The sequence below is a fragment of the Malania oleifera genome, chromosome 4, assembly GCF_029873635.1.
Source record: "Malania oleifera isolate guangnan ecotype guangnan chromosome 4, ASM2987363v1, whole genome shotgun sequence".
Taxonomy (NCBI): domain Eukaryota; kingdom Viridiplantae; phylum Streptophyta; class Magnoliopsida; order Santalales; family Ximeniaceae; genus Malania; species Malania oleifera.
The window spans coordinates 25075656-25147744 of NC_080420.1; the positions used below are offsets into that span (position 1 = coordinate 25075656).

Consider the following 72089-nt stretch of genomic DNA (forward strand, 5'->3'; position numbering starts at 1 on the left):
TATGGTTAAGAGAATGTGATTTACATTTACTGCTGCTTAGATTTCCGCTGTGTATGACAGGTGTGTCCCCGGTACCTTGGGTTCGAGTTGACTATTTTATTGACTATGTTATATTATACGATTAGTTAAGTAGGACGTTACATCCCCGCCTTGGGCATACCCCTAAAGGATTCCACTAACCCTACTCACTTACCGGTGGATCAGAAACCATTTACAACCTCCTTTCCTTACTAGACGAGGAATACCCCAGGTCACATTACACGACTAACCCCAACCTACACACCTCTCCTTACGGGGTGAGAAATACCCCAGCTCAATTACCAGGCTGAGCCGAATTGGTCTTTCTTACGGGGCGGAGACTCCCCAGTTTAATTTTCGGGCTGAACCCAACTGGTCTCCCTTACGGAGCAGAAACTCCCCAGTTCAATTAACGGACGAAAGCCAATCGATACATAAAATCATTTGTGTACATAATACATGCTTCTAAAAATAAGTAGAAATGTACACATTAAAGGCTCTAAAAATGCACTCTCAAATATGATATAAAAATATGCTCAGTAAAGTATGGGTATTTTTCTCAAAATGGTTTTTCAATCTTTGAAAATGATTTATATAATATGCGCTTCAAAGATTAAACTCAAATAAATATTTCTCCATAATATTTTTCAATAAAACTTAGGAGAACCTAGGGTGTTTGCTTTTCAAAACATTTTTGCAAAGATATGATCCTGGAATACAAATGGAGTATGCAATGACAAACTTCAAAGATCTTATGCCCTACAAAAAGTTTCTCTGAAAATATTTATCAAGAAAATAATCGAGAGAAACCAAGATTTACTCTCAAAATTGATTTTAAAACAATAAAAGAATTAATGAGAGTAAAATGCTTTTGATGATATAAATGCCCTAAAAAAATTTGCTCTCTTTCAAAAATGATGTTACAAGAAAATGGATAAGTGAAAGAGAGATGGAGAGAGTGTTAAAAAAATTTGCCCCAAAGAATTTTTTGCAATAAAAATGATGTGGGGGAACTTTGATTAAAAAATATTTTGAGAGGATTTTGAAGTTAATCAAAGTTTTTAATTAAAGCTTATAAAGGGGTATATATAGAGTCTGAGAAAAATATGACTGTTGGGGACACGCTCGTCATTTTAGAAAAAATTAATTAAAATTTTAATGATTTTATATTTGATGAATAAGGTATTAGGTACACTGACGTCACTAAAGTAGCACTCCAGGGAGGGTCAGGGTCGTTACAGTATTGTTTGACTCAGGTGCGACGCATTCTTTTATTTCTTGGGATTTCATTAAATTGTGCGGGATAGAAACACAGCTGTTAGATACCGAGTTAGAAGTGGTCACACCGATAGGGTTAGTGTTAGTGTGTAGTAAAGTAATCCGAGACTGCCCATTGGAAATGTAGGGGACAATGATACTTGCTAATTTGATTATATTTGATATGCATGGCTTTAATATTATTCTGGGAATGTATTGGTTAGTAGCTAGCTATGCAAGTATTGACTGCCATAAGAAGGAGGTAATGTTCAGACCTTCTAGGAAGCCAGAGTTTATATTTGTTGGGTCGTGTGTGCTCTCTGCACCATGGATCCTTTCAGCTATGCAGATGAGGAGGTTACTCCTAGAGGGATGCCAGGGGAATTTAGCATTTATAAAAGAGGCACCAAGGGAGGAAAGTAAACTAGGGGATATCCCCGTGGTAAGGGAGTTCTCAGATGTTTTCCTAGAGGACTTACCGGGATTGCCTCCTGAGCGCGAGGTGGAGATCGCCATTGAGTTGCTTTTAAGGACAACGTCTATTTTTAAGGCTTCATACAGAATAGCTCCAGCTAAACCAAAGGAGTTAAAGGAGCAACTGTAAGATTTATCAGACCGAGCGTATCACCCTAGGGAGCACCGATGTTATTTGTAAAGAAGAAGGATGGGTCGAAGAGGATGTGCATCGACTATAGAGAGATTAATAAAGTGACAGTAAAGAATAAGTACTCATTACCTAGAATTGACGATCTATTTGACCAGTTATAAGGCACACAGGTCTTTTCCAAGATCAATCTGCAATCCGGGTATCATCAGATGAGACTTAAATCAGAGGATGTACCAAAGACGACTTTCCGTACCAAGTATGGCCACTATGAGTTTCTGGTTATGCCGTTCGGGTTAACTAATGCTCCTGCAACATTCATGGACCTAATGAACAGGGTATTTCATGAGTACCTAGATCGTTTCATGGTATTATTCATCGATGACATCCTGGTTTATTTGAGGAGTCCTGAGGAGCATGCAACTCACTTGAGGTTAGTACTCCAGGTACTTAGAGGAAAGAAATTGTTTGCCAAGCTCAAGAAATACAAATTCTGGTTAGAGCAAGTGGCATTTCTGGTACATGTGTTGTCTAGAGAAGGTGTTTAAGTGGACCTGAGAAAAATAGAAGCGGTAGTTGATTAGGCGAGATTGAATAATGTGCATGAGGTTAGAAGTTTCTTGGGTCTGGCAGGATATTACTGCCGGTTTGTAGGGGGTTTTTCTAAACTATCAGGTCCGCTGACATAGCTCATGAGGAAGAATATGAAGTTTAAGTGGTTTGATGAGTGCAAGCAGAGCTTTCAGGAACTGAAGCAATATTTAGTTACTACCCCAATGTGGACTATTCCATTAGGAGAAGGTGGATTTGTGATCTACAGTGATGCATCTAAGAAAGGACTCGGGTGTGTATTAATGCAACAGGGAAAATTTATTGCGTATGCTTCTCGCCAACTCAAGGAGTACGAGAAGAATTATCCAACGCATGACATGGAATTGGCAGCAGTGATCCATGCATTAAAGATCTGGAGGCACTACCTGTACGGTGAAAGGTGCGAGATTTTTTTCGACCACAAGAGTCTTAATGTAACGACCTGCTGAACTTATTCTATAATAAAACATATTTAAAATTTAGGTTAACTCGAACCCGTGGGTAATGGGGACACATCTGACTTTCACAGCAAAAACCTAAGCTGCAGTAAGAATAAATCACATTTTCATAACCATAAAATACAAATACCAGAGTTAACTACATTCCTAAATATCTGTGTTTATATACAATCTCCAAAAATACAAAATATATTCATATCTAGGAACCCACCACACCAATCTACTGCTTTTAGATCAAAACTTACCCTCCTAACAGGGTAGGACTACACTATCTCAACAGCAGCCTCGATCCGCCGATCTTCCTAGGTTTCTTGAAAATTATTTAAGTTCAAGGGTGAGACACTTCTCAGTAAGGGAAAATAACCTAAATACAACTGTGTGGCAACGTGAATATTTTATGTAATTATATATATACAGTACATTTCATACACCTGAAAACATTCATTATAACATAATGAATAATCATATACTTTCGTATTTTCTAATAAATCATACAATTCATAAAATGTCTGATATAGCTAATAATACTGAAAATTTACCCAAGATGTATAGCTAGCTGATGTCATGTATTACCCCCCATGACGGTTTGTGCAACCCGAAGGTAGGACCCGACAATGGCTGGCTGACCACTGCCAAGTAAAAAATGTTTGTAAGTACGATGGGCCCGCCACACCTTGGTTCAAACTGCTAGGTGGACGTCTACAACTCTACACTGAAAGCCACATCGACTGTCCATCTCCCACCCCCTCGTGGGGCGGTTAGCACAAATCTGAACATAGTAATTTGATCTGTATAGCTACTGTATCGCGCTCCTATAACTGAACTAAACTATCATCCGGGTTCTGATAATACATAATACATGATAATATACAGTTTAACGTAAATAGATTGATAGCATTTTCTATAATAACGTAAATACATACGACCTTGTGCCATTTACTTTCATATCTATGGCCTTACGCCAAAATCATACATATACACGGCCTTGTGCTGGTTATCAGTCACAGCCTTGCGCCGAACGTTTCATACATATCATTCTTGATAAATAATTCATTATCATGTATTTTGAAACTATAATGTACTGTAATATTTCATAACTTCTGAAAATCATACTTCATTCATAAAATTGCTATAACATAATACTTATCATGTAAAATAATATTCATGCCACACAATGTTGAGTAAAATCATACATTTAATTCTAAAATCATATTTCCTGTATAACAACAATATTTTCCCAAATATGCATTTTTGCAATAATATTCAAATATAATACATGATTTCATGAAAATTAATTTACCTATAAATAATAATAATTTGCATGAAAAATAACTGTTTTAGTTTATTCCCTTACCTGACACTGAAAAGAAACCCCCCTAAAATGTGCTCGTCCTGTACCCGCAGGGTTCCCCGCTCAACACCCTAAATTCAAACATTTCCAAAACTAAACTATAGTATTTTTCTATGAATAACATTTCCTATAATTACGGTAAGACCAAATTTCGCTTAAAAAGCCTTACTTGAAACCAGGGACGAATTTCAATTTTGCCCCACCAACAATCCGCTTCGGTAGATTTGGAGAGAAATTTCCCAGGAGCGTAGTGCTGGCCTCAGATCATCGATTCGGCAAACGATGGAGCCAAAATCGAAGAGAGAGGAGAGAGAAACCATAAGGAGGAGATAGAGAGAGAGAGAGAGAGAGAGAGAGAGAGAGAGAGAGAGAGAGAGAGAGAGAGAATAAGCCAACCTGAGAGGTTCGGTTGACCACTCCAAGCATCGGTTGGCTATCCTCTTACAGCGTATTTGAAATTTTAAACGGGATTGGTCGGCCGAGCAGGGTGTAGGTCAATCGGTCGAAGGCGAATCTGAACCCTTTGTAGGTTCGATCGATCTAGGCTCAAGGCCGGTTTACCGGTTTAAGCGGCCAGTCAGTCGAGGCAATTTTGAACTGAAGGTCTAGTCAGCTGTGGATAGTTGAAAAGTCAAAATCTTTGGTTGGTCGACTGTAGAAGCTACGTTCATTTTATGGTTAGTCGATCGAGGCATGGTCAACTATTTGACTTCTGGCCCACAGTGTAGTTGGTCGACCGTGATGATTTAAACTTTAATGGGTCGGTCGACCGGGGCTATTTAAAAACTCAATTTTTGCCCTATTTTGACCCTAAATTATTTCTAAACCTTTTGTATGATTTTAGATTTTTAAAAAAAGGTTTGTCTTTGAAAGGTAAAGCCTCCTAAGGTCAATCTATGACTATCTGAGCATTCAATCCATATCATCTAGATGCATGCATTATTACAGACTAAAGATATAAAAACTAAATGCAATTACAATTAAAATAATTTTTTCTTCATTTCTTTACTCTTCTGGTTCTTCATGGAATGCGCTAGGAGTATAGTCTTTAAGTCCTTCAAGCTTCCATGTCCAATCACCTTATGTGTGTGTTAAATAATAACCTGTTCAATCACTAAATACACACATAAGTAACATATACTTTGTCGGCATCAAAACTAGGTTCAGACTCAAAAAGTCAACACTATATCTCACTCTAGAACCAAGTACATTGACATTAGACATCATTTTCTTAGAGATCATGTGCAAAAGGAAGATATTATTGTTGAATTCATAAACACATATGAACAATGGGCAAATATTTTCACAAAACCTCTTTTAGTGGATAGCTTCATCTCAATACGACAACAATTAGGTTTATTGCACTATAAAGAGGTGATTTGAAAAGGAGAAGTTCATAAGAATGAGTGGTTGAGTCAAAAGAGCAAGTAAGTCAAGATTATTGAAGGATAGGCGACTGGCCTTTAGCTCTCATTCGACTAGACTAATACTGACTTACAAATATCTCGAGTTCTGGCACATCAAGTGACTAACTCTTCGAGATTAGTCGACTGACTCGCTACTGACTTGTGAGATTTTAATATATATACAAGTCAGGCAACTGACAGTTCAAGTCAGTCAACTAACCTGCCGAGATATAAATACTTTATGCACATAAAAGCTCTAATTTTTTCAAACCTCAGTCTATTCATGACCCTTATTTTCTCCTCTCCTGAAGTCTTCTCTTTCACTTCCAAGTGATCTCCAACGAAGATTTCACCAATTGATCTTCACAAAACCTTCAAATCTTTCTTTCTACTCTCATTTTAGAAGATTCTACCGAACATTTTCCTCAAGAACCATGCCAAAGACCAAGCAACAGGCAAACCGAAGCTCCACTTCATGGAAAGATGACACTCAAGACATTGAAAAGTGGTTAGTCACTCCCCAAGCAAGAAGAATGTATCGTGAACACATCGGGTTTACCAAACCTATTCTCAATAAGATTGTGGATGTTTCTTTTGTAAGAGAGGATTTTCCCAATATCTTGCAAATGTTTAATGCTTTGGGTTGAGAAAGATTTATCACATATCAAGCTAAAGGTGTACATCCTAACTTAGTTAGGCTATTCTATGCAAACATGGTAAAGGGTGATAATGTGTATTCCACAATGGTCATTGTTGGCCTTATAAGGCTTAAAATCTTGTTATCTTATTTTGATACTAACAAATAAGTGAAATTTAATGTATTTGTGTGAGTAATGATATTTTAGGGTTCATATATGTGAAAGTAAGGTCAAAGTGCTCACAAAGATCAAATGAAGCTTAAATGAGCCAAGGCATGAATTACTTGTTGAAGAATATGAGGACATGAATGAGTTGTTGAAAGTCAAGGCATATTAAAGTCAAAAGAGCCAAATAAAGGCAAAATAAGAAAGCTCAAAGAATATGGAAGCTTGAAGAAAAGATGGATTCAATCCAAGGACAAAGCATGAAGACTCAAGAACTTAAAATGTTAATATTTTAGAAGTCTCATGTAAGTGCTTTAATGTTTAAAATATCGTTTGAAATATTTTGAAACTCTTAGGTTAACTTCTTAGACCTAGATACTTTTTAAAATACTTGAATAATATTTTTATAAGGTCAAAAATTATTTTAAAAAGGTTAGAATCATTTTTGAAATAAAGAGTACCAAAAAGAATTTTTTCCCAAATGCTGTTAGTTTTTATACAGCCGCATTGAGGTGAATTTTTCTCTATCAAACACTCATTATTTTAAAGAGTGGTAAACATAAAAGTTTTATGATTTTCTCTTAGCTTTCTTTTGACACCAAGATCATCTAATTTTTAGTTATATAAAAAAAGTTATGGCCAAAACACTGAAATAGGGTCACTACTGTCAGACATTTAAAACTTTTCAACGGGCAAATTTTTAAAATTCTAATGTTTTAAATTATAGCCATTTGAACCTTAAATATTCTAATAAATAGGGAAATTCTTTAAGGAAACTTTTTCAAATTTTAAAGCCTATAAATACATGGTTTTTCAAAACAATAAAATGCTAAGAATTGAAAAATCTGTTTTGAGGAACTGAAAGTACTCTTGTTCTTCCTAAGTTCTCTTACTCACTCATTGAAAAATTCTTTTGTTGAGAATTCTGAAGTGCTGATCCTTCTTCCTTTGAATTCCTACTGCTAATCCTCTTCTAAGAAGGATATTGGTGAATTCTACACTTGAGCTTCGTTCTATTTCCTATTGATATTTTACTTTTAAGTATATAGTACTGAAATTGTACTAACTTGCTCTTTGAGAGAGTATACTTGTACGCAGATTTTATTTTATGTTTCTTGTAGTTCATTGACGTTCTAAGGTGTTTAGATCATTGGCTAAGCAAGGGGATATTGCTTAGAGAGGCGGACTCTAGCCTATGTAAGGAGTGACCGAACGAGGGAATATCGTTTGGAGAAGGCAGGCTCTAGCCTTAACCAAGGAATGTTGTAATCGGTTTTGTTCCACCCGTCAATGGAACAGGTTTAGTGAATCCTTTGGTGGTTTGGCAAAGGCGAGGACGTAGGCTGGGTATAAGACGAACCTCGTAAAAATCTCTATCTCACTCTCTCTTTCCCTATTCTTTATTTTCAGTACATATTTAAATTGTGTTGATGATTTAAATTGAAAATCAAATATACTACGCATATTTGGAAATCAAGTAAACTTAAAGATTAATTTTGATTTAGGTTGCGGAAACCGAAAGGGAGTACGTTGGTGAAACCATATCTTGCGGAAACCATACGGGAGTACGTTTCTTGGTTAAACACTCAAAGATAAATTAACTGAAAGTTTATTTGAGTTTTGAATATTTGGAAAGAGTGATTGAATGTTGTATTGAACATCATATTAAACAAATCCATATATACAGGGCTTGATTAAAATTTATATCTAGGGCTGACTCCAAAAGCTTCATTGTGTTTGTGAAAGGATTGTTGAATATTAAATTACATTCTTCACAAGGTTTTCAAATTCATAATCACGGGGCTTATATAAACAAACAAACAATCTCAAGATCTTATATTACCAAAGTGTTGAATACCTTATATCTTGGTTTGGTTGTTTGATGTTTAACTTGTACTTGGCAAATAAATTGATTGTTTGGTTTGAAGATTGTGTTTAATTGATTGGTTGTTTAATTGTGTTATTGATTGGATAAAAGAACTAAGTTCTTGTGTGATTGGTGAAATTAAACAAACAAGTTAAAGAATTGGTTAAGTGTTTAAAGAAGTTAAGGATTCTTAAAAGAAGTCAAAAGAAATTTTTAAAAGCCAATTCACCCCCCCTCTTGGGAAGCTATTCCTAATTTCAGTCATGAATAAGTCATTTGCTTTAACTCCTCAAACACTGGCCATTAGATTTAGAATCCAAGAAGGCAAGTTTGAATTTCAAATGACGGAGCCGAAATCGAAGAGAGATGAGAGAGAAACCATAGGGAGGAGAGAGAGAGAGAGATTTTCTGCCAATTTTTGCACAAAATCTGAGGTTTGGACTATTTATAATATGGGCTTTATCGACGAGCCATGTCATCTCATCGACAAGGTCAAGAGGCAATTTGTCGACGAACTCTCACCTTCATCAACGAAATTTAGAATCACCCAAAACATCTCTTAGTATTTTCTCGTCGATGAAATGCACCTTCGTCGACGAGCTCATAGTGCCACGTCATCGACGAACGCGAAGCATTTGTCGATGAAGCCTGCTGCCTCCTTCTGTTTCTATTTCCCATCTTCCTTTCTCTTTATTATTTAAATACCATTATTCTTCGGGTCATTACACTTAAGTACTTTTTCACCCAGAAAGAGTTGAACATTAGGTAATGAATATGGCTAGAGTTAATAAAGGACTACGACTGTACCATTAGTTACCACCCAGGAAAAGCTAATGTGGTAGCTGATGCTTTGAGTTGGAAGTCAACCCTTGCATCAGTTTCAACAGCTGGGGTTCAGCATCGGATCAGAATGGATCTGGAAAGGTTGGGTATGGATTTAGTGGAAGGAAATCACTTGTCATTCATTGCTAGCCTGGTAATGCAACCGACCTTACGAGAAAGGATTAGAATGACTCAGATGAAAGATGTAGAGCTAGCAGAGATTATGAGTGGAATATAGGATGAGTTGAATGCATATTTTAATGATTCAGGAGACGGGGTGTTAAGATTTCACACCAAGATATGTACGTCGAAGGACGCTAAGATTAAATGAATCATCTTGGAAGAGGCACATTTCTCTCTATATACAGTGCATCCAGAAAGCACAAAGATGTACAGGGATTTGCGGGAATCTTTCTGGTGGTCTAATATAAAAAGAGAGATCACCCATTTTGTTAAGCAGTGTCTGACATGTCAGCAGGTGAAGGCTGAGCACCAGAGGTCGGGAGGACCGTTGCAACCACTTCTCATTCCTAAATGGAAGTGGGAGCACATTTCCATAGATTTTGTCACGAGACTGCCATCAACGCTTTAGGGACAAAATGTTGTTTGGGTAGTTATTGACAAACTAACAAAGACTGCTCATTTAAATCTGGTTAAAGTTAGTTATTCTATGAACAAGCTAGCAAAGGTTATATGTAGGAGATAGTCAGACTGCACGGGGTGCCTGTGACTATCGTTTCAGATAGGGACCCACAGTTTACTTCCCAATTTTGGAAGAGTCTATAGGAAGCTTTGGGATCTCAACTCACTTTCAATACTGCTTTTCACCCGTAGAATGATGGTCAATCAGAGATAACTATTTAGATTTTAGAGGATATGTTGCAGGCGTGTGTATAGGATTTCGAGGGTAGTTGGATTAAATATGTGCTTTTAGTCGAGTTCGCATACAATAACAGTTATCAAGCTAGTATCGGGATAGCACCGTATGAGGCACTATATGGTCGGAGGTGCTGATCTCCGTTGTATTGGGATGAGGTCAGTGAGCAGAAGATTTTAGGTCCGGAGTTTGTTCTGCAGGCCACTGAGAAGGTCCAGTTTATCAGGGAAATAATAAAGATAGCTTAGAGTCTGCAAAAGAGTTATGCGAATACTCGTCGACGGGAGCTGAAGTTCAAAATAGGTGATGCCATATTTTTGAGGATTGCTCCAACGAAATGGGTAATGAGATTTGGGAAAAAGGGGAAGCTAAGCCCTAGATACATCGAGCCATTCAAGATTCTGGAGAGAGTTGGTCCGCTAGCGTACAGAATTGCAGTACCTCCAGTATTGTCTAGGATTCACGGCGTATTCCACGTGTCCATGCTAAGGAAGTACATTCCGGATCCTTCGCATGTGACCAATTACGAGTCTTTGGAGCTCGAGGACACATTGGTATATGAGGAGATACTAGTTCAGATTCTAGACTATAAGAAACATGAGTTGCGTACTAAGAGGATTCTGTTGGTAAAGGTACTTTGGCATAATCATGCAGTGGAGAAGGCATCATGGGAATTAGAAGCAGAGATATGTCAGAAGTATCCACAACTATTCAGATAGGCACAACACTAAACAGGTAAGTAGAACGGTAGGTGAGTATTGGTTTTGTATTTATAAACTGCTTAGAGTAGGTTTGTTAGTTTTATCAGTTGGTTACTGTTTTGGTTTATGGATGGCCTCTAGGAGAGTTTTTGAATGGATATTGTAATCTTTCAACACTGTATATGTAACTACGGTATTCCTCCACCATAAGTGAGGGTATTTAATAAATTTGGGACAAGACCGCTATGTGGGTGGCTACCGACTCTTTGGTAGAGATGGATTGTAAGATAAAAATGTGATTAGTATTAGTTAGCAATTTCGAGGATGAAATTTTTATAAGGGGGGAGATTGTAGAAACCCGAACCAAGAAAGTACGGAAATAAATAAGAAAAGAAGAAAAGGGAATTTCAGTAGGCTTCATCGACGAATCCCCTCTTTTCGTCGACAAATGCCCTTTAGTGGTTCGTCGAAGAAGTTTTGGGCATTGTCGACGAAGAGATCCCAAACGACTGAAATTTCAGGCTTAGGGTTCGTCGACAAAGCCCTTCTTTCTTTGACAAACAATCTTCTGCAGTTCGTTGACGAAGGCGTCATTTCGTCAACGAAGTGTGCCAGGTTAACGGCTTATAAAAGGATTTTTTGTTTGCTTCTTCATTAAGAAAATGAATTTCTCTCTTTTTATCTCTCTAACTCGCGCCCTCACTCTCTCTTTCTCTCTCTCTCTCTCTCTCTCTCTCTCTCTCTCTCTCTCTCTCTCTCTTTTTACGATTTCTCGTCGTTCAATGTTAGATTTGACGATCGGAAGTTACCACGAGGATTTAGGGGAGATTCTCTACAAGTTTAGCGGAGCAGATTGTTGATCTGAGCTTTTTAGGCATTACTCCAAAATTAGGGTTAGTAGGATATTTTAAGGTTTTATAGTTGTTTTGGAGTAGAGGGGGCCTAGGAAATGCTTAATGAGGAATATTCTGGGGTTTGTGTTGATTTATCTAGGGTGAAATGTGATTTCAAGATTTTGAGCTGCAAATGTTTCTTGTAAGTCAGGCAAAGGGATTATATTATGTCAGCTTTTTGTGAAATATGGACAAATTAAAATGCAGTATATGTTGTGGGGAAAAATTATGGTGGTTGGTCGGATCGTCTCTTATTTTCTATTAAATATATAGTATGAATTAAATAAAACCCTGGAGATGTTCATACCCTATTTTCAGCAACTTATATTTTTCCCAATCAGGTTAATTTATTTATAGTTAACAAATAAAAATTGTGTGGCATGGGAACGATTTTAAATGGCATATGTGAACAGAAGATTTTAACTGGTTTTTATACTGTATTTGATATAACTGTCGGGGCCAAGTTTTATTGAATAACAGTTTGTATATGAAATGAGTTATAATACAATTTTTATTATGTAAATTATCATATATGATTCTAAAACCCTGTGGATTTGCGATATGTGATAATGTGAGCACGGTACCGTAGCTATATGTGGTGGTGAGTGCAATCACACGGGCATGGAAGTGTGATGAAGTCGATTGGATACTTGGGCCGCAATACAACTCCGAGGTTTCTATCGAGGGGGTCCATCCGTGGTATACCGGTGACATTGGTAGGCACAATCGTACTTATGATGATAATTTTACTCAGCTGCGGACCGCCGACTGTGAGTTGAGTCTAGCCTTCGGGCCGCACAACCCGTCATGGGGGGAAGCATGTCGAATAAGTATGTGATAGCCTGACGATGCAACTTTGACAGTCTAGGTTGTGTCTTTTATGCATATATGGGCAGATTTACTTTAAATGGGCTATATTGAGCTGACCATTATTAATGGTAAATTATGTGTCTTCTGATATACAGTATAGTACAGTTTTCTTTAAAGTGCAAATTTTTATGTACAGTTAAATGATGGAATTTTATTTCACACGAGAACCCATGCTAGTCACACACTGATGTTAATATAATTTGTTTTATTGAGAAGTGTCTCACCCCATTATACAAATGATTTTTCAAGTCCTTTAGGGAACAGTTCCTAACTTGCCTCAAGGCGGGAGCTAGATTTTTTTTGGGAGTAGTAATTAGTGCTGGCTAGACACCAGTTATTCTATTTTATTATTTTGGGGATTGTAATATGTAGACGAATAACGGTATGTATATATTTTGGGAAGAATTAGAACTCCGGTAAAGAATATTGATGTTTTAGAAATCTTCCGCTATATGGTTTTATTTCCAATATTGGCAGGCGCACCTGAGATTCCCTGGTTAGGGCGGGTTGTATTCCTATATATATGTGTCTGTGTGGCATCATAGAATGTTTATTTTATTTTTATAGCACCCCAAGCCACATGGTGGGTCGGGGTGCTACACCCCCATTATCACTTGCGCCCAAACAAATTCCTCTCATCCTCACCATTTTACTGATGGTATTGTTGCCTACCCTCGTCATTGTCTCACCAACTCTGCGCAGGTTCCAGATGATCCTTCGAGTTTTAGTCATGTCCTTAAATTTCACGCATGGAATCAAGCTATGCAAGCCGACTATAATGCTTTTCTTTAAAACTCAACATGGACATTCGTTCCCCTTGCTCCTCACAAAAATGTCTTAGGTTGTTGATGGGTTTATCGCACCAAGACTCTTGCAAACAGTTCCTTTAAATGAAGGAAGGCTCGTCTGGTTGCAAAGGGTCACCAACAACAGCCTAGGATTGATTTTGAAGACACTTTCAGTCTGGTAGTAAAGTCAACCACCACTTGGTTTGTCTTGTCTATTATCGTCTCTAGAGGGTAGACTAGGCATCAAATTGATATTCAGAATGCCTTTTTACATAGGCTCTTATCTGATGATGTATATATGCAGCAACCTTAGGGTTTTGTTGATCCAAACTGACCTCATCACATTTGCAAACTTCACAAGGCGATTCACGGTCTCAAACAAGCTCCACGAGCTTGGTTTGCTCAGCTAAGTACATGGCTTCTTGAATATGGTTTTCTTGCTTCTAAGGTTGATCCATCTCTTTTTATCCTTTCAAATCCCGACACTCAGATATACTTGTTAGTATATGTGGATGACATTGTCATCACTTCCTCATCACCATCTGCTGCTGCTGGTTTGATTAATGATCTTGGCCATGTATTTCCTGTGAAAAACCTTGTCTTTCCTTTTTCCTTGGCATTGAGGTGGATTATCTCCCAAATGGTATTATGATGTCTAAACGCAAATATATTAACACTCTTTTTTCTCGCAGCAAAATGCTTCAAGTCAAGCCAATGACCTGCATCTTTAAAATTGTCTAAATATGATGCTCTTGATTTTGATGATGTTACACTATATCGGAGCATTGTAGGGGGCTACAATATTTATCATTCACTCGTCCTGATATTTCTTTCTTAGTTAACAAGGTTTGTCAGTTTTTACATGCACCAAAACTTTCCCATTGGAGTGCAGTTAAGAGAATTCTAAGGTATTTAAAGTCCACCATCAACCATGGACTGTTCTTTGCCTCTCAATCTGGTCTTACTTTGCAAGCCTACTCTGATGCTGATTAGGGGGGGTTGCCCCGATGATCGCTACTCTACCAGAGGATATTGCATTTTCTTGGGAAAACATTTGATCTCCTGGAGCTCCAAAAAGCAGTCCACTATGGCTACGTCATCAACTGAAGCAAAATATAAATCCATTGCATCATCAGCTGCTGAACTCATATGGCTACAAACTCTTTTATGTGAGCTCGGTATCCCTTTATCTCAAGCCCCAATTTTATGGTGTGACAATCTTGGGGCCACGTACCTTTCAGCAAATCCTGTGTACCATTCCAAAAAAAAACATCTGGATATTGACTATCATTTTGTAAGGAATAGAGTGGCTACAAAGACCTTGAAGGTTTTCTTTATAAGCTCCCAAGATCAAGTTGTCAATGTGCTTACAAAGCCTCTTGTAACTGATAAATTCACTCGTTTCAAGTTGTGCCTCATTATTATTGACACACCCTTGAACTCGAGGGTGTGTATTAGAATAGAGAGCTTTGATGTCCCATAGGCATTTTCACAAACAGTTGCTATGCACTCTTCTTTTTTTTCTTTTTTTTATCAGTACCTGCTATGCACTCTTTGTAATAGCTGTAGGTTGTTATTATCTACAGTTAGCATAACAACCCATAACAAACTTTATTCTTTTCTAATTCCTTTACAATGTATAAATACACATATACAAATAATAATAATTCAAGAGAGGAAATTCTTCATTCCCGATCTATTGTGTTCTCTCTCTCTAAGATTATGCAATGTATGCAAGTGGATGCGATTGTAGAGGGTTTAATCCAAATGGCCTAAGGATGGAGTTCGAGACTTTTTTTAGGGTTATGTTTTATTTATAAATCAACACAGAGGATTATTGTAAACAAAATTTCATAATGTGAACCTAGTGGATGGATGTTTATTTCAAGTTAGTGAGAGTGAAAGAATCAAAATATTGACAATGAGAGTTCGCGCTGGTCAAAGACCTTAGAAAGCATTTTCTTTGTTTTAAAAACATTTTTCTCAAAGACTAATTTTGATAATTTTTTTTAAAAAAAAAAAAAACTGAATTAAAACTTATTTGAAAGAAAACAATTTTAACCATGCTTAAAATTTTAATTTTTTAAAAAGATTAAATAAAAAAAATTATTATATAATATTTAGACAAAATGGGATGTACACTCATCATGAGATCTTCATTATCCTTTGAGTTGTAGAGTTATATGGTCGAGCTAGAGCTCACGTGACTTGGCACAAAGTTTGGATTGATAGTGACTGAGCATGTGCTGCTAAATTTACCCTGCTGGAGCTTCAAGGCTTGTTGGACTTAATTGTAATTTTACCCTTAAAGTAAGTGATGCCAAATGCTCATTCTTAATTCAGCCCACTTGGCAAGAATGTTCCAAAGGCGGAAAAAAGTCTCGTAGAAATAAATTCTACTGATTTATTACAAAAATAAAAAAGAATAAAGCAGATTTAATACTTATTACTTTAGGGAAAAAAAATATTTGAAGTAGAAAGACAACAAGATTTAGTTCACATGCATTGATTGACATGTGTTTAAGTGTAAAAAGAATTTTATTGTTATTTTATTTATTTATTTATTTTGGATAACTCAGGGATTTCATTCACTATCACGTCACTTTGAACACTATAGTGCGACACCAAACTTTGGGAGTGAAAGTCGTCCGCCCATTAACGTACCCCTGATAATTTACCGGAATAAACTCTAAAGAGGGAATCAAACTTGTGACCTTAAAGTCAACAAAATCACAAGTCACTCTTAACACTTAACCTAACATGGCTGGGCATTTTATTGTTATTTTCACTCAAATTAATATCACCAGGGTCAAACACAAATAAATACGTGTTATACCTTTTTTAGAAATTCAAAACATTAAAATATATAGAATAGGGATTTCTATGCTTCTAAAATGTGGATACCTATTTCTTTCTCATTATATGTTGAATGAATCAATTTAGAATAAACAATAAATAGTTAGTCCATTTATTCTCAAAATTTAAACTATATTTCATCTTATTCCGAGAAGTAGCTATTCCGCCAAACCAAACGAGCTATAAGTATGCAATCAAATAGGAGCTAGATGGATAATAATTGTTAGATCAGTTGCATTAAATTAGGTATTACAATTAAGTAATGAATGTGTATTAGGAAGACCTTGAGTTTTTAAGGATGATTCACTCTAATTATATAGGTGTTACAGTCTCACATCAAATGCGTAATAAGAAGTATTGAATTTTTAAGGATGGTTCAGACTCCAACTACAATTAAGAGACGTCTTTTATAGGACGAAAACGGGAGACTAGTGAGTCTAAGTAGGCAAGACCTCATTAGAATTGAGTCAAGATGATTCATACGAGTTCAAGATTTATGCATTATACATTCAATGTGTAATATACATGGAATGTGATACTAATATTTAATAAAATTAAAAATAAGTTTACTCTATAATAATTATCTAAAAATTCATCAAAAACAGTAAAAATAAATTGTCTTTTTATCTTTTTTGTCTAATAGTTTGTAATGATAAATAATTTTTATTTTATTTTTTAATTAGCATGCTAAGAACACCTTTGAAATAAGAGTCATATTAAAAACTAAGGGTTATTTGGTATTATTGTAAAAAATTATGAACATAAAAATTAAATTTATTTAAAATTAAAAATATAAATTAAAAACTAGAAATCAGCAGTCTGGCTAATATTTGTAAAGTTAAAACATATCAATAACTTAATTAGAAAAATACTCATTTCATACTTTAACTAAATAATATTTTTAAAAATTTAATTAAAATAGTAAAAATGTAAAATGATACAAATTAAAAGTACTATGATAAAAATTAAAATTATTAAAATTATTTTACTTAATTGTTATATTTTGAAAATCCACTTTAAAATAACATTCTTATCGTACATGACAATTTAGAAATAATAAAAATATTTTGTAATGACTTATTATTTTAAATTTTTTAGTGAAAATTACATATACAGTTTAATTTTAATTATATTTAAGTCCATAATTTTAATAGAAGTTAGAAAGTGGGCCATAAAATGAATGATTTAAATTTAAAAAAAAAACCTATTTTTAGATATTAAATTTTGGACAAAAGAAACTCAGCTTCCTGAGATTTAGCAAAAAGACGAGAGCCATCTTTGAGATTTTAAAGATGGTACAAATCTCCCCTAAGATTTACTTAAAAGATACAAAACTCTCATAAAAATAGATGTCATATTTATTGCAAAATATAAAGGATTTTTGTGTTTTTTTGGAAAATCTTTGAGGAGATTCCTAAATTCTTAAAACCTTTGAGAGATTCCTGAATTTTTTGAAAACTTATGGAAGGTCTCTATTTTTTTATCAAACCACTGGAAAAGTCAATATCTTTTACCTTAAAATTTTCTAGTTGCTAAAAATAATTGAGAACTATAAAATTGAATTTTTTATTTTTTACAAGTAGCCAAAAATCAACAATAAAAATAAAAAAGTGACAATATAAGCAAACACGTTTTTATAACCTCTTTTTTTACTGTGTAGAAACAAAGACAAAAAATAGAAAATAACAACGATACTAAATATGTATTAATTTTTTTATAAAATTAAATCACCTAATAAGATTTACATCACATATATTTTATTTTCATATAATAGCATATTTAACATACAAGTAAACCAAGAGCATGAAAATAAAGGCCTCTTGCACAAAGTTGGAATAGAATAACTAGTCCCATTTGCCCATAAATTTTTTTTTGTTTGAAAAAAATAAAATAAAACACTTGTATAAGAAAAAACAAGGGGCTCAGTTACTAAGGGGTTGTGTCAGGATCAAGTGCTACCAGTTCTTCTAAAACCAATTGGTGGTAGAAGGGGAGCAACCTTTTTCCTTTAAACGGCAGCGCAGAGCCCCGCACTAAGCGTCGGGTGGACATGAGGGGCTGCACCAATTCTAAGTAGGGGTGTTGACGGGCTGGCACGCCAAGCATTGTCGAGCTGGGGCCCACTGCTACGATCCCTCGCAACAGGGTTGATTGCTAACTTCCCATAAAGCTAACAATCACCCCCCCCCAGCAGCTACCCTGGGAGCGCTCGAACCCATGACCTCGCTCTGATACCACTTGTCAGCATGTCTATCCTATTGTCTCTAACATCAACCGTTCCTTCATAAGTTACCTCTAGTTTATCCCAAATTTCCTTAGCGGTTTTGCAAGCCATGACTCGATTAAACTCATTTGCATCAAGTGCACAATATAATGCATTTATAGCGCTTGCATTAATTTGAAACATTTTATAATCTGAGTCGGTCATGTCTTTCTTTTCTTTTGGAAAATGTTTTTCATCAACTAACTTAGAAGGTATAAGGTTTCCATCCATGACAACCTCTCAAGCTTTCCAATCCATGTGTTGGAGATATATTTCCATTCTCTTTTTCCAAAAAGTGTAGTTGTGTCCACAAAAGATTGGTGGACGGGTTAAGGATTGTCCTTCACCAAAGGGTGCTACTCCGATATTTGCCATTTGATCTTTTTATAGATTCTTATTAGGAATTTCTATAATTAGGCTCTGATACCAAATGAAATGAAGAATAGCTTCCCAAGAGGGGGGGTGAATTGAAAATATTTTAATTTTATTTGATTTTTAAGTTTTCTAATTTTAATAACCCAGCAAAATACAATATATAACAACACTTAAGAAAACTAGAATTTAAAATAATAATTCAATCAATGTAATCAATCAATCAATAACATTTAGACTGCCGTTGCTTTCCCTGTAACCTTTTATTATTCACTTTACTTGATTAAGATTTCCGCAAATTAATCAACGTACTTCCCTTTTGGGTTTCCGCAAAAGATTAATCAAAACGTACTTTCTATTGATCAAGAACTTAATTTAAATCCTGTAACCTGCACTCATAAATTTTATAACAAAAGCGAATAAAGTATGTAAATTAAAGTAGAGAGAAGGGGACAAGAGTTTTTACGAGGTTCGGCTTCAACACAGCCTACGTCCTCGCCTTTGGCAAAAACACCAAAGGATTTCACTATCTCAGCTCCTTTACCTGGTGGAACAATACCAACTTACAATGCACTCCTTCAATTAGGCTAGAGTCCGCCTTTCCAAATAACAACCCCTTATTTGGTTCAACGATTCAACAACTCAGAATCGTTTAAGAAAGATAACGAAGGAATATGTGTACAAAAGAGAACTCTCACAATAGAGTGAATTAATACACCAATCAGCTCACTTTATACCTCAAGTAATTTAAATATAAGAAATTTCAAGCTCAATTACTTGGTATGGATTATCAAATTATTTTCCAAAGAAGATAAAAATTTTGATCGTTGGAAAACTTAATTTCAGAATGTAAATCGATTTCAGATCAGAGAGTTTATCTTAAAAGAATTTCAAATCCTTTGAAAACAAAATTTTGAATACTTGAAGATTAGTTGATCTAAAAACCTTTTAAAAAAAAAAAAAACTTACTTTGATCTAAAAGGTTTTGAATATCTCTGGATTAGAAAAGTTGTTGAAAAGTACTTGATCTGAAAACTTTAGAAGATTTCTCAATTTCAAAATTCTTTTGAATATTTCATCAAAGTTCTTTCTCTCTTTCTTTGTACTTTCTTTTCTCTTATTTAAAATGTTTGAGATTAGAACTATTTATAGAGTTTTTTTGAAATCATCCATTACTCCCAAGGATTCCTAAAATTCATTTCCAAATATTTTGAAATAAATATGTTTAAAAACATGGTTTAAAAAATCTTCTTTTTTAAGGCCTTTTTATTTATTAAAAAAAACTTTTTAGAGTATATATGTTTAAAAAAATATTTTTGATTTTCCAAATATTTTGAAATAAATATGTTTAAAAACTTCATCATTTCAAAAAAATTTTCTTTTCTTAAACCCTTTCTTTTTATGGATTTAAGAAATATTCTTTAGAGTATATATATAAAAACATATTTTTGAATTTTTATGAGCTTCAAATTTCTTTATACTTAAGATTTACTTTGAAGTACTTACATTTGAGAATATCCTTAAAAGTATAATCTAATCTTCAAAACTTGTTCTTCCACCATCTTTGTAGTTGCATTCTTTCCTTTGAACTTTCTTATACACTTGAGCTCTGTTATTTTCCTGAACACTTTTACTTGAAACATATTAAATATATCATTTGATTTGTTATCATCAAAATAAGAATTGTAAGCCTTATTAGGCCAACATTCTCCCCCTTTTTGATGATGACAAATCGAGAGCAAAAATAGCTTTTAAAATTCATGGCTCCCTTTATCAATAAGTATGGTATATTTTCATGACTCCCCCTATCAAAAAGCATGGTATACTTTATAGAAAAAAAAACTTCATTAAAAGTCACAAACATACTTCAACATACAAACATACTTCATATTTTTGCACTACAACTTTCTCTCCCCCTTTGGACATCTATCAAAAAGGAGGGAAGGAGAAAAACAAAGATAATACTTCAAGTCAAAGTGCTAGTTCTAGAACACGAAAAGTTGCATAGCCGATAAAAACTTGAATACATAGAAACACAAGAAAAATCAATCAGAACTAGTGGCAAAAATTCGTGTGGTGTAAAACCTTGAGCCATAATTCATTGCTTCTCAATGATATGAATCTCGAAATCCCCTAGCTTAATTCGAAGGATCTTTCCCAAAGATATGGAATTTAGTTGAATCTCTTTCCCAAGCATATTTGTTTTGATTCCATTTTCACATCGCTCCATATTTGCATAGAAAATATGTACAACATTAGGATAATACCCTTTAGCTTGGTAGGTGATGAACCTATCCCATCCAATATCCTTGAAGAGTTCCAAGATTTCAGGAAAATTTGAATGAAAGAACGTTACGTCGAGTACCTTACCTAATATCGATTCTGCTGAAGCAATTTGATTTCGGTAGAGGTGCTTGGTTTGTGGAGTGACCAACCATTTCTCCACTTCATCGTTATTGATTCTTGTGGAAGAGGAAGATCTTTTAACACCAACGGATTTTGTTCTAGGCATGGTTAGATGAAGAAGAAAATCAAGGAAACTCGAAGCTAATGCTCAGTGTTTGTGTGTAAGAAGGATTTGTTGCTAGATTTCTAGATGTTTTTTAGCAAGATTTTTGTATAAAAAGTGATGGAGACGAAAGGTTTCTGAAGGAAAATGAATGGTCAGGCGCCTGGAGGGTTTAAAATGACTTAGAATAGGGTTTTAAACCCTACCCGCCGCGAGGTAGTCGCCTGCTTCAATGTGGCAGGCGCCTGTCTTTGTAGAATTTTAAAAGACAGTGGCCAGGCAGTCGCCTGCCAACCAGAACAGACCCTAATTAACTTCTCGATTATGAAGCATGCCCAATTCTATTCTTATAAATATAAATCTTTCTTCTGACAAAGGTTTTGTGAAAATATCTACTAATTGATCATGTGTATTCACAAACTCCAATACTATATTTCATTTTGTACATGATCTCTCAAAAAATGATGTCTTATATCAATGTGTTTTGTTCTTAAGTGAGATACTGGATTTTTTGAGATATTAATAGCACTTGTGTTATCACATTTGATAGGGATAGTTTGATATTGTATTTGAAAATCTTTTAACTATTGTTTCATATATAATGTTTAAGCACAACAGCTTCCTGCAGCAATGTATTTTGCTTCTGCTATGGATAATGCTACAGAATTTTGTTTCTTTGAAGACCATGAAACTAGAGAATGTCCTAGAAAATGACACGTTCCACTTGTGCTTTTTCTATCTATTTTACATCTAGCAAAGTCTGCTTCTGAATAACTAATCATTTCAAATCCAGATTCCTTTGGATACCATAAATTTAGTTCAAGTGTACCTAGGAGATACCTAAGAATTCTTTTTATTGCTGTTTGATGTGATTCTTTTGGGGCTGACTGAAATCTTGCACACATACATACGCTGAACATAATATCTGGTCTACTTGCTGTTAAATAGAGTAGGCTTCCTATCATTCGTCAATAATGCTTTGTATCAACTTGTTTCCTTTTTTCATCTCTTTCAAGACTAGTTGAAGTACTCATAGGAGTTCCTATGGGTTTACTTTCTTCCATATTAAACTTTTTTAACATGTCTTTAATGTATTTAGTTTGATTTATAAAGATTCCATTTCTTACTTGTTTGATTTGTAATCCAAGAAAGTAATTTAATTCTCCCATCATACTCATCTCAAACTCTTTTTGCATACATGTGGCAAATTCTTTACATAGATCTTTATTTGTTGCTTCAAATATAATATCATCCACATATATTTGAACTAGTAACAAATCTTTGTTTTTAGTTTTAATGAATAAGGTACTATCAACTTTTCCTCTTATAAATTCATTTTTGAGTAAGAACTTACTTAATCTCTCATACCAAGCTCTTGGAGCTTGTTTCAAACCATAAAGAGTTTTTGTCAATTTGAATACATGGTTTGGATGTTTAGAATTTTCAAACCTTGGGGGTTGTTTGACATATACTTCTTCATTTATATATCCATTAAGAAATGCACTCTTCACATCCATTTGATATAACTTAAAGTCCTTATGGGCAGCATAGGCTAAGAGCATCCTAATAGCTTCCATTCTTGCTACAAGTGCAAAAGTTTCATCATAATCTATTCCCTCTTCTTGATTATATCCTTGTGCCACTAACCTTGCTGTTTTCTACAACAATTCCGTTTTCTATCTTTCTTATTTATAAAAAAGACCATTTTGTTCCTATAATCGACCTATCTTTGGGTTTTGGTTTGTTCCCATACTTGATTCTTTCGAATGATGTAATTCCTCTTGCTAGCATATCAAGAGTCATCATTTAAGGCATCTTCCATATTTTTTGGTTCTATTGGGAAAAACGCACAATGATTGAAAATATTTTTTAGTGAGGGCTTTAGTAGTTATTCTTTTGACGTGTCACTAAAATTGTTCTTTTGGTGATTTTTGTCATAATTCCATCTTTAGGAAGTTTAAGTTTCTAAAAGTTTTTCATTAACTGATAATCATTATCCTTTTCTTCCTTTTTTCAAGAAAAATTCCTTCTTTTGTGACGTAAATTCTTTTTCATCATTCGTATTTTTATATTATAACCATTGATTCATCAAAGTTATATGAATTGCTCCATAATGGTAGAAGTATCTTGTATCTATAAACCTCCTATAGGCTCACTAGTTGTAGAATAGCTAAGAAAAAATACCTTCATCTGACTTTACATCAAATTTTCCTAGTATTGTTAGTATTTAAAATAAAAAATTTCGCAACTAACGACATGAAAGTCAGGAGATACTTGGTTCTATCTTTCCAAATTTCATAGGTGTGTTATCTATTTCGATCTATAGATACCCTATTTACAATATAACATGTTGTATTAATAGTTTGCTCAAAAAGATTTAGGTAAACTATTTTCATTGACGCAGTGTTTCTTGCCATTTCAGCAAAGTTCTATTTTCCTTTCAACAACTCCATTGCTGTGGAGTTCTAGATGCTGAAAAATTGTGAGTTATTTATGGTCATTACAAATTTTTCTATTCTTATTTTTAAATCTCTTCCTTGGTACTTCTAAGCTTGTTACATTAAAAACTTCTCATTTTGTAGTTTCTTGCATAAGGTTATTAGTTTATTGCAAGCTCATCTGTTGGCTAAGAATATTACCCCCGTAAAATCTTGAAACCTCATCTACATTACAAAAAAGATATTGTTTTCCACCTAAAATTAAGGTTTAGTTGGACCAATAAGTCTAAGTGTAGGAGTTCTACGGGTCATTGGTGGATATTAATTTTTCTTTTAAAACTTGTTATTACTTGTTTTTCCCTGTTACAAGGCATCAAATCTTGTCTTTTACATACTAATATTGGTAATCCTTTACAAGGTTTTCTTTGTTAATTAAATAAGTAGAGTCCATGATAGCATGTCTAGTTCTATGCCATAAACCAACTTACTTCATTATAGCTGCTAAAAAGGTCTCTGTATAAATAAGTTATGTATACAATAAAACATTTATTTATTCTATGGAGTCATAAACACGGCTTCTGTATTTTTGGGTTTTGATGACACATTTTTCTTTACATGAACATTACTTCGAACCCCCTTTTCACCTAATTGACTAAATTAAAAGATGTGTTTTAGATCCTTCTACTAATAACACATTATCTCTAGTAAGGCAGGTTCTTACCAATTTTACCTATACCAACAATGTTATCTTGGCATTGGCGCCGCATGTGATTATCCCCCTCTTTTTGTGTTAAGGTTGTAACCTTGGTCTGTCACCATCATATTGTCTTTGAGCATCCGCTATCCAGTACCATTTGTCTGTTGTTGTTGTTGTCCTACTGCAAACCTATAAATACGGGACACTAGTGTTAGTTTTTGGAACCAAATTCTTTTGCCCTTTTATTTGTGTTTACTATTAGTGTTCCACTATTTGTCTTCCATTCTTCCTTGGACTTTAACATATTTCTCTTTATGACATTAAACCTTATAGACCCTTAGTCGTAACACTATAGCAGTGGTGTGTTCATGTTGTTATTTGATGAGTGCTAGCAAAGAAACATAGCTTCCTTGTTAAATATCCCATGTATAGCTTTTAATATTTCCGTTTTATTTTGTTTTACCATTGTGCCTATTCCTCTTTGTTTCCCATGTAGCCTTTGCTGTCTCTCATTTTTTTTCAAGTTTCTCTTTACCCTCTATAAAGTGAGATAATCTTTTCTTTGTCCTCACCTATCTTTTGAAGTGATTTATTTTCTAAATCTTTTCTTATTCAACCCCTCTTATGAGTTTTTCCTAATCTTGTTTTATTTCTCTTCCGCTTCTTAATATCCATGTCCTTTCTTCTTCAATAACTTTGAATGATTCAGTTGTTTTTACAGTTCTTGATTCTGATTCTTCAAATTTATATTCTTTTAGAACCTTTTTATACCTTTTATGTAGTAAAAATATTCAAGTTTGTATTCCTGTATCAGAGGCAAACTGTCACCATTATTTTCCCAGACACATTTTGAGATTCTTTTGAAGATTATACGAATTTACTCTCTTCGTCGTTTGCTAGAAGCATATATTTTGCCATCTCTTGCTCACTTGATTCAGTTTCATCAGTTTCGCTAGAGCTTGAATATCCCAAGTAGTCTTCATAGTGGCTTCTCTTTTTCCCTTCTTGTCTTCTTTATAGTGGGACACTCTATTTAATTGCCCTAGCTTTTGGCAATGACAACAAAGTTTTCATTATTCCTTTATTTTCTTTCCTACTTGTAATCTCCTTTTTCAGTTTTCTTTTAATAAACTTTTTTAGGAAACTTTTTATTTCTCCTATAGAATTTTCCTAATCTTTGAGTAATGAATGCCAATTCATCTTGATCAAGGTCACTTGTTTCACTTTCTTCTTCACTGGAACTATGGTTAGATGCTTTTAGAGCTATAGATTTTTTATTTTTAGACAAACAAAAATTAGAAACAAAAATTAAAAACTAAAAACCAACAACCTATTTAATTAATATTTATAAAACTATTACAAATTTAATTTTAATTAAAAATACTCATTTTCATCTTTAAATCAAATATTATTATAAAATATGATTAAAATAATAAAATAACAAATAATGCACATTAAATTTAAATTTTAATTTTAATTTAAAAGTGTATAACAACAACAAAACCAAGCCTTAGTCCCATTAGATGGGGTCAGCTATGTAACGACCTAGAAAATATCCATATTCAAATATTAAAGAGAGAGGAAAATAGATACAGAAACAGAAGAAATTCAAGAAATTACAAGGACTCGTCGATGAATATAGGGATTCGTCAACGAACACAGGGTCTCGTTAATGAAATCCCCCTGTTTTTTAAATAGTTGAAATTCGAGATATTTTTCACTTTTCACCGAGCTCTCTCTCTCTCTCTCTCTCTCTACAACTCTCTCTCCCTTTTCTCTTCATTTTCATTCAGCCACCGTCGCCGATCGACGATCCGAAACTCCACGACGCTCCTGAAAATTCTCCACAATCCTTGAAGCCGATGCGTCGATAAAACGAAATTGGATTTCATCCAATTCTGGTTAAGATCTTGTTAATTGAGTTTCTGCCTTCCTGTACAGTTATGAAAATGATGTGATGTGGAATACTGATGTTTTGTTCTGGGGGATTGTGTTTTTCAGTATGTCTGTTAGGAATCCTGTGGGTAACAGCCAATTTTTATAGGGGCTTTTCAAAGGTTGAGTAAGGAAAATATGCTATGGTTAGGAATTTTTATAAAGTATTCAGGATTTCTAGACATAGATTTCTACCATTATTATTTCGTTTATACAAATAATGATAGTAATGCTTGTGTGGCCTGAGTAATTTTTCATGAGATAAAGAATTTTATAGTTTTGTGTGAATCATACTATACTGAAGTACATAGTTAATATAGTAATGCAGTTTATAAATTTTCAGTATGTACCTTACACCAATATACAGATATGTATTTATTTTTTACAAGAATAACATCATATCTATGTATCAGTGTTATTCCGAACATGTATTAATCACACACCACAGCAATCACACAGCTTATACAGAATAGTAAAATACAGAGTTTTACATGCCAGTTTTTCCTTTACCATAACATACAGAACACAGATAGATTATATATAACAGTAGCACATTAATATACAGATGTAGCATCAAATGCTACAGATAGAGTTTACATTAACAGAAAACAGAGTTATGGTAATTGTGGAAACACGATGAAACAGTAAAAGAGTATAGATATGTATCATATGATATAGTATCAATCCTGAGGAAATTACACAGACAGATACAGATTACAACAGACACGTACGTTGCTGATACAGATAAGTGCAATCACATAACTCAGATAGTATGTGGTTACCGTCAGCCATGCCTCGGAGAGTATGCATTCTTCCCCAGTAACCGAACTGGTTTAGGGGCCTATTTGACAAGGTTTTAGCCAGTCCCGAGCTTAGGGAGAGGATTCAGTGTGCCCAGCTGAGGTGGGTAGAGTATGATAACCTATCTGTGAGGCTGACTAGAATAGAGTCCCGCTATTGGCCGCACAACCCTTCAGGAGGGTTTCAAATCTGGACTTACATGAGTCCAGGGATAATACAATATTTAATATTTACAGTTTTATACAGTATAAGCAATGATATTTCGTATGAAAGTCTAAAACCGATGATACAATGTTCTTAAATAAAGAGGAAAGGATATGCTTGAAACGATATAAATTTTATAGATGATTTATTATTGCCTTACATTTAGTCCTTTATTTTAAAAGTATCCTAACTTAGTTATCACAGCACAGTAATAGCCTATTTTCACTTACTTAGCGGTGCACCTCACCCTTTTTCCACATTTTTCAGGGGAGCCGATAGAGGCAGATCATGCTCGCGGATAGAGAGAGTGTTTGGTCAAGCGCGTGGTTTTTTTTTATATTTGTTTTTTGGCAAGAGTGTGTAGTTTTGGAATAGATACCTGGGGTGTGAGTGGGCATTTTGTATGGTCTGTACATTGGATTATGGTATATTGGTCACCCTCGCGGAATAGATGATATATATGGTATATTTGTTGTATATATCTGAATCCTTTATTTTTATTTATATATATATATATATGGTATATTTGTTGTATATATATATATATATATAAATAAAAATAAAAAAAATAAAATAGAAATTTGCGTCGTACAGGCTTCTGATCCCTTTCTGCCAATGGTTGCAATCTGGTCATTTATTTGAATAGATTATACTGGGTTGGGGAATCTTGCTCACTATCTCCTCCCAAGTATATTCCTTTAGAAATTTAAATCGTTGCGCACTATCCTGGTGGTGGTCCTCCCAATTATATACAACTATGCAACCTACTAACCCCTACCGCCCGCTCTACCCAACCCTACCCCTTCTAAACTGCCTCCCACGTCAACTCACTCGCCGCACTAGTGCACTACCAATTGGCATTAGGCGGTGATGGTAAGTTTTCCATGGTCCATTTGAGTCGTCAATGGGGTGGTGGGGGAGGGCTCCTTACCTTATCTTCTATAGGGAGCTACACCTACTTAAGGGGGGGGACCATATATGTTCATTTCTTAATTTCATCTTTAATTTTATATCACTCATCCATGCTAGGAGGCCTTCTCATCGCGGTCAACTTTTACGTTGTTTGATATTATATGTCTTTTCGGTCGAGGTGGGGTGAGTGGGAAGGGTATAGGACAGCGTCAGCATGCTAGATCATGGGTCATATGGGGGGCAAAATACATTGATCTTTTTTTCATTAAAACGTTCCTTTCCATTGTGGTAAGATTAATAGTTAACGTCACACACGAGTGACGCACTGCGCCAAGTTTCACCAGGCTACCTGCTTGAAATTGATCATTCAACAGCATAGCTCAGATGTTATTCCGTGACTACATATAGAGCCAAGGTTAAGCAAAGCGACAAGTGTTAAGGTGGTTTGTGTTCTGAATCGAAGTTTCGAACTTGTAGTCTCCAATCTTCCTCCGTATCATGCCGAAATTAGATTTCATTATTCTGTGTAGGTTATCTACTTATGCCTCAAACCAGTCGTGGATTCCAAAGGTGCGCCGTCAGAAGTGCAGTGGACTACTTAAGGTCCGCTCTTCGCTCACATGCCATTTTCTCAAGTATAGACACTATCACAGTCTCCCGGAGAAAAATGAATAAGCAGACAGCATGGGGGCTTCATTGGGAGATTGCTTACCACTACATTCCACACTAAAAGCGAGTAGTATGGGAAGGACTCAACATATTCCTTGAGGGACACCTATGATGATCGGAATTCCTCCAGTTCCTCTAATCGATAGTCCTCACATTAGTCTTACTTCATGTACATCTTATACATCATAGACCGACTACATACACAATTTTGGTGCGAAAACACCCAGCACTTCCCTATGTAGTGATTCAAACAAAAATTGTACTTAATTATTAATTAATAATTATTAAATTAACTCAATAATATTAAGTTATAGAGGGGGGTATTATCATACATATATATAATACACCCTTCCCTGAGCCGAAAAAGAATCTCTCTCGCTCTCCTCATTTCTGCTCTCGATTCTCGCTCGATTGAAGAACGAAAATACCACTCTGGGTTTCCATTCTCGGAGGGGAAAAAGCACAAGCTACATTTTCCTATCGGAGGTTTGGAATAAAACGACTAAATTGGGGGTATGGTTATGGGGGGGATAAGACGGTCGTGAGCAGCCACTCCTGTAGACATGTGCTGTATTTCTCTACCAGCCAATTTTTCCTCAATCTTTAACCAATAATAGACACGATACGAACACACCACACGGTTACTGTATGTTGATTTCTCGTCATATTATAATTAAAATACAACTGGCAACTGTTGTTAGATTTAGTTGCCTCGACAAAGCCATCTTCAGGCTAGGTCAGATAATAATGAGCTCTGTTACAAGTATTTTTACATGCGAATTGAAGTTAGCTTTAATGGTGGAGATGTCGGCCTACTAGGCAATATTCAAATATTGTAATTGTAGGTTGATTTTGCTGACCTATTGTACAGTGGATGATTGCTCAATTCCGGATGTTTACTCAAACACCGCAGTCCGTGGATTTTAGATCCTTTACAAATGACCTTCTCTCTCAAGCCGGTAAGGGGAATAGGAGAAGTGATTAAGGATGCGCACAGGACAATTATTGAGGAGTAGGAAATGACATGACAGCATGTAAAACATAATATATCACTGAAAGGTTACGCATTGGGGACAGAGAAATGAGAATACTTCAGTCACGGTATAACAATAAAGGTGAAAGGGAGGACAAGGTGGGCATGCAAAGATAGGTAACAGATAAGGTGTTGATTCAAAACAGTGATGATAGTCATTCTCAAGAGCGATCGTCTTAATGAAGCAAGGCCAAGGATATAAAAAGGTGTTGGCATGAAACTAATAATAACCTTTTGAGGTTGGAAGGTTTTTGGGGTAATTAACTGAAATATATATTGGACTGAGAACTGTGATAGACTGTGATATTTTTTAGCAGATATGAAAATAAAAAACCTAAAAAATATTTTTATACAAAATGATGAATATGATCAACTCAATTATTATTTTATATAAATGATAAAGTGCGAATAGTACGATATATGTTTTTACATATTTTTTGACTTACGAAAATTGATGATATCTGGGTCAGAAAATACAAGATATGTTTTTGACATAAAAATGAGCTTAAAATAAGATGAGAATTATATGGGGGCGGAGAAAGAATAGAATACAGAAAGTGATAGAAATGGAAATACACATATTGTTTATACCGTAAGGGGGAAAATGATGAGGTAAGTGAAATACTTCAAAGATCATAATTATTGGTACCAGAAATGGTTAAAAAGTCAATAAGAATTCTACTGAATTGATGGGTTATATATATATGTACAAAAAGAGTCATATATTAAAGGGTATAGATAGCTAATGGTGTGAGATAAGATGTTATAAATAATAAAATTATACAGACAATAAAATAACGAGGTAATGCGTAAAAAAAAAAAGAACTGGGTTTCGATCAGGACAATACACACAAGTTGCGCGATGTACAAGTCTAAAGGATTACTGCTGAGATGAAGGGCTGCTCACCTAGAGTTCCCTAATCCGCTACCGATAGGAGCTTCATCTTAACGACGAATCCAAGAAATCAGCAAACGAGTCCATGGGCGGAGTACATTGTTGGTAAGAGCGGTGTCAACACTATTATAAATCGCTTCACAAAAACAGAATTTGAAGACAATCAGTGGGGGGGCCTTGAAGGTTGGGTTGAACCCACCCCCTTGGGGTCTCCGATAGTATTGGGTACGGGGCCCTCTTAACGCGACAAACGTCCCCTTTTTGATCTAACCGGTAATGCCAACCGCTCGTGTAGTCCCCCGCCGTGGGGCCACCACAAACCTGTCATGGTCGCTGAAGACGGGACAAATGTTATCCTAGATGTTTTCATACATTTCAACCGCATAGGAATCAACGGCAAAGATGCATGCAGACTCAAACACGACAGGCGTGAGGCGGGCTCAGCAAAGTGACTCTCAAGCAATGTGTGAGAAAAAGTGCGAGAAGCAAGGGGAGGAGACGAGGGGGTGAGGGAACTAAAGAAGTCAAATGAGAGAAAAAAAAAATGGGTGCACTGCCCCTAAGGATGATACATGAACAAAAACCATAGTAAACCCCTAGGTGTAATAGAGATCTACATACGAAACTGAGGATACATCAACTAAGACACGAAACATAAAAAACAACATGATCGAGAAGGAACAAGTTCAAGTCTGGTCAAGAGGCGTGTTGTAGCTATTTCTGGTTGAAGTATCCATGGGCTAAAACGCTAGAATTATGCAATAGGAGAAATGACCGGATTATACATGATTATATACTAAGAAAGGTAAATATAGTAGGTTAATTAAAAAAGTGAGATACAAGGTGTTTTAGTGACTTAATGAGGGTAATTATATTATAATACGATATCAAGGCGGAGGGGTGCGGTAATGATTTTCTCAGTTGTTATAAGTCTTATTTAAATGGAATGTTATATATTTAAACTCATGTGCCAAGCCCTTCAATAATTACTTTCGTCCTTACTGAGAGGAATCTCACCCCATAAAATCTCAAATCATTTCATAAAGAGGACAGGCAGAAGGAGAAGCTGAGAGCTCCTACAGAGTAGAGGAAACCGTAGGGGTGCACCACGCGCTCGTATGTCAAGTAAATGGTTGAAAAAGTAATGGGATGTGGGTGGGTTTGTGGTAGAATTGCCTCGAGACGTAGGTTATAAGATATTGGTGCGGTTGTATATATGTGTTTAGAGGTCTTAAGGGAGCATCATCCTTCTAATTGTCTATTGGTGTATTAATTTGGATATGAGCATAGTAAATTGATTGAACCCCAGCACCGCTGTATTCCCGGGGGGGCCGGGATAGGTATGATAGCAGCTGTCGTGGAGTACGGATCATAGAAGCACAGACCTAATATACCGGGACCCGTGAATGGTCGGTTAATTGGACCAAGTATGTAGATCAGAAGTTAGTTGCAAATGCTGATTGACTATTATATGCTGTTTTACCCATAACCTCCAATGTGGAAGATCACAATGATATAGGGTAAAAAAAATCAGGTCAGCACACCCAGGCTAAGCCTTATCAATATTGCTCGTTCAGAAGGTCAATAAATAGTCATTAATGCTGCAAGTTCACTCTTCTTTCCCGTCCTCCCTATAACTTTTCCATTTAAGCTGTCTTAAAAGACTTACATAAGCTTCTGGGTAGAGCTCCCCGGACAATCAAACCCAAATTATTTTCCTGAAACTTCATCTTCTAAGCATTAGCTTCAGTTCAACTATCATTTCCTATAGTTTTAAAATTCACTCGTAGGACTCATATGTTTTACGTATCTTGCCACAATAGTTCAATTACAATTGATTGGAATGTCGTCCTTTTATTTTTTTAATAATATGTTTAAGTACTTTTTCCTCGAATGTCCCCTCGGTTGACATTATGACTTATTCATAGTTTGTTATAATTGTATTAATAAAATTAGTTAACCATATAATTCCGTTATCGACCTAAGCAATGTTCAACTTCAATTGGATGTTCGCAATAAGGGAGAAGGGGGTGAGGGGGAGGGGGAAAAAGAGAGAGGGATTCTTCATCTCATACATAGCTGCGACTCATCAGCACTGGCGCTTCCGTGATGACATTTCGTCTCCTCTCTCGAGTGATTTAAGAACGAATGGTGAAGTCACATATGGTGCTCACTCATTCATTGATAGTCTTCGGTTTAAGTTAAGTGGGTTGGAGCGGGAAGAACTTAACAGGATGTAGGTGATGTCGTTAACGTCTACTTTTAAGAATAATAAATATCATATTTTTTCGTTTTTTTTTCCTCATTTGATTTTGGACACAGTATTCTAATTTAAACCTTGCCTATTGATTCCATTATAACAAAGGGAAACTTACTAAAGAACTTCGCAAGACATTACTTAGACTCTTTCTTTAATTGTTCCCCTTGACCCAAGACAATATCCTCCTACTACCGTTTTATACATTTTAGGACCTTAAATCCTTAGCTGAGTCCTTACTGCTAGAATTCTTTCTCTAAACTATTAACAGTTTTAAATAGAGTCTCATTCCCCTTCGTCATATAATTTATCATACAAACTATTAATGTTCCCATATTTAGCATTCACTAACAACTTTTTTTTGTCCATCTGTTTTCTTGCATCCTTATACTTTTCAAGTCATCATTCAGCATTTCTTTAATCCATTTTTGTCACTTGTATGACGCAATTTCTTTTTATCTTTATTGCTTTTTGTACAACAACTTTTATCTTCCCACCACCACACTTCTTGCTATTTTGAGAATATGTCCTTGATTTACAAAATCTCTTTTCTGCCTTTTTAATGGAGTTTCGCTATACTACTCCAAGAGATAACTTGCCATCTATTTCTTTTTTTACTTTATATAGTCCAATCATCATCTTTGAATATTTAATCTTTAATTATTATATTTTTCCTGAAATTAGGAATACTTCCGCAAGAGGGGGGTGAATTGAACGGTTTTAAAAACTTTCTTTTAACTTCTTTACGAATCCTTAAACTTCTTCTTTAAACACTTAACCAGTCTTACTTGTTGTTTAATAATTTCACCCAATCACACAACACTTAATCTCTTTAATAATCAACCACAAAACTATAAAACATTAACCAATAAATCACAATCTTCCCACACCAACACCAAACCACCTTTATTTATATCAATTATAAGTTCACCAACTTCAGCATTATAAATTGATGAAATCATTCAATTTAGTACTTCCTGGAATACAAACACTACCATCAACTCAAGTTTTTATCCATTCATCACAATATCTTTTGTTGTCAAAGTCCCTGATTATGACATTTTCAGCCCTGTATGATATGGTTTTACTTCTTGCTTCAATATGATGTGCAGAGTATAACACTTTCAATCACACAATATCTACGAGGACCCTTCCCCGATATCGCAATAACCTCCTCTCAATATTTTAGAACTCAAACTAAACTCTTTTGGTAAGAATTTTATCTTTGGGATTTAAGCCCAAGTAACGTGCTCGACATACCCGTCGTACTGGTTTTCCGCATATACAAGTAGCAGCGAACATCCGCAAAGGGTCTAATATGAAAGATTTTGTAACCAAACGTACTCCCCTTTCGGTGGGTTTCCACACGCCAAATCAAAATTAACCTAGTTTGGTTTTGAGTTTCCAATATAGTATGTATATGATTTTCACAAAGTTAAAAACTATCCACTGGCAGTTTCAATAATGATGCACTGAAAATACGAATAGATCAAGAGAGAGGGGTGAGAACGAATAGTTTTTACGAGGTTCTTGATTTTACACCCAACTAATGAGCATCCCTCCTCATCCTTTGGCAAACAAGCTCAGCGCAAACTTTGGTGTCGCCTTTTCAGTTTAAGTCGTTGACAAGAACAGAGAGAGGGAAGTCGGTTTGAACAATCACCGATTAGCAACACTGTTATCCGTGGTTAAGGCTAGAGCCCCCCACGGAGCCTATCCGATCGGAACAAACGATTTCCCTCATTCGTTTCCTAACCTCAGTAGGGAAAAAGGGTGGACTAGAGAGCGGGGGGGGCCGCAAACATCTCTCATAAGCAATGTCCCCTTACTTACCAAACTATCCAAACAACCTTTGGAACGTCAAAGCACTAATAAGAAATGCAGATAAGAACTGTGTGATCACAAAGAGGGCTCCCCAGGCAGGTTAGTAAGTAGATGGGGAAAGTATCTCTCTCAAGAGCCGTTTAGTTACACGCGTCCATGCCGAAGGACAGAAGCGACGAAGAAGTGACGAACGGAAGGTAGAGTCCAATCGTTCGATGAAGCAGCCCCTACCATCAACCCCCGTCCCAAAGAAAGGCAGCTAGGCATCTAATACAGAGCATATAAGCAGGGTAAACAACGCATGTTACAGTCGAGAGAGAAGCACACAATGAGTAGATAAAATGCCGCGAGTTCAAGAATTAAAGAAGCGAGAGGCGCCTGGAGTCTCTAAGCATCCATTCGACCCAAGCATCCGTTTAGAAAGAATGCTTCCGACTCACCACTACGGAGGATATGGTAAATGCGCTAACGCACAAAGAGAACCGCAACGGTACGGAACACATAAGCCTGAGAGCAATCACGAGTCCAAAACAATTACTAAAGATTACTTAAGCCCAAAACAGGCAAGACAAAACAAACAAAATTTTGCACAATGAGTTACTATGTCAGGGCAGGATCCCGCGCGTCTGGAGTATTGGAACAACCACGGCCAGAGGTATGGCTATGCTTCTCCGCGCATCATTTCTACCTCCACAACAATACGGAGTTGTTCAATGCTGTCTTGGGATGTATTTATGATTCAGAGGAACTAAACCATTTGATTATTAAACTCAAGAAAGGATCTTTTGGGGGGGATCTCATGCAAACTAAATATGTTGGTTCCAGTGTGCGGACAAGTTTTCCTGGAGAGAGTTCACATGCCATTTACCAGGGCACAGATTTTGTTTAAGGTCAATAGTCTAATGAGAGGGACGAGACCCTCAAACGAGGCTACTATTTTAAAATATTAGAATTTAAAAATTTGCCGTTGAACAGTGTTCAGACGTCTTGAAGCCCACAAGTTCAGACGTCGAACTGGCACTAACCTACCTTTCTTTATATTCTGTCAGAAAAATCTTTAGACAGCTGAACTTAATAATCTTTTAGATTCTAAGGTCGTTCTGTGTGTTGTCATTCATCTGAAGTCCCCTTCCCTCTCGTGAACAGAATTCTAGATATCCTGACAGAGTGACCCACTATCAGTGTTTTGGCATAGATATAACTTTTCCTGTGATAAACTCCCAAATTAGGTGTTTCTTAAGTGTCAAAAAAATCTAATAGAAAAACCTACACTAACCTTTAAAAATTTTGAAACACATTATTTAAAATAAGAGAATATTGATAGAGAAAATTTCACCTCAATGCTGAAAAGCTGGTAGACAAACGACAGCATTTGGAAGAACTCTTTTTGTTTTTGTTGACGGGAGATAATGTGCTTTCATTCCAAAAACAAGATGAGTTCTAAACAAACAAATGACCCTTTTAAAATAATTTTTTGTGTTGACCTTTATATAAAATATTTTTTCAAGTATTTTACAAAGTAATCGAGGTCAAAAGAAGTTAACCTAAGAGCTTTCAAAAATATTTGCCAAAAAACGATATTTTACGATAAACATTAAAGTACTTTACACATATGAAAACTTCTATTCTAAAGACTTTAACCATTTTGGGGATTCTTGATTGCTCAATTGCTTTTGTCCTTAGGATTGATCCATATTTTTTTAATCCAAGCTTTATGTTCATTTGATCTTCCTCACTCACTCACTTTACTTTTCTTTGGTCTTTTGGACGTTAAACAGTCCTTGGCTTCAACAAATCATGCATGTCCTCATATTCTTCAAGTTTTAATATATCATCTTTAACAGTCATATATTGCTTTGACTCCTTTTAAAAAAAAGAGCGGCATTTGATCTTTGGTGATCACCTTTTACGTTGCTTTCATTCATCATAATTTTTGATCTTGGGTGAGCACTCTTTAATAACCGTTGCTGTTCATCATATCTTGAGGCCTTGAAACACATAAACAACATTACTGACACTCACACAATATGTGTTAAATGTCCCGCCTTGTTTAGTTTAGCAATCATAAGTAAAAAACTGATTTAAACCTTGTAAGGCCAACTTTCCCTTTTAAGTTGTCAAATCATTCTAGTTCTCTTATACTGGTGTTTTATAAGTGTTCTTCCATTTCTTTATTACATATTATTTAACACTAAGAACTCTATTTGTGTGTTATACTTTCCACTTGAAATAACTTTATAATCTTTTGTTTGATAAACGATCCTACCTTCCTAGTTAAATATATATATCTTTGCTTTTTAATTTTGTCCAACTTTTAAAGAGGTTATTAAGTGTTCTTCTCTCTCTCTCTTAAAACAGATTCATTATACTAAAATCATATTGACATCGCGAAATCTAAGATCCATCTTCTCAACTCATTTATTGGCTCCATATCCTCTATGTATCCTTTTTCAAATTTTATTATCCCTTTCAAATTTTTCTATTTCATATCTTCTCCTTAAATATTTGCTCAGTCTTTGGTGTGCCATTGTATTCATGCGATCCATATCTTCCCAACATTGTCTTTTTCAAATTTCTAACTTAAGCCTACTTAAGAGAATAGCACTGATGATATTTATTATCTCTTGTCCTAATACCATCTTGATTTGATAATTCTATCTTTTATTATATTTACATCCACAACGCTATTTTTTAAGTTTTAATAAAGCTTACTTTATTCTTATGTTTTTCTTTTTCGATGAATCAAAATTTAAATCCTAATTTATCAATTCCTCTAGTTTTCTTACCCACCCACTTTGTTTCTTGAAGACAAATTATATTAATTATTCTTCTCATACATGTAAGGTCACAAAACAACACAAGTATTCTAAGTAGCGTTTTTGATTACTCAGTAAGTATCCTATTATATTTCAAGTTTCTAATTTAATCTTAGTTTCCTAAATTAACGTCTTTACCTGCTCGCATCCAGAATGATGTAGCAACCCTCGCATATTTGGCATCGTACCCAAGCGCCAACATAGCGCATCGCTTCAGGTAGATAACCTCGCCCACTTTTTATTACACCCGGGTGGTACAAGTGCAACGCGTCACTGGTAGTAGACGCCCCAGCAAATATCCAGTAAGGATTCATATCATAGTAATCTGACAAATTTTACGCTGGCTGTCAACTAACTAACACATCTCTCCTCCTTTACCCGCACTTGGGACTGACTGTGTATGAAAAAAATTAAGACATTAAGTGCATTACATGCGGAGTTAATTTACATTTATTTACTCCAAAAGATTATTTATGGATATTAAAAATTTCTGACAAGAGATTAATCAAAAAATTGAAAATCATGAAATCTTATTTTTAATTTTCTTGGCAAAGAGCTGATAATTGACAATAAAAACAAAAAACTGACAATATAAACAACCGCGTTTTAATCTATTTATTTCCTATGAAAAAAAGGAAATAGAAAACAAAAAATAACATCGATACCAAACAAGTCCTAAGGGTAATTTTCATTTTTATTCCAAACATTTTTCCTTATTTTTTTAAGAGTTTTTATATATAGCAAATACTGAAAACATAAAATAAAATTTCATAAAATATTAAAAAATTAAAAAATAAAGTGATATTTCAATATTTTTTTGAGTCGGGCACCGTTAGGACATTCGCATTATTGGGACCAAACACCACCCATTTACCAACAAAAGGGAAAGAAAAACAGAAACCACCCTTCCAAATTTTCTACTTACAACACCATTGGCTGCAACTTCCACACCCAATTTGAAACGTTTTACAAGGGTAAAGCGAAATCTGTAAACTTACGTACCGACATCATCATATGGGAGAATGAAAGGAAGCCGTATTGAAAATTAATCATTAATTCCTTAAACCCTAATTACTTAGCATTTGCCTAGCCGAGAATCCAATTTGGGACGTAGCCATGGAGTCCCGCCACTGACACTGTCCCCTGCTGCCTTGACGTTTCCCTATTTCGACAACGCGAACGATGTCTCGGACAAATGCAAACAAAACGGGTTTCCGATCGTCGTCACCGGTATCAAGTTATTCCTTCTTTCGCCGGTTACAGCCCCACTTCCGCTCGCATTGAAAACGACACCGTAGAACGCGACTCGCTGATGCTCAGGGCGTTCGACGACAGATCGTAACAATTGTCGGAAACAACGCTATAAACGGGCGGGGATAACCGCCGGCGCCGGCGCAGGTGCTGCGTGGCCCCGTGAAGGCGTCCCCGTAGCGACTCGTACGGCTGCTGTCTGCAACCGATCCACGGCGGTTTCCCCTCTAGGATGGCAGGACATCGATCACGCCGCCGTTTCCCGGTTCGGTGGCCATCACGAAAACGACTACGGCCGGAATGTGGAACCATCTCGCATCTCGAGGGAGGAAGGGTGTCTCCCGCCGACTAGGCCGAGTACCCGTTAAACCCGAACGTAGGGTAGAAAGTGTGTGATATGATAGCGTAGCGAAGGAGTAGCGTATCTGTGACCCCCGCGTTCGTGGACGGAATCGTAGTGAGGGAAAGATCGAACTGGCTCAACAAAGTCGAGGACGAGTCCCCCGGAGTGACCCGGTCGACACCTACGTATTGAAAGGAAGAGGCATAAGATCTGAACGAAAGGGAAGCGATAGCGTTCCATAAAGCCGCCGAGTCGAGCAAGGAAACAAAAGAAGACAAAAAGCGCGTTCAGCTTGTCTTCTGCCGACTAAGCATGCCTTCTTTGTGGTGGGTGCCGCAAGGGCCGCCGATGGGGAATGACGAGTGCCTCGACCGTCGGTCATATGAAAGGATGCGGAGGTGATATTCTCCGTGACGAAGTGCGGTCCGACGGTTTCTACGTCCGCCGTAGGGACACCTTCATAGAGGCCTGATTTTTTAGGGTGTCCGACACTGTATACAGTCGAAGGGACTTACACCGATGATGGCGGGTCGGCACGATAGCGGGGTGGCGAAGAATGAAGACAGAGCCGGTTCGTAAGATGGGGTCCGCCTTTGCTGGTAGCAGTGGCGGCAGGTTACGCACTGTACACCACAGTTTTTACGTCACTATACCAGGTGTCGGGTACCATGTACAGGAGGGGATCCCGAGTTTGGTCGGGGCTGTCCGAAGTCCTAACTCTGGGTGAAGTACTCTTGCCTCCTACCCCCCTTGCTGGTGCCGGAAGAGTGACCGTGGCTTGCAGATCCCGGATTCCGAGTTCAGTGGGTACCCCACTGGTTTGATATCTGACTTTGAGATGCTGGTTTGAGGGGTTGGCCGAGATTCTAGTCTCGTAGATGAGAGGATCGGACTCGCGCCGGTCGCGTCGAGTTCCCGGCTAGAGTAAGAGTATGTGGGTAGTCCCGTGTGGAATATTTGCGAACAGAGGCTCGAGCGCAGTTTTGGTCAGATCAAGCGGAGACGAAGACGAGATGCCGGTGTTTTCTTCCTAGTGCAGTGCTTGAGAAGCTACCGAGTTATGGTATAGTAAACATTTTGAGGTAGGGTGTGTTCTCCGAATGCGAAGCTAAACATCATTAACACTGGGTTGTCCCAAGGCCACTCGCAAAGCTCCGAGAGAGAGCAAACCGGTCGCTGGTAGGAGACGCCCCAGCAAATATCCAGTAAGGATTCATATCATAGTAATCTGACAACTTTTACGCTGGCTGTCAACTAACTAACACAACTCTTCTCCTTTACCCGCACTTGGGACTGATTGTGTATGAAAAAAATTAAGACATTAAGTGCATCACATGCGGAGTTAATTTAAAAGTGTACATTTAATCCAAAAGATTATTTATGGATATTAAAATTTCTGACAAGAGATTATCAAAAAAATTGAAAATCATGAAATCTTATTTTTAATTTTCTTGGCAAAGAGCTGATAATTGACAATAAAAACAAAAAACTGACAATATAAACAACCACATTTTAATCTATTTATTTCCTATGAAAAAAAGGAAATAGAAAACAAAAAATAACATCGATACCAAACAAGTCCTAAGGGTAATTTTCATTTATTATTACAAAAAACATTTTCTTATTTTTAATAGTTTTTAATATATATGCAAATACTGAAAAAATAAAATAAAATTCATAAAATAATAGAAAATTAAAAAATAAAGTGATATTTCAATATTTTTTTAGTCCACGTTAGGACAGGCTCATTAGTGACCACACCACCCATTTACCACACCAGCCTTCCACAAATTTTCTACTTACACACCATTGCGGCAACTTCACATCACAATTTTGAAACGGGAAAAAGGGGTAAAAGCGCGTTTAAATCGGTGTAAACAATACGGAACTAATATAGCCGTTTGTGTGATGAATAACTATTAAATTCCTTAAACCTAATTACTAGCATTTGCGAGCCGAGAATCCAATTTGGGACTTAGCCATGTCGACACTGACACGTGTCCCCTGCTGCTGTACGTTCCCTATTATCGACAACGACGACGATGTCGGCGCAAATGCAAAACAAAACGTTCCGTCGTCGTCCACCGGTATCAAGTAATTCTTCGCCGGTAAAGCCCACTTCCCGTCCTCGAAGTGAAACGACACCGTAGGAACCTCGACGCTCGTCTTCGACGACAGATCGTAACAAGTGTCGAACAACGCTACGCCGGCTGCCGGCGGCAGGTGCTGCGTGCCCCCCGTGAAGGCGTCCCGTAGCGACTCGTACGCTGCTGTCTGCAACCGAGTCACGGCGGTTCCCGAGTCAAAGATCACGCCGCCGTTCCCGTCGGTGGCCATCACGAACGACGACGGCGGAATGTGGACCATCTCGCCGCCGACGCCGAGTCCCGTTAACCCGACGTAGTAGAAAGTGTTGAAGTTAGCGTTACGGAGTAGCGGAGCGGTGACCGCGTCGGAAGGAATCGGTGAGTCGAACTCCAAAGTCGAGGACGAGTCGGAGTCCCGGTCGACCAGACAGTAGGAGAAGGAAGAGGCATTAATCTGAGAAGGGAACGAGAGCGTTCCGCCGCCGAGTCCGAGCAAGCCGGCAGCGCCGACGAACAGGCCTTCGTTGTTGTGGCCGCAGCCGATGGCGACGCCGTCGACGGCGGAGGAGCCGAGGGTGATAGTCTCCGTGACGAAGTCGCCGACGGTGTACGAGCCGTCGCCGTAGGACACTTCGTAGAGGCATGAGTTATTCCGACACTCGGAGACGTCGAGGGACTTACACCGGGTGGCGGCGCACGATAGCGGGGCGTAAGAGGAGGACAGAGCCGGTTCGAAGATGGGGTCCGCTTGCTGGTAGCAGTCGGCGCAGGGTAAGCACTGTACCCAGTTGACGTCACTGCCGGTGTCGAGGACCATGTACGCCGATTTGGGCGGGCTTCCGATTCCGACTCGGGTGAAGTACTCGCCGCTACCCTGGCTGGTGCCGGAGGTGACCGGAGCTTGCAGATCCTCGGATTCGAGTTCAGTGTCCACGGGTTTGAGATCTGACTTTGAGATGCGGTTGATGGCCAGATCTAGTCTCGTAGTGAGAGATCTGACTCGCGCCGAGTCGCGTTCGAGTCGGGCTAGAGTAAGAGATTTGTAGTCCCCGTGGGAAGATTTGCGAACAGAGGCTCGCGAGCGCAGTTGCAGAGCAAGCGGAGACGAAGACGAGATGCTGGGCTTTTCTTCCTGCAGTGCTTGAGAAGCTACGCGATTAAGGGTTAGTACATTTTGGGTTTTCCGAATCGAAGCCGAAACATCAAGAACACTGGTTGCCGGGCACGGCACGCTACGAGAGGGAGCGGAGAAAGAAAAGAAGAAGCACAACAAAACGTAGAACAAACAGCAAGAGGTAAATCAGAAACCCATTTTCCGCCATCGAAGCTGGAGATAGGAGAAGGGGAGAGAAAGAGAGGAAGGGATAAGATAAGGTGGGGAAGAGGGTAGAACAGTAGGGGGGGTTTTTATTGAAGGACGAGGGAGTGGGGAGAAAAGAAAAGCAGGTGGCATTTACTGTGAATCACGTCAGGCTCGTTGGGGGTGGGGGAAACAAGAGGAGTAAGGGAGGGGAGGAGCTTTGAATGAACCCATCAGAGAACAGATGGTGGGGGCTGAGAACTCAAAATCAGAGAGAGAGAGAGAGAGAGAGAGAGGCGAGATTTGTGGACAGATTTTAAATTATTGTCTGAAGATTTGTTTTCCCATGCCTATGGGTTTCATACTTCTATTCCCATTGTGCGCATTTTACCATTCTTTAGTTGTCCATAGTCCACGCTCATACACTTTGAATGACACAAGAGTGTTGGGACATAAACCCCTAAAACCCCTTCAGGCTCAGACCCTTAATTTTGATTTTTTTTTTTTTTTTTTCTCATTTAGAGTCTTTCAGCTCTATGGACCATTTTGGATTTATGACATAAAAACTGAAATGGTATAATTTGGGGCAGAGGAAAAGAGATGGATTAAAGCAAACAACACCCATCCCACCATCGCCCAAAAGAGGAAATAGCAGTGGGGGCCATGGGGAGGAGCTTTGTTGGTCAAAAAGAGTCAGCTTTAAAGTGTTGACTGGACAGCGTATCATCACCAGGAGGGATGGAGGGGACGATGCATATGATCACATCAGCTAATTAGTGATCTTCATTTTTGCCTTACATGCCTATAATAATTTATTCATGGAAGTTGGTGCTTGTGATAATTTAGTCAAAACAACTTTATTTTCCCTTTTTTGGTTAGGGGATTATTGTTAGGCTCATTGGCCTTGATGTTGGAGTTAAAAAGACACTAGGGTTTGGTTCCCCAAATAAAATATGTTATGAATAAAATTGCTTAGAGTATATTAGACTCTAAAAAGTATTAGTTTAAAATAAATAATTGTACCAGAATTTTTGTTGATCTATAATGACAGATAAATAAGGAATGATTGTTGTTAAATTTTTATTATTTGAATGTTCATTTTTTCTTATTTTATATGGGTGAAATACTATAATTTTTTCTTGTATGAAGCTACAATTTTATATATATTTATTATGTAAATATATTATTTTTATCCCATTCCACTCCTATTTATTTCATGAATCAAATGTATCAAAAAAATTGATCAAACTAGTAGATGACAATTATCCTAATAACATCTATAACTACATACAAATGTCTATATAAAATGAGGACAATTAGACATGCTAAGGTCTCTTCTTACTGCTTAGCACTTGGCTCCTTCAATGATATTGCCAAATTTTCTCTTCATCTCCTGCTTGCCTACAATTTGTAGTCTTACTTTTTGTTAATTACTATTTTGTACATGACTCTATAACTGGGTTTAAAGAATCTTAAGCGCACAAGACACTAATCTCCTTAAAATACAAAGCACAACACATGTCAAATTTGTGTTATATATTTCTATATTATTTTTGTCAAATTCATTATCTCTATGGTCTTCCCCCACGTCACCCCTGTCCACTCCCCCCAACACAACCATCACCAATTCCAAATAATTCACACCGAGGAACTATACTCTAAAGTTCGCTAAGTACAAGAGAGTTCAAAATCATTGCACAAATTTTGAAAAGAATAATCATATGAAAGAGTAAGAATTAATTGCGAGTTGGAACTCATCTAAACCAAGATGTGATGGCTTTGATGTGTCATTTATTGATGATTTAGTTTAAGTTTAGCCCTATCAGACATTAAACCCTTATCATACTCAAATTAACAATTACATTCAAAATGTCAAATTAATAATTTAGCAAATAGCTAAAAGCTTGAAATTTAAATGAACATGAATAATTTGATGGTTCATATGCAAAATTTCTATTATTTACATCTTAAATAATAAGTTAACCATCAAAATAGAGATAGGAAGGATACAAGAATATAAGAAGAAATAAGGAATCACAGGAGCTTACTTTAAAGGCATAAATCACATCAATTATATATATATTTTTTTCATTTTTTGCTAATTGTGTTCCAAATCACTTTTCTTTTTGTGTTTTTGAAATAAATAGTTCCATATATCCACACCAATAAATTATGTCGTTGATTTTTAAACTTTATTTTTATTAGATAAAATTATTTATTGTGAAAAGAGATTGTTTTTTCTATTAATTCGATTGATTAACAACAACAAACAGAAAAATCAAGTCTTAGTCCCATTAGGTGAGGTCGGTTATATGAATCATTTTTCGTCATTTTATGTGATCATGAACCATTTCTTTTGATATATTCAGGGATATTAAATCTTTATTCACTACCTCCTCCCAAGTTATTTTAGGTCTATCCCTACCCCTTCTATTGCCCCCCACGGTAACTAAATCCTCTCATCAGAGGTGCACTATGTGGTCTACATGCAGTGGTCTTCACCTATGAGTATTCCGGGCTTCCCTCAGTTTTATTCTTTCTTTAGCTTTCGCTTTCTTTTGGCCCTTCTTAACACTTTTTCTTTTTTTTTGGCTTTTCTCTTTGTCATTTCTGACTTTTTTGCCCTTGCCCTTCCTCTGTCCCTTTCATACACCTAGTCATCCCTCCCTCATATTATTTCTATAGGAGACTACACCTAATTAGCGAATACGTTCATTTTCTATTTTTCTTGATGTTATCACCACTCATCCATTAAGCACTCTCATCGTCAACTTTTACTTTTGGATATTATTGTTAGATTCTAGTGACATAAGGGTCTCATTACGGTTGTTTGGAGGCTAATACTATGACTTGTTGGGTGGGTGTATGAAGTAGGCAATTTATGTTATAACTTTTGTTGCTGGATAATGGTATAAGAATATCTTGCAAACAGCTAAGCAAATTGCCGTATGCAGTTAGCTCATATCAGGTGCTAGAACATTACATGAATAACACCATGCATAAAAGTCAACACTGCTAAGATGGTCCAAGTGAGAGTTTTATTAACAAGACATCTTACATAAGGTAAAAACTCACTTGGACAAGGTTGAAACATAATTGGAAGTACACATGTCATTTGAACCTGTCCTAGTTCATTTAGGTCTCACTTTAAGTAGTAAAACAAAGGGACTCGTTGACGAATGTTGGGGATTTGTCGACTAGTATACTCAAGGGACTCCTCGAGGAATACATAGGAATTGTCGACGAAGAGATACCAAGACCTGTTTAAAACCTGCAGTGAAGACTCGTCGACGAATATAGGGGAATTGTCAACGAAGAAATGCTGAGACCTTGTTGAGACCTGCAGTGAAGACTCACCGACGATAGCAGGGCATTCTTCGATGGTTTCACATGTGTGACTCGTCGACGAGTGTACTCGAGCTGACAATAATGAATGTGCAATAATGACTAGTTTTTGCCTTGTCTCTTCTCCATTAATGCCCAACGACTAGCCAGCAACATGTTCGTCTCTTTGGCCATAAATATAGGCCTTTAGCATTCAGTGAAGATTGATTAAGCATCTTTGGTTGTTGAGAACATCAATTAAGCATTCATATTAGAGTTTCACATTTTGCTCTCAACTTTCTTGCTCATTATCTCTTATTTACACATCACTTGCAGAAGAGAGTAGTGCAAGGTTTAAACTTGTATCTTCAGCTTAAGAAGGAGCATCATATTGTAATCTTTCCATTTATTATTGTTTTTGAATCTTGAAGGCTTTTGGTAAGCATTCGTTGAGGTAGTTCTTGGTGAACACCTAGGGTTGAAGCTCTTGGTGAGCAGCAGGGTTTTATACCCGTGTTGTAAAGGCTTCTCCGCCTTGAAGGGGATTGCATAGTGGATTTGGGAATCCTTGGCTTGGTGCTAAGGTGTGGACGTAGGCTTGGAGCCGAACCACGTTAAATCGTTGTGTTGAGCTTCTCTCTCCCTCATCCTTTTATTTATTGTGATTATTTACTCTATCATTTATTGTGATATTTTTCACTTGTTGCTTGCCAAAGTTTTTATTTTGTAGCAATCTTTATTGTCCATGAAAAATGTCTATTCACCCCCCTCTAGATGCACACTAGGGCCGACAAGTGGTATTAGAGCAAGTTGCTAGACCTTCGAAGTAACATCTAGAGCGCAAAGATCAAATGGCGGGCATGTTTGCCCAAGGACAATCCATTGACCATCCACCAAAGTTCAGTGGAAGCAACTACCCGACATGGAAAGACCGAATGACAATATTCATCCAATCATACGACCTAAAAAATGTGGAATGTGATCACCAAAGGATATTACGTATTCGAAGATGACGAAGGTGAGCTCATACCAATCAAGAAGATGTCAGATGCCGAATCAAGGTTAATGCAGCTAAATTTGAAAACAAAAAATTTTCTCTATTGTGCTGTGAGTGATGAAGAGTACAACCACATTTGTGGATGCAACACCGTAGAGGAAATGTGGGAAAAGCTTTAGGTAACGTATGAAGGTGCGTCTCAAGTTAAAAATTCAAAAATCTATATGTTGGTTAAAGAAATATTTAAAATGGAAGAAGGTGAGTCAATTACTTCAATGTTTACACATTTTACACATATAACAAATGGCTTGATAGCACTTGGTAGGGAATACTCTATGGAAGACAATGTGCAGAAAGTTCTTCATTCATTACCAGAATCGTGGCATGCAAAGTCTATGGCAATTAAAGAAGCAAAGGACCTATCTAAGGTCACTCTTGATGAGCTCATTAGGTCTCTCATGACTTATGAGATCAAGAAGAAGAATGCTACAGCTGAAGTAGAAAAGCCAAAAAAGACCACATACATTGCATTAAAGACAGCAAGCAAGAAGGAGATTATAGAAGAAGAAGAGAGCAACAATGATGAAGAAATAGCTCTCATTACTAGGAGACTCATAAATTTCTTGCTAAACAAGAAGGCTGGTAAGCAAAAGAATAAGGGTGAATCAAGCATGAAGTGCTACAATTGCAAGAAGCCCAGACACCGAATGGCTAAATGTCCCTTATTCAAAAACAAAGGCAATAATCAGCAAGGGTATAAAAAGAAATATAAGGCCATGAACGTAACTAAGTGGGATGAGCTCGATGAAGTCTCTACCAACAGAGAAAACGAAGAAGAAGTTGCAAATTTTTGCTTCATGGCGGACGAGCTTGATGAGGTAAATTCGGATGACGAATACTATCCTTCATATGATGAGTTAGAAGATACTTGTAGGAAACTTTATAATGAACTAATTTCAATTAAAAGGAGAAATAAACATCTTGAAGAAACACCCTCAAAATGCAAGAAAAAAATAGGTATGTCTTTGTTCTGCTTTCAAAGAAGAAAATGCGTCTTTGATGAAAGTTCTTGATTAGATCATGAGTTTTTCCAAAATAAAATTGACAATTTGAAAAATTAAATTGATGAAAGTGTTAAGGAAAACTTGCTTTTGAAAAGGAAAATTGAGGACCAAAGCAAGACCATCTACAAGTTCACCAATGGAAAGGAGAATTTTGAAAAATTACTTGGGGCTCAAAAATTTGGGATTTTCAAAGAAGGTTTAGGTTATGGTTCTCATCGTCTAAATCTATTAGTTTTACTAATCTATGCGTTGAAAGAAACTCACTACCAAGCAAAAATCCAGCACTCAAAACAAACCCTTTGCATGTTAATAAAACTTGCCTATATTGTGAAAGAAAGGGTTATATACGCTTCACTTCTCCTTTTAGAGGAAAGAGAGGAAAAGGAAAGAAGTACGTATAGGTGATAAAGAACACTAACCCCAGAGGAACCAAGGAAAATTGGGTACCATAACAAATCACCTAATTCTATTTGTAGGTCTGCTTAAAGACATCTTCGATGAAGAACAAGTGGGTCCTTGATAGCGGGTGTTCAATGCATATGACGGGAGACGCCAGCAAATTTACCTCTCTTTCTCACAAGAAAGAAGGGCTTGTAATGTTTGGAGACAATGCCAAGGGAAGAATCATCGGCAAAGGTAAAACAAGTAATTCATCTCTATTTATTGATAATGTTGTGCTTGTAGATACACTTAAGCATAACTTGTTTAGTGTTAGTTAGCTATGTGACAAAGGACTAAATGCCCTATTTCAATCCACACAATGCCTATTAACTAACTTAAATGAAAATACTATCTTAGTAGGGAAACATGAATCAAATTCTACACCATTGAATTTGATGATATTGATTCTTGTGATGTTAGATGTTTAGCCGTAACAAGTGAAACTAGTTGGCTATGGCATAGGAGGTTAGGTCACTCTAGCATGGATCTCTACATAGATTATCTTCTAAAGAACAAGTGAATGGCTTACCTAAGGACAAATATATTAAAGATAAAGTATGTGATGCTTGCCAATATAGAAAACAAAGTAAATCATCTTTCAAAACTAAGAAAATGATTTCTACATCAAGACCTTTAGAATTAATACATCTTTATTTTTTGGGTCAAATGATGTTGCAAGCTTAAATGGAAAATTGTATGTATTTGTTATTGTTGATGATTTCTCAAGATTTTATTAAGTTATTTTTCTTGCAAACAAAAGTGATACTTGCAATGCTTTTATTCATTTTTGTGGAAAAGTTCAAAATGAAAAAGGAATTTCAATTGTTCACATTAGGAGTGATAGGGGAAGAGAATTCAGAAACAAAGAATTAGAAGAATTTTGCAATAAAAATGGTTACTCACATAACTTCTCCGCACACAAAACCCCACAACAGAATGGAGTAGTTGAAAGAAAGAACTGAACGCTCCAAGAAAGGCTAGAACAATGCTAAATGAACACAAACTTCCAAGATATTTTTGGGCTGAAGCCATTAGTACAGCTTGCTATGTTAGTAACCATGTGATTATTAGATCCAAAGTAGGCAAAACCCCATATGAGATATGGAAGGGTAGAAATCCAAACAACTCACACTTTAAGGTCTTTGGATACAAATGCTTTATTCTAAATGATAGAGAACACTTAGCAAAATTTGACTCAAAATCTGATGAAGGAATTATTCTAGGATATGCAATGAACAGTAAAGCTTATATAGTGTTTAATAAAAGAACTCAAACTATTCATGAGTCAACACATGTTGGTTTTTATGAAACTAACCCATATGCACCCAAAATAGCAATTGACTTGGATGATCAAGTGACTACCATGAGAGTTGAAAGAGAACTTGAGCAACTTAAGATAAATGATGAACAAAATGAAAATTCCAATGAAATTAAAAATGATCATCAAGAGTCATCACCTCAAGAAGAGTCGATGAAACTTGAAGAAGAAAATCAAGAACTCCCTAGAGCTTGGAAATTCGTTAAGAATCACCCAACTGCTCTCATCATAGGTAATCCATCCCAAGGAGTTAGTATTAGGTCTCACTTAAGCAGTGAATGTATCATATAGCCTTCGTGTCCCAAATAGAGCCTAAAAACTTTGAGAAGGCCGAGAATGACGAAAATTGGATCATCACCGACCAATTTGAAAGAAACAAAGTATGGGAATTGGTTTCTAAACCCAAGAACTCAACGATAATAGGCACAAAATAGGTGTTTAGGAATAAGAAAGATGAAGATGGCAACATTGCGAGAAACAAAGCAAGACTTGTAGCACAAGGGTATAACCAACAAGAAGGAACTGACTATGATGAAACATATGCCCCTGTAGCAAAACTTGAAGCCATTAGGATGCTACTTGTCTTTGCCTACTTCAAAATTTTCAAATTATTTCGAATGGATGTCAAAAGTGCAATTTTAAATGGATATAGTAATGACAAAATATATGTTAGACAACCCCCGGGTTTTGAGAGTCATACTCACCCCGAACATGTATTTAAACTCGCTAAAGCCCTTTATGGACTTAAGCAAGCACCAAAAGCTTGGTATGAACGTTTAAGCAAGTTTCTCTTGGAAGATGGCTTCACTAGAGAACATTTTGATACTACTTTATTTTTGAAACATAAGGAAAATGATATGCTAGTTATACATATTTATGTAGATGATATCATTTTTGGTGCTATGAATTCATATGTGTAATGAATTTGCTCGAACTATGCAAGAGAAATTTGAGATGAGTATGATGGACAAATTAACCTTCTTCCTTAGCTTGCAAATTAAACAATTGAAAAATGGTATATTCATTAATCAAGCTAAATACGTAAAGGACGTGGTCAAGAAATTTGGACTTGAAATAGGAAAAAGCAAAGCAACCCTTATAAGCATAACAACAAAGTTTGACAATGATGAAAAAGGGAAGAATGTTGACCAAAAATTATATAGAGGGATGATTAGTAGTTTACTGTACCTCACTTCTAGCAGGCCAGACATTATGTTCAACATTTTCTTGTGTGCTAGATTCCAGTCATGTCCCAAAGAGTCACATCTTAATGTCGTTAAGAGAATATTTAGGTACCTAACAGGAACACATGACTTAGTTCTCTTTTACCCTATGAATGATCCATTTGATCTCACCTGGTATTCAAATGCCGACTATTGGGGGGGGGGGGTGCAAAACTAATAGAAAAGTACTAGTGGAACATGTCACTTGGACACTCTCTTGTATCATGGTTTTGTAAGAAACAAACCTTTGTTGCCCTTTCAACGACTAGGCTGAATACATAGTAGCCGGTAGTTGTTGCACTCAAGCATTGTATATGAAGCAGAAACTCGAAGACTTTAAAATTTTGATAAAGGGTACACCGATCCATTGTGACAATACTAGTACCATCAACATCTCTAAAAATCTGTGCCTACACTTTAGGACTAAGCACATTGAAATTCGGCACGATTTTATTCGAGACCACATACAAAAGGGGGACGTTGAATTAGTATACATAGCTACCGAAAATCAATTAGCCTACATTTTGACTAAACCCCTAAACAAAGAAAGATTTAGTAAAATTAGACATGAGTTGGGGATGTGCACTCCAAAGGACCTATGATCAAAACACTCAAATCATTTTGTTCTAAAGTGGCCTACAATTGAATGCCAAGGCAATTTTAAACTGCACTCGTCAACGAAAACTAAAGAGTCACTCGTCAACGAAAACTAAAGAGTCACTCGTTGATGACCAAATAGCACACGTTGATGATAATGAAAGAGTAACTCGTCGACGAATCCTATCAGGGCACTTAAATATCCAGCGCACCAGATCTGTCATTTTTCAAAACCTAACCCCTCCTTCGAGCCCTAACTCCTCTCCTCCAATCTCTCTGTACTTGATCCATCTCATCCTCTCAATACTTATGGTCTTAAAGATTCCATGGCTCCATGCTCCTAGAAAAGAGTCATTGACTCTTCCCAACAACCTGAGACGGGCAAGCATTCTTCTCAAAACCCTAACTACAAGCAACCACGAAAAAGGGCTGAAAATATAGACATGAGATTTGTGTAGAGACCCGGTGAATTATATTAATTAAATAATATAAGGAGAAGAGAAAAGAAATTGTAATTGGAATTAAACAGGGGTCTCATCGATGAACGCAGCGCATTCATCGACAAACATGCTTGATGGGATCGTCGACGAGGACACGCGTCTCGTCGGCGAGTATATACCGAGGGGCTATTTTCAGCTCTGAATTTCATCGATCAGGAATAAGCATTCATCGATCATGTCCTTGCCGATGAGGGTAGGTGTATAAATAGCCCTAAATCCGGATTTAAGTGCAGAAACTTGCAAGCATAATTTTCTCTCACTACATTTTCGTCCTCCACTCCTTCTCTCTAAGATTTTGGGTCCATTCTTCGTCGAATCGACAATCTGAAGCTACCACGCTATTCCTGGGGAAGTTCTCTCCAAGTTTACTCAAGTATATTGTTGGTAGGGCTATACAAGTTAGGGTAAGGCTTTCTGTTGAGTATATGGCTTTCCTACAGCTGTATAATAGGTAGCACTCGAAGAAATACTAAAGTTTTGTTCGAGGCGATGTTGTTTATATGGTGTTGAACAGGGAACCCTGTGGGTGCAGGATTGGTCATTTTAGGAGCTTTCCAGAAGTCAGGTAAGGGCATAAACTAAGTCAAGATTTCATGAAAATGTATTTATTATTTTACAGCATTTAATTTTAGATAAATATGTATATTGTAAAATTATGTTAGAAATATTGCAGTTGATTAGAAATATGGATTTCATGTATAATATAAAAAATAAGATTATTATCTCTTTTGTGTGGCATGAGTAATATTTACCATGGAAATTATGATGATGAAATATTATATTTACAAAATAAGTATGTCATTACTGCTTTCAGGGAAATGTTAAAATGATAAAGGGATTTTTCAAACTAAGGAATTTATATGATATGTTAGAGTAAGGGCTGAGGATTTTATACAATATGGCATAAGGGCCGAATTTTTATATGAAATACCGGCGTAAGGACCGAAGGTTTTTATGATATGCTATACCGGCGTAAAGGTCGTGATTTACAAGATACAAAATGTCGGCGTAAGGGCTGTAAATTTTATATGATATGTTATGCAAAATTTTATGAAGATATTAACATGACAGATATTATTATGAAATAGCCATATATCATTATTTGAAAATATATGATATGTTATCAAAACCTAGTTGACTTGGTTTAGGCTTTCATGAAGCACGGTACTGTAACTATATGATCACGATCATGTTTATGTTAGTGTTACTGCTTGCCGTAAGGGGCAGTGAGAGATCGAAAATCGATGTGGTTTATTGTAGCGCAGGCGTCCCTCTGGTGTAGACCCATCATACTTACAGACTTATGTTGATCTAGCATGGTCGGCCAGTCATTGCTAGGTCCCGCCTTCGGGCCACACAACCAAGTCATGTAGGGGTAAGACATGACATCAGCCAGCTATCCATCCAGGGTGTTTTCCATGTACAGTTATATGAGATGATTTATATGTATAGAAATTCAGTATGTTATACCATGTTACGATAAAATATATTTTTCCAGATATGATACAGATAGTTTTATCGAGTATGATTTTTGTACTGTTATATGTATAACATGAAAATACTCATGTTGCCACACACTAGTATTAATTTATTTCCCTTGCTGAGAGGTGTCTCACCCTAACTATATAAACATTTCAGGAGCCTCAGATAGAAGAGCGAATAGAGCTCCACAACGTTAGGATTCAACTGTTCTACCCTGTCTAAAGGGTAAGTCATTTTGCTAGGCTCTGACAGATTTTTGGGTGGTGACCCTAGGCCACTTTTGGACATTTTGGAATGTGTATATGTATATGAAAGTTGTGGTAAACTCTGGTATTGTGTTGGTTGGATAATTTGATATGTATATAATTTTACGTTTCCTATTGCTTATGTATTCTTGTTGTATTTTAGGTATATCCCTGGTACCCATGGGTTTAGGTTGATTATGATTTGTTAAAATTATTATATTGGATATTATTATGGAAAAAAAAACTATGGTAAATTAGGCAGGTCGTTACAATTTGTGTCCTCAGAAGCTGCATTTCGCTATACAAATGACATCTCAAAGTGAATTATCGTTCATGATAAGATAGCTCCTTTAAAGTTTCTTGAGGAAAATTTCCCCACTTTGTTAGAAAAATTCCAAGCTGTTAGGTGGGATACTTTATTCTCTTTGCATGAACCTATTTACCTTGATTTAGTTCAAGAATTTTATGCCAATTTTGTTCCATCTGCTCACGGCTATGCAGCGTACTCTAGTGTGAGAGGAAAAACCATTCGATTAATGATCTGCTTTTTTCTGAGATCTTGTCATGTAACTTTTACCCTGTCCAAAGCCTTCCTAAGGAAATGTTGTAGAGACCCATAAAATAATAGCAAATAAATAATAGAGAGAAAGGAAAATTAAAAAGGTACAAAGCAGGATTCGTCGACGAATGCCCTGGTTTTGTTGACGAACTCCCATATTAGGTTCGTGAACGAATTTCAGTGTTTCGTCAACGAAAAGATACCGAGAAGGGTGATTTCAAACCCTTTGGTTCGTCAACAAGCTCATCACCTTCATCGACAAACTCCCTTCTTTGGTTCATCAATGAGTACACGTGGCTCATTGATGAAGCCACGTAGACAACTGCCTTTATATATTCGAAAATTGTATTTTTAGCGAGAGAATTGTTTTCTTTGTGTTTCTCTCTCTAAAAATTCGGCCCTCTCACCTTCTCTCTAAGATTTCGGCCCCGTTCCTCCCTAGTTTGACGATCAGAAGCTACCACGATGATCCTGTGGAGATTCTCTACAACTTAACTGGAGTAAAATTTTGGCTTGAGAGTTCAGGCACCATCCCAAAATTAGGGTAAGTAGGATATTTTAGGGTTTTCATAGTTATTAGGTTTTTCTGAACCCAAATTTTGTATTAGATGTTAATATATTGGTGTTTGGGATAATTAAACTAGGGTGTTATAATTTCAGGATTTGGAATTATGAACACTGTAGGCATGTGTTAGAAATCAGTAAACGAACTCGGTTAGTCCGGTAAGGGAAATATGTTATGCCAGTTAAATTAGAAATATTATCAACAAAGTATAGTATTTGAATATGGATTATAGAGTATGGTTTTGAATAAATTAAAGCATGGAAATTATATAGTATTACAGATGATATTTATTGAGTTTTATTAAATTGCGTGGCATGAGAAATACTAGATTATTTACAAAATTTTATACAGATTTACAGACTTATGATTATATAGTTTTTACGGAATTATGAAATACAACTCATACAGTTTTATTTACAGAGTTATGGCCCTATTTTACCATAATTATTTTTTTTTCCTTCCATAATAATATCTAATATAATAATCCCAACAAATCATAGTCAACCTGAACCATTGAGTACCAGGGATATACCTGAAATACAACACTGATACTTAAGTAGCTGAAAACGTAAAATCATATACATATCAAGTCATCCAACCAACACAATACCAGAGATTTACTAAAACTGTTATGTACATATACATTTCCCAAAAAGACCAAAAGTGCCCTAGGGTCTCAACCCAAAAATCCATCAGACCCTAGCATATCGACTTATTCTTCTGCCAGTGTAGAACAATCAACCACTAATGCTGCGGAACTCTATCCGCTTTTCTATCTGGGGCTCCTGAAATGTTTATATAGCTGGGGTAAGACACCTCTAAGTAAGGGAAATAAACTAATATCAGTGTGTAGCAACATGAGTATTTTTTTGTTATATATATAACAGTATATAAAACATATTTGACATAAATTGTCAGTATCATATCTAAATAAAATATAATTTATAATAACATGGAATAACATACTAAGTTTCTATACATGAAATCATCATATATAATTGTATATGAAATAACACCCTGGATGGATAGTTGGCTGGTATCATGTCTTACCCCCATAACTAGGTTGTGCGGCCCGAAGGTGGGACCTAGCAATGGCTGGTTGACCACACTAGATCAACATAAGTCTGTAAGTATGATGGGTCTGCCCCTCCTAGTCTGGACGCCAAAGTTACGCCTGCACTACTATAAAATCACATCGATTGTTGATCTCCCACTGCCCCTTACGACAAGTCGTAGCGCTAACATATACATGATCGTGATCATATAGCTATGGTACCGTGCTTCCTGAAAGCCTAAACCAAGTCATCTAGGTTCTAATAACATATAGTAAATCTCAAATAACGATACATAGTTGTTTCACAATAACATTTGTCAAAATAATATTTTCATGTATTTTTGCATATCATAATGTATAAACCACGGCCCTTACATCGGCATTTGTATTTTAAGAAACACGACCCTTACGCCGACATAATAAAACATGAAAACCACAGCCCTTATGCAGGTATATCATATAACATCATGACCCTTATGCCGGCATATCATATCGTGTAAAATCACGGCCCTTACGCCAGCATATATTTAACATACATTGTTTGAAATCTCTGTACTGTTTCAATACCATACTTTAAACATAGTTCCCGTATCGTTTTTAATATTTTCATGAAAACCATAACAACGTATTGATTCTGACAACATAATATTCTGATATTACATAAAATCATATAATTTCATATTCATGCCGCACAAAAATAAATATTGTTCCATTCATAAATTTTACACAAAATCATAATCCCTGCTAAACTGTATTAAAATTGTTTTCTTGTTAACAACAGTATTCCCAAACTCAGTTCTATGACATACATACATAATTCCTTGAAAATAAAAGGTAAATATTAATAAATAATTTCATGAAAATACTAACTTAGTTTATCCCCTTACCTGACTTATAGAAAAGCCCACAATTTACTCCAGAATTACACTTGTGTGTTTCCCAGCTCAACACCCTGAAATTGTATTTCCCCCAACAAAACTTCAGTATAAACCTATCTAATACCTTTCCTTAACCCAAAAATACAAAAAAATTCATAAATATTAAAATAATCGACTTACCCAAATTTTGGGATGGTTCCCAAGTTAGCCTAACCAATAAATCACTCCAGCAGATTTGTAGAGACTCTTCCTAGGAGTAACGTGGCGACTTTAGATCGTCAAACCAGTGAGGAACAGGGCTGAATTTCTAGAGAAAAGGGGAGAGAAGTCGTAGGAGAGAGAGAGAGAGAGAGAGAGAGAGAAAGAATTTCTGTAAATTTCCCCGCAGCAAAAGGGGTTCTTGGGCTTATATAGAAAGCTTATCCACGTGGCATCGTCGACGAGTCACATTTCCTCATCGATGATTCAATGAAGGGAGCTCGTTGACGAACACCTTTTCCTCGTCAACGAGTTTCAGAGTCTAAAACAATCCTCTTGGTAACTTCTCATTGACGAGACGCAAGTCCCCCTCGACGAGCCCAAGAATCTTGTTCATCAACGAACACTTCTTCACTCGTTAACAAGACCTTACTGAAATCCTTTAAGAAAATTCCTTTTTCTCTCCTTCTTTTATTATTTAATTACTATAATTCTTTAGGTCTCTACATATACAAAGGCTTACATAATCACAGTTTACATGGTTATACAGAATTATGATTATACAGTATTTTACAGAACCATAATTATATAGTATTTTACAAAACCATAATTATACAGTATTTTACAGAACCATGATTATATAGAGTTTTATAGAACCATGATATACAAAACATAGAACCATGACATACAGATTATACAGATTTATAGTTAATACAGTGTCATGGTTAATATAGAGAATTACAAAATCATGGTTAATACAGTCGATCCGTTATCAGGTTAAAACAGATAGATGTTATACAGAAATAGTACTACATAGTATCAGACCCTGATGGAACAGAGCAGTTTACAGAGCACGGTACCATAGCTATACAGTATAGACAGTGCAACCATACATCTCAGATAGAGTACGGTATTGCCAATTGTGCCACATGTAGAGTAGAGGGCTCCCTGGCATCTAGACTAGGTGGAGCGGGCCTTTCGTGCTATAGGCATACACTGACATATGCATACAGTTAGATTAGCTCTGGTAAGCCAACCAGTGTTTAGTCTTGCCTACGGGTCGCACAACCCTGTCATAAGGGGTTAAATCATGCCATATAGCAATTCAGGGAAGTTTTCAAAATGATGTACATATATAGTATATACAGTAAACATAGATTACCTATTATAGTTAAAAGTATGATTGAATAGATAACTCAGAAATTATGTATTTTAAATGACGTAGGTGTGGGTTATTATATAGATACTTTTAACATGATTTCTCATTTATAGTTTAATTAAAGATTACTTTTTGTATTTAGACTCATATGCCACACACTGGTAATAACATGTTTCTCCTTACTGAGAGGTGTCTCACCCTAACATTATGAACATTTCAGGTTACCCAGAGAGACATGTAGGGTCGGCTCAGAGATAGAAGAGGCGGCTGAGTTGACATAGTTTTGGGGTGAGTCTTGGGCTGAGTAGTAGAGCCCTCTGTGTTTTTGGAATTTTTGAGGAATGGTGTACGTGTGTGTGTGTATGGAGGATCTGTAGCACTCTGGTATTGTGTATTTTGAGATATGGTTTGGATATATATGTTTTTCCGTTGCATAGGTAATTTACATGGAATGCACAGATTACCACGACACCCACTCCGGGCCGTGATGATGATAGATATTAATATATATACATATAGGGTATCAGAGTTATGTTATAAAGTTTTGAAAAAAAAAAAAGTTAGAAATATTTGGGTCGTTACAAATATGGCCTATGAGCTATGACTAGTTTAATCCTCATGAGGCATTGAAACTAATAACTGAAAACCCTGACATTCCAGAAGTGGCAAAACCCAAATCCAAAGACTTAACGGTTGAATTCAAGGTGCTACACTATATGATTACGCATAAGCTCTCACCACGAAAAGGCAGGCGACACTGGGTATCTTTGGGAGATGTATTTGCTATGTTTTACCTGTGGAATGGCAAGAGAATCTACTTGTCAACGATCATTATTCAACATATGGAAGAAAACTTAAAAAGGCAAAGAGGGTATTTACCATATGGTCGAATGCTCACCAAATTTTTAGATCATTGTAAAGGCTTCTCCGCCTTGAAGGGGATTGCATAGTAGATTTGGGAATCCTTGGCTTGGTGCTAAGGCGTGGATGTAGGCTTGGAGCCGAACCACGTTAAATTGTTGTGTTAAGCTTCTCTCTGCCTCTTCCTTTTATTTATTGTGATTATTTGCTCTGTCATTTATTGTGATATTTTTCACTTGTTGCTTGCCAAGTTTTTAATTTGTAGCAATCCTTGTTGTCCGTGAAAAACATCTATTCATCCCCCTGTAGACGCACACTAGGGCCGACAATTATGTTTCTTTGTCGCCCAACATTCTGATCCATATAACATAACTGGTCTTACAGTTGTCCTATAAAACTTTCCTTTCAATTTTAAGGGTATTCTACCATCACAGAGCACACTTGAAGTACTTCTCTATTTTACCCAACCTACTTTAACTCTATGCATTACATCATCTTCAATTTCTTATTTAGCTTGCATAATAGATCCAAGGTATCAAATTCTACAAGTGCTATTTATTTCTTCATCATCAAGTTTAACTTTGTCTCCAATATTCCTCCTATCATTACTAAAATTACATTTCATATATTCTGTCTTATTTTTACTTATCTTAAAGCCTCTAGATTCCAAAACTTCTCTCCATAATTCTAATTCAGCCTCTAATCCGTCCCAAGTTTCGTCAATTAATACAATATAATCTGCAAACAATATACACCATGGAACCTCCTTTTGAATACTTTTAATCAATTGGTCCATCACTAAAGTAAAAAGATAAAGACTCAAAGCAGATCCTTGATGCACACCTATGGTGATTGGAAATTCTCTAGTTTCTCTATCTATAGTCCTTACACTAGTCATTACTCCATCGTATCCTTAATGGCATCGGTATACCTATTACGTATACCTTTTTTTTTTTCTAGAACCCACCATAGAACTTTCCTAGGTATCCTATCATATGTTTTCTCAAGGTCAATAAATATCATATGCAAATCCCTCTTCTTTTACCTGAACTTTTCCATTAATCTTTTTTTAAAAATAGCTTTTGTGGCTAGTTCACCTAAAACCAAATTGATTTTCTGTGACCTTCATTTCTAACCTTAATCTTTGTTTAACTATCATTTCCCATAGTTTCATCGTATGACTCATACGTTTAATTCCACGATAGTTATTACAATTTTGAATATCTCTTTTTTTTGTATATAGGTATTAAAGTGTTTTTCCTCCATTCATTTAACATTTTCTTAGTTTTTATAATTATATTAAATAAATTAGTTAATCATATAATTCTGTTATCACCTAAACATTTCCAACTTCAATTGGAATGCTATCTGCTCCCATACCTTTCATATTTTTCATCTTTTTTAGTGCAAACTTAACTTCGTTAACTCTAATTTTGCGAATAAATATCATATTTTTTAGTTTTTTCCTCATTTGATAATTCTAAGTTTAAGCCTTCGATTTGGTTTTTATTAAATAACTTACTAAAGTAACTTCGCCATCTTTCTTTAATGTCTTTATCCTTAACCAAGACAATATCATCCTCACTTTTTATACATTTTTCATTTGTTAAGTCTTTACTCTTCCTTTCTCTAACTTTAGCATGTTTAAATATATCTCTTTCCCCTTATTTTGTACCTAATTTATCATACAAACTATTAAATGATCTATATTTAGCTTCACTAACGGCCTTTTTTGCATCTTTTCTTGCCTCCCTATACATTTCAAAGTTATCATTGTTTCTACATTTTTACCATGTTTTATACCAAATTCTTTTTGTTTTTATGGTTTTTTGTACATCTTTATCCCACCACCAACATTCTTTTCTATTCGAGAATCTTCCCTTTGATTCACCTAAAATCTCTTTTGCTATCTTTTTAATAAAGCTAGCTAATCTACTCCAAAGAGTATTTGTATCTATCTTATCTTCTATAGTCCAATCCCCATTTTGATCATTTTATCTTTAAATTTTATTATATTTTATTCTTTTAGGTTTCACCATCTAGTTCTCTTACACTAGTTTATTTTATCTATTTTCTTCCATTTTTTAATACATATATCTAATACTAAGACTCTATGTTGAGTGATTAGGCTTTCACTTGAAATAACTTTACTATCCTTGCATGATAAATGATCTAGCCTCCTAGTTAAAAAAAAAAAAATCTATTTGACTTATATTTTGTCCATTTTTAAAAGTTATTAAGTGTTCTTCTCTCTTCTTAAAGCAAATATTCATTACACTACCCAGACTCATTTTTGTCTCCATATCTATATCTTTTATGTATCCTTTCATAATTTTTATTATCTCTTCCAACGTGTCCATTCAGATCTTTTCTTATAAATATTTTCTCAGTCATTGGTATGCCATGTATAATATTATCCATATTTTCCCAAAATTGTCTCTTAAGATTTTCTGCTAAGTCGACTTGAGGAGCATAAGCATGATATTTATTATCTCTTATCCTAATGTCATCTTAATTTTTATAATTTTATCCCCTACTCTAATTACATCCACAACACTATTTATTAAGTTGTTGCCTATAATAATGTCTAATCCATTCTTATGTTTTTCTTTTCTAGTATACCAAAGTTTAAATCTTGATTTATCAAAATTTTCTAACTTTCTCCCCCACCCACTTAGTTTCTTGAAGACAAACTATATTAACTCTTCTTCTAATCATTGTATCAACAATTTTCATGTTTTTACCCTTACATAACCCTATATTCCAAGCTGCTAATCTAATTTTAAAATACACTCCTATCTTTTTTAAAAAAAAATTAATAATGTCCATTTAGTTATATTTATTTTGATTTAGAATTTTTTTTATTTTTTAAAAGGGAACTACTTACATGTTTTTAGTTTTGTAGGATTATTATAATTCTTTAAAAAATAATTATGTCACACTTAGACAAACTAATTTACAAATCATAAAAAAGTACCACCAAAATTACCATTTTATTTTTGAAAAATATCATCCCTATTCTAATTGCCAACATATTTATAAACACTATTACATAAAAAATTAATGTTATATTTTATATACCTATTCTAATTGTCAACATATTTATAAACACTAATACATAACAAATTAATGTTAAATTCTATATAATTATTATAATTGCCAACATATTTATAAACACTATTACATAACAAATTAATGTTAAATTCTATATACCTATTCTAATTGCAAACATATTTATAAACACTATTACATAACAAATTAATGTTAAATTCTATATACCTATTCTAATTGTCAACATATTTATAAATACTATCGTGTAACAAATTAATGCTAAATTTATTTAACATTTTTTTTATGTTAAGGATGATTCTCTTACATGAAATATTCGTCTACATCAACACATGTGAGATCTAACTCCAAACTAATAGCTAAAAAAATTGCGAGTGGAATAGGGTTTCTTACCCTTTAGGTTCGTGATTTGATGACCCCAAAAATATATACGAGTAGAACATAATAATAATAAAATAAAAATAGTCATTAAGTTAGTATCAATACGAATGTGTTTCTCTATTAGAATCTTTGATTCTATGTTTGATGCTTAAGAAAGACATTGTCTGAGCAAGTGCTCAGAGATTATTGTGACTCAATTGCTCCTTAGAGGTCGGTTTGGTCAAAGTAAAATTTCATATGATAAATAGAGTAGACACAATTAGTGTATATATATAAGTACATATATATATAAAATAATATTTTTAACTGATATACATTGTAAATATATATGATAAAAAATAATAATAATAATAATAATAATATAGGTGTCTTTATATATATTTCATAAATTCCGCAATATAGGTTATCTTTTTCACTTCCAATGCATATAGGGTCTCGAAGCTGTTAGGGCCCATAAGACCGTATGGGGCCCACATGAGTTTCAAAATTGTCTGGGACCCACAAGACTGTGTGATGCTTATTGGAGTTGTATGTGGGCCACATGGGTCTCGAAACTGTGTGAGACCCATAAGATAGTGTGGGGCCCACATGGGTCTTAGACTGGAACCTATTTCTTCATTCATAATAAATAATAAAATATAATAAATATATATATGGGATGTCGACAGCAAGCTGCCGAAGCACCCCTCTCCTTCTCTCTTTTTCCCCTCTTTCTTTCCTCTTCTTTCTTTCTTTTCTTCTTTTCTTCCTTCTTTCTTTCTTTTGCCATTCCTCACATTCCCCCACCCCCAACACATAGTTAATTTCAATCATATCACTCCATGCATTATTTAACATTATATGCATCAAAACAAGCACCCACCATGTAAGATGCCCCACCATTTTTAATTTATTTATTTCTTGTCTCCCCTCCCCTAAATGTTTCCCTTCCCTAAATGATCCCTTCCCCATTGCTTCTTTCTTCTTTCTCTCCTTCCCTAATTGACTCATCCCCAAATAAGTTCTCTACGCAACCCCCTCCCCACTTCCTATAAATAGATCATTCTTTTATTGAAATTTCACAATCTCTCAATCTCATTTATGAGAGAATTTGTAGAGAAAGAGGAAGAAAAGTGAGAAAGAATTAGTGGTAGAGAGAAAATTTTTATACATAAAATTCTCACTCCTCTACTCTTTCCAAATCTTACTTCAAGAGATAAAATTCGTTGGGACTATTTTACAAGGTTAAGTTAAAGTAAGTAAATTTGATTATGTTAAACTTTTATTAAATTTTACCTGAATTTATTTTTACGTATCTTTAATTATGTCAGTTTTATTTTTATTATATTTGCATTTATTTTTGAGTTAAGAAATGTTCTAATCACCTTGGGTAATTTGCAGCATTATTATTTTCTATTCAAGAAAAATATATTTTTAACAAGAAAATCGTGTGGCATGAGCTTATTAAATTATGTTGTGTGTTTTACAAAACAACTAAGATATGGTAAAATTTTTATGATGTTGTTAATTTTATTGCATAAATTATATATATAAAAATTTTATGAAATGATTTTAATTGCATAAAATATATATACAAAGATATTTGTTTTAATAAATTTGTTGGTATCAAAGTAAAGAGGAAAATGAGTCATAAATGGCTGCAATCCTCGGGATTTTAGTCCAAGGGCTTACTAATTTGGAAAATGAGTTAGGGGCGGCCACTTCAGTAAGTGCTTTGATATGGACAAATTATATATTTTCAAAAACCCTTATGGCGAAGAAAGTTCAAAGTTACAAATGTTCGATACCGTAACTTAAAATTTAAAGGGATCAAAGTGCACTCACATTGTTTATAGAGTGGTTTTATATCACAGTGGATTTCTTCTGAGTGTATACCTAGGTCGGACCATGACTTAATAGAGAAAATCTCACTTACAGTTTACAGTTTGATTTAGTTTTGTCGGCTAGCCAGCTAAGTCCAGTTTTTGGACCGCATAACCCTACCATGAGGGTAAACATGACTTACAATTAACAAATCTAATGGAGGTTTTTACAGTATATGCATAACAAGACCATTATTGTGTCTGAATGATGATTTGAAAGAAATGCATAATGAAAAGAGTGTGTATATATATTAATTACAGTTTTAAAGTTAACAAATTCAATTTAACAGTTATAAAGTATGATTATAAAATTTTACTGTTATAATTGATAGTAAAAGTTTTATGCAGAAATTTTTAAATTTACATTTATTTTAAATGCAGTTTTGAAGTTATAGTATTAAATGTTATTTTAAAAAATTATAATACTGTGAAAACTCATTTTGACCACAGACTAATAATAATCTTATTTACTTAGTGAGTGTCATTTCACTCCAATCATTATTTTACAATACAGATAATTTTGAAGAGCGTACCAGAAATCTGGTGTAACAAGTGCATGAGCGAGAATAAAAATAGTAAAGTAGAATAAAAATTAGTATTATCATTTGGATTACGTTTGTGTATTTAGAATCTTAGGAAATGATAATTTTTAAATACTTGAGATACATTTGTACAAAACTAATTAGTGCTATGATAATAAAAATAATTGAGATTTATTTGCTTTCACTGAAAATTTATATATATAGGAACCCATTCGGGCTCAAGTTATTACAATTGGTATCGGAGTCTAGGATATAGGTTCTCTAGACTCTAGCAAATAACTTTTTACCAGAGTTTAAGCAAAAATCATGATGTGGGTAGGATTAGGTAATTCAGGATGTCTTCTTTTAGTCTATTATAGTGTTCTGCGTTAATGATAGATTTATGATTTTTAAAATAACTTTGGCATTTTCTCCAAGATGGATCCCAAGGATCGCAACATAAATAAAAAAAATTTTAAAAAAATGAGAATAATATTGGATACGTACTTTAAACTTATTTATTATTTGTTAGCCGATGATTTACTTTCACGCACTATACTAATATAATAATAATAATAATACTTTAATATTTTATCTATATTAAATATTAAAAACTCTTTGAAGTCATTTAAATTGAATTTTTTTTTTTTAGTCGCACACATTTTTCATACACCATCCTACATGGTTATCAAAACAATAGCAAGATTTGACTCCTCCCCGTACATATACATCAATTGTTTATATATATAAATATTATATCGGTACCTTTCCCATATTAATATATATACTCATAATAATATAAGTATGTACATGGTTGCTGCTTTTAATATATAATAAAAATAAAAATAAATAATAATAATAATAATAATAATAATATGATAACGATAATTATATATCTTAATGGAATACTATCTATATGATGATGGAATAAATATATATATATATATATATATATATTTATGTTGTGGCTCATCTGCAAATTGCTTATGATATTATAATAATAATAAAATAATTATTATAATAAAATAATAAAAAAATAAAAAATAAAAAAGTAAGGTTAGAAGTAAATGTGATATTATTTAGTAGCAAAGATTTAAAAACTTATATATTCATTAATCATGTATACAATTCCAAGAAAGGTATGCGTGTTTGCATTGGTAGCAAGACAATTTTGACTGAACAGTAATCATCATCATTCAATTATTGTAGACTTCTTCTTCCAAGATAATTAAACAAATTAACTAGCCTCCGATCAGGGTTGTCCAAAGTAGTATATATTAGAGTAGAGCTCTTTATACAAAAAATGTACATAGGTGGTTTAAAGTAACTTAATAATAATAATAAAAATATACTGTGGCAGTAAAAAGCAGCCTCATAGGTGGAAATCATCGATTATAGCTCACTTACCTCCGAAGCAAGTCCAGGGCATGAGACCACTAGGGCGAAGTGAGGATGCCAAGACTCGAAACCGTGACCTCATGGATGCACGACCAACTTTTTCCCACTAGGGCACCAACCCAAGTGGTGACTTAAAGGTGGGGTTAATTATTGTTAAGGCATTAGTGAAGTGGTAGGAGCATGAATAGAGCCTTGATTTTCATGGCACGCATTGTCCTCTCTCAATTTTCGCGGCACATGTCGATCTCTCTTGATTTTCATGAGACACGTCGCTCGCTCGATTTTCGCGAGACGTGTTGCTCACTCGATTTTCGCGGCATGCATTGCTCTCTCTCGATTCTCGCAACACACGTCGCTCTCTCTCGATTCACACGATACATGTCACTCACTTGATTTTCGCAATATGTGTCGCACTCTCTCTCTCGATTCTCGTGGCATACGTCACTCTCTCTCGATTTCCACGACACGCGTCACTATCTTTGACACCTATTTAGAGGCCCCTTCCTTGTAAAAAGGGTCTGCCCTCCTCAAACTTTAAGCATCACACATCAACCTTCTTCCATCTTGAACAACCACACCTCGATTCACGGAGGTTAGCCTTTTCCAAATTTCCTTTTGGTTGTCTAATTATTGCTTCATTCAACTGAAAATGTTGTCAAATCACCCAACTCCCCAAGTTGCTGAAAGCAGCACTAGATCACCAATCCAAAGGTGGAAACCCAGAGAGGAACAACTAGTGATTCTAGAAGAGGTTTTCCACAGCAATAAAGGGGAAATCCCTTCTGTGGAGCTGGCTACCTTACTTGTAGCACAACTCCAACGATATGGTCTGATCGAGCCAAAAAATGTACGCTTCTGGTTCAAAAACCGTAGGTGTATGCAGAGATCTGTCGAAAAGGCCGCCACTTCAACTACTGCCCCACCAGTCATCGATCTTACCTCATCCGCCACTGCCACTACCACCCTGAGTAGTGCCCCTACCACTACTCGTGCTAGTACCGTCATCCCCATCACCAATGTCCCGCCAATAAAGCTTACTACCGTCATCACTCCAATGGGCCCTAACCCTTACAATGTCAACATCGCAGTCACCACAGTGGGGATTTTTGAAGATATTGGTTTGGACACCCACTTCCAAAAGCTCCAATATGCATTGAGAAACACATACTGGCACTCGACGGTCCGTTACAAGCATCCCCACCTGAGGCCACAAGGAGAAGAGGGCAGCTCTTCCTTCTTTGCCGAACAAACAGACGTTCTCTCTCTTTTTCGGACCCAAGCCAACGACATTGCAAGAGTCCAACACCGCTGAAAAAGATCCAAGGCAGACAGTAGTGACACCACCAACACTTCATTAAATGCTGACATTGAGCTAAAGCTCTAACTTAAGCACACACGTGTCCATTAAAGTTGGAGGAGAAGGGCCGGATTTTTCTGTAATTTATTTCTTTGGGATATATATATATATATATATATAAATTATTTAGATTTTTTCGTATTTTCTGAGTTCGTCCATTTCAACCCTTTTCACTTCAATCCCCTAAACAAAATATTCCGCCAAAGTGGCCCTCAATCTATCATAAGACTTGGCCAAACCTCCCACCAAATTACCCATTTAAAATCAATAGCGCAACCTATTATATAGTACTCATTTTAAATTAGCAAATTTTGAGGATGAAATTTTATAAGGAGGAGAGGATGTGATGACCCCAAAAATATATATATATATATACGAGTATATCATAATAATAATAATAATAAAATAAAGATGGTCATTAAGTTAATATCAATATGAAGGTGTTCTTCTTTTAAAATCCTTGATTCTATGTTTGATGCCTAAGAAAGACTTTATCTAAGTGAGTGCTCAGAGACCATTGCGGCTCAGTCGTTCCCTAAAGGTTAGTTTGGTCAAAGTGAAATTTTATAGGATAAACAGAGTAGATACAATTAGTGTACATATATAAGTACATATATAAAAAATAATATTTTTAACTGATATACATTGTAGAAATATATGATAAAATAAAAATAATAATATAGGTGTCCTTATATACATTTCATAAATTTCGCAATATAGGTGATCTTTTCCATTTCTAGCACATATGGGGTCTCGAAGCTATGTAGGGCCCACAAAACTGCATGGGCCCGCATGAGTTTCAAAGTTGTGTGGGACCCACAAGACCGCGTGAGGCCTATTAGAGTTGTGTGGGGGTCACATGGGTCTCGAAACTGTGTGGGGCCCACAAGACCGTGTGGGGTCCATATGGGTCTTAGACTCGAACTTACTTCTTCCTTTATAATAAATAATAAAATATAATTTATTTATAATAAAATTAATAATAATAATAATAATAATAATAATAATAAAAATAATAAATATATATAGGGTGTCGGTAGCAAGCTGCCGAAGCACCCCTCTCATTCACTCTCTATCCCCTCTTTCTTTCCTCTTCTTTCTTTCTTTTCTTCTTTTCTTCCTTCTTTCTTTCTTTTCCCCTTCCCCACATTCTCCCACCCCAACACATTTTTAATTTCAATCATATCTCTCCATGCATTATTTAACTTTATATGCATCAAGACAAACACCCACCATGCAAGATGCCCCACCATTTTTTCTTGTCTTACCTCCCCTAAATGATCCCTTCCCCATTGCTTCCGTTAGCCTTGTTGGCTACACTATCATAGTTTATGTGTTTGATGATATTAACCTATTTGTTGTTCTTAGTGCATTCCATCTTTGCAGATTATGTTTAGTACAAGTTCAAGGGACGAATACTTGAAGCATTGGTCAGAAGGCAAAGATCAAACCAAGTTGATGATTGAAGTAGGAAAGATCAAAATGTCACGTACTCGAATAGACCCATGCACAACCAAGGGAAGCTTAGTGTAGAATCTTTGTAATGGGTGTGTGTTTGAGGTAGTTTATGTTGTAACTCTTGCGTTTTGTTTCTTGTATGATTTCTGAGCAAGAGTTGAGCAATTACACATGCATATTAGAACACTAAAGTTTATAGGTTTTCACTTAAGTCACAAACTCACATTTATAGTTTTCAAATGTAAAATAAAGAGTCTGCCAAATGAATCATAAACTCAAATATGTTTTTTAAAGGGACAAGTTTTCATTATCTTAGTATTTTGAACATTTACATACTTAGTCCCAGTTTTAACAAAATGAGTTTTATGTCATAAAGATTCAAAAATTCAAGTATATTTTCTACAAAGGATATTCAAGTATATAAGATATCAAAACAAGCTTCAAATGTATTTTCATAATCCATATATCTTATTTCAAGGAGAAACTCACTTGGACAAGTTTTAATCTTCATTAGACTTTATATATTTTGTACACTTTTGTCCAAGAATATTTTAAGTGATTAAAAGGCTTTTTGATTGGGTTTAAAACCTAAGTTATGCTGCTATCAAATTTCCTGAATACCTTTCGATATTTGGGGCATAACTTTTGCTAGAAGAGTCCAAAAAACATGATCTTGGTGTCCCTGGAAAGCTACGAAAAAATTCTACAACTTTCATGTTGATTGCTCTTTCTGACTCAGTGCATTGGTTGAACAAATTAGGGGATGGGTCAACTAGAGAGAGCTAGAAGCTAAAAATACCTTTCTGCCAATGACTAGTCGACCAGTGCAGGGGACTGGTCGACCACGGGTCTTGGGCCCAACGCAATAACAACTAGAAAACGACTAGTTTTGTTTAAGAATTGCTCCCAAAGGCTAGTTAACAGCTAGTAAGGATTTTTGTCTATAAATACTAGTACATAGACTTGTTTAGGATGGTTCTTGATCATTTTAGTGAAATATATATTTGAATACCAAAATCTAAGCACTTAGCACTTTGCATCTTCGTTCATTCATCACAAGTGCTCATTCTCTCATACTCATTCTTCTTGTTTGATTCAATCCTTAAAAGAATAGTGTGAGATTTGTTTTGTAATTGATATTAGCTCATTTGAGAAGCATCATATTTGTTAGCTTTACCGTGATCCCAAGAGGGGGGGTGAATTGGTATTTTTAAAATTTATCTCCTAAGTATTCCTCCTAACAGTAGTATGTTCACAAGCCTATGGTCAATCTAGTGCAGATAATGTAAATATACCAGAAATTAAATAAAGCAGTTTAAACAATCACACAAGCACCAGAAAGCACTAAAGAAGGGATGACACGCAGATATGTTATCAAGGTTCGGCCAACTGCCTACGTCCCCGCCTTGGCTAATCAGCACAAGGATTATCATAATAACTTGCTCACTTAAACGGGTGGAGTGGCACCTATACACACCAAGTCAAATTACCACAGGGCTGACCTCAACCTTTACACCAATCCTTACCGGGCTGGATTACCGCCCCCTCAGGCCACGCCTAGAATCTCTCAGATATACAATCAAAAGGTACAATACAAGAGTGCTTTCACGTAAAGCAGATTTGTACCACTAATGCGCACAAACACCACAATTGATTTAATAATGTAAGCTCTGTGTGGTCTAAATATTTCAACTCTCAACTATGTTTTCTATCAGTGTAGTAAGTACGTGAGAGTGTCTATAATAATCTGTGTACCTCAAAATATTCAATCAAACATGTTTGCACATAACACCAAGCAAGCCTCAAGAATATCAATAAGAGAATATCTCAATCATACGAATGTGTATATGCTTGGATTGCAGAATAGATAATCTTTGTTTTCGGAAAATGATATAGATACTTGTAATAATACCACAAAGATTAGTGTAACAAGCACAAATATCTTTTCACGAATAGTTCAATAAATTCCACAAGATATTTGAGTAAGCTTGAAGTATGTTTTTACAAATCAAATACAAATACAAACTTCCAAGGATATTACAATAATAATGCAACACTCGGAAGTTTTCCACAAGTCTTCTTAGAGTAGGCTTATTAGCAAAGCCTCCTAAGAAAACTTAGGTTATGCTCTCGAAGAAAACTTAATTTAAATATGCAACAAATAAGAGAGCAAACCTCTAAGCAGTAATACTCAATACACTTACAAATGATTTAGATAGATGAAGAAGGTAAGCTTGAGTAGGTTTCAAAAAGAGTATGAGTAATGAGAAGCAAAAAATAAGTATTTTTGCTTGAGAGAGATTTTCTTAATCTTTTTGCTAATCGGTGCTTAATCCACCAAATGAAAGGGTATATATAGACATACTGAAAATTTTGACGGTTGGGGACCTATTAGGGATTGTTAGAAAAGATTAATGATATTTAAATCAATTTAACCCTGTTTAAAACATTTAACCGCGGTAAAAAAAAAATAGGAGCAACCCGAGAGGTCCGGTCGACCAGGACTCAAATGGCTCGGTCAACCAGGGGACTTTTGAACTGAAGGGCTCGATCGACTAAGGAGGGAGATTTTCCAAACTTCCGAGGTTCGGTCGATCGGGCCATTTTGAACTGCATGGTTCGGTCGACCATACCACTGGAAATTCTCCCGAGGACCCTCCGGTCGACCAGGTAGTTGGAGTACAAAAGTGGTCGGTCGACCAAGAGGTCAAAATGTTGACTCTCAGGTGGTTCGGTCGACCGGCAAGAAATGAACTATAAAGTTCGGTCGACCGGGCCTTGGTCAAACTGTTGACCCAGGGCTGGTTCGG

At 35.7% G+C, this 72089-nt stretch overlaps 1 protein-coding gene across 1 annotated transcript; it reads right to left on the reverse strand.

Annotated features, from left to right (window-relative positions):
* Positions 1–41067: 41067 nt before the first annotated feature.
* Positions 41068–43196, reverse strand: LOC131154023 (protein ASPARTIC PROTEASE IN GUARD CELL 1). Its single transcript, XM_058106480.1, has one exon. The coding sequence runs from the start codon at positions 42283–42285 to the stop codon at positions 41323–41325; it is 963 nt and encodes a 320-aa protein (XP_057962463.1). The 5' UTR covers positions 42286–43196; the 3' UTR covers positions 41068–41322.
* Positions 43197–72089: the final 28893 nt, after the last annotated feature.

Bases quoted from the DNA above. Each gene is read 5' to 3' on its own strand.
- LOC131154023 (XM_058106480.1), bottom strand. From the start codon at position 42,285: ATGGTCCTCGACACCGGCAGTGACGTCAACTGGGTACAGTGCTTACCC.